Genomic DNA, 72,089 nt, shown 5'->3' with positions numbered 1-72,089 from the left:
TATGTTGGTGGAAAAACCTTCTCTCCTCCAGACGCAAAGAATGCCCCCTTGTGCCCGTCACCTTCCTTGGTATAAACAGATCCTCAGCGAGATATTTGTATTGTCCCCTTATATACTTATACATGGTTATTAGATCGCCCCTCAGTCGTCTTTTTTCTAGACTAAATAATCCTAATTTCGCTAATCTATCTGGGTATTGTAGTTCTCCCATCCCCTTTATTAATTTTGTTGCCCTCCTTTGTACTCTCTCTAGTTCCATTATATCCTTCCTGAGCACCGGTGCCCAAAACTGGACACAGTACTCCATGTGCGGTCTAACTAGGGATTTGTACAGAGGCAGTATAATGCTCTCATCATGTGTATCCAGACCTCTTTTAATGCACCCCATGATCCTGTTTGCCTTGGCAGCTGCTGCCTGGCACTGGCTGCTCCAGGTAAGTTTATCATTAACTAGGATCCCCAAGTCCTTCTCCCTGTCAGATTTACCCAGTGGTTTCCCGTTCAGTCTGTAATGGTGATATTGATTCCCTCTTCCCATGTGTATAACCTTACATTTATCATTGTTAAACCTCATCTGCCACCTTTCAGCCCAAGTTTCCAACTTATCCAGATCCATCTGTAGCAGAATACTATCTTCTCTTGTATTAACTGCTTTACATAGTTTTGTATCATCTGCAAATATCGATATTTTACTGTGTAAACCTTTTACCAGATCATTAATGAATATGTTGAAGAGAACAGGTCCCAATACTGACCCCTGCGGTACCCCACTGGTCACAGCGACCCAGTTAGAGACTATACCATTTATAACCACCCTCTGCTTTCTATCACTAAGCCAGTTACTAACCCATTTACACACATGTTCCCCCAGACCAAGCATTCTCATTTTGTGTACCAACCTCTTGTGCGGCACGGTATCAAACTCACTAAGGCTGGTTTCACACTTGCGTTTTGATCGGCAGCATTTTAAACGCAAACGCATTTGGTGCAAAAACGCATTTAAACGCGTTTAAACGCTGCGTTTTTTTAGGCGCATGCGTTTTTGCATGTTTTAACGCAAAAGCAGCATTTTGACGCGTTTACAAGCGTTTTTTCCTGCGTTTGCATTTTTGAAACGCATGATGAGAAGTGTGTGACAGCTGCCAATCATCAAAATCAACTAGAAAACCCACTATAAACAGAAATACCTAGGGTTAGGGTTAGGGTTAGGATCCCTAGTAACCCTAGGGATCCTAACCCTAACCCTAAAACACAAACTCTAACCCTAACCCTAACTCTAACACAAACTCTAACACTAACCCTAACCCAAACTCTAACCCTAACCCTAACCCAAACTCTAACCCTAACCCTAACACAAACTCTAACACAAACTCTAACACAAACTCTAACCCTAACCCTAACACAAACTCTAACCCTAACCCTAACACAAACTCTAACACAAACTCTAACCCTAACCCTAACCCAAACTCTAACCCTAACCCTAACCCTAACCCTAACACAAACTCTAACACAAACTCTAACACAAACTCTAACAAACGCTAACAAACTCTAACCCTAACCCTAACACAAACTCGAACACAAAATCTAACACAAACTCTAACTCTAACCCTAAAACACAAAATCTAACCCTAACCCTAAAACACAAACTCTAACCCTAACCCTAACCCAAACTCTAACCCTAACCCAAACTCTAACCCTAACACAAACTCTAACAAACTCTAACACAAACTCTAACCCTAACCCTAACCCTAAGACACAAACTCTAACCCTAACCCTAAAACACAAACTCTAACCCTAACCCTAAAACACAAACTCTAACCCTAATCCAAACTCTAACCCTAACCCTAACACAAACTCTAACACAAACTCTAACAAACTCTAACACAAACTCTAACCCTAACCCAAACTCTAACCCTAACCCAAACTCTAACCCTAACCCAAACTCTAACAAACTCTAACACAAACTCTAACCCTAACCCTAACCCTAAGACACAAACTCTAACCCTAACCCTAAAACACAAACTCTAACCCTAACCCTATCCCTAAAACACAAACTCTAACCCTAATCCAAACTCTAACCCTAACCCTAACACAAACTCTAACACAAACTCTAACCCTAACCCTAACACAAACTCTAACCCTAAAACACAAACTCTAACCCTAACCCAAACTCTAACCCTAACCCGAACCCAAACTCTAACCCTAACCCTAACACAAACTCTAACAAACTCTAACACAAACTCTAACCCTAACCCTAAAACACAAACTCTAACCCTAACCCTAAAACACAAACTCTAACCCTAACCCTAACCCTAAAACACAAACTCTAACCCTAACCCAAACTCTAACCCTAACCCAAACTCTAACCCTTACCCTAGGGATAGTAACCCTAACCCCTGGGGTTAGGGTTGGGGTTAGGATCCCTTAGGGTTAGGGTTTGGGGGTGGCTTATCAGTGTGTATTCTTGTGTTTTTCTATAAAAACGCATGCAAACGCATGTGCTTAAAAACGCATGCGTTTACATAGACATCAATAATTTTTTTGCCGCAAAAAACACATGCTTTTTTTTTGCGGCAAAAAAATGCCGCTAAAATTACTACATGTTGCATTTCTGCAATACAACACATGCAGAGAAAAAATGCATGCGTTGCAAAAACACGTCAAAACGCATGCAAAAAACGCATGCGTTTTTAATGTTAAGTATAAGAAAAAAATGCATGCTTTTTTTGCGTTTTTTAGCGCAAAAACGTAAAAAAAACGCAAATTTGAAACCAGCCTAACTGGACACTTGGTGACTATGATGACTGAAGTCAGGCAGTCAAGGGGCTTCTCCACAAGCCTTGGAGTCCCCAAGGCTTACTGGACAAACCTCTGTATCTAACACTTCTTCAACTGCTTATGCCTCCACCTCCTTTAGGGCCTCCACCTCTCCCTTATTCAGACACTCCATACTGCACAGCCAGGCACTGTTAAAATTAATATGCCTTGGAGATTGCAGTCACACAGCTCAAGAGTTATGGACAGGTATCCAGGCTGAGTTTGCACAATGGCTGTCTCCACTGAATCTGGAGCCATGGAATGCCATGTGCGATAACAGTGCAATCCTTGTGGTGGCCCTACACCGAGGTAACCTCACACATGCTTTGCATGGTTCATGTGTGTCCTCAACCTGATAGTACAGCAATTTCTCCACTCTTGACCTGGCCTGGATGCACTGCTGCAGAAAGCACAGTTGCTTCTGTGCTCACTTCCGATGATTCACCCCACCATGTAGTGCAAATCACGCTTGCAGAGTGGGCACAGATGAAGGACCTCTGCACCCTTCTGCACAGTTTCAAAATGGCTACTAGGATGGCTAGCACTGATGATACCGTCATTAGCATCACTATTCTGATCATCTACATGCTAGAGCATACTTTGAGTAGTTTTCTGGAGAAGGTGGTGGTCCCAGATAAAGAGAAGGAAACAGAGGAGGATGCAGAAGGAATAACAATATCTCCAAGTTCTGGACTGTCATCGCACAGGCAGGTGACATGGCAGGGTAATTTACAGTGTTTGAGGGGGCTTATGGTACCAGACTGTTGTGAATTCTGTTGTCGAACTCCCTCCTGTGGTCGTGAATGGTACTTCGGCGAGTTCTGTCCATGGACTCCCTCTGGTGGCTGTGAGTGAAGCTGCTGCTTCTGAGGTTCCTTACACAGGTGACGTGGTTTATCCTTTGGTTGGCTGCTCTATTTAACTCCACTCAGATCGTTACTCCATGCCAGCTGTCAATGTTCCTGCATTGGTTCAGTTCGCTCTTGGATCTTTCTGGTGACCTGTCTTCTCCAGCAGAAGCTAAGTTCCTGATAGTTATTATTTGTTCATTGTTTCCTTGTCCAGCTGGTTATCATGATTTTGTCTTGCTAGCTGGAAGCTCTGGGATGCAGAGTGGCATCTCCGCACCGTTAGTCGGTGCGGAGGCCTTTTTGCACACTCTGCGTGGTCTTTTGTAGTTTTTTGTGCTGACCACAAAGATACCTTTCCTATCCTCTGTCTGTTTAGTAAGTCTGGCCTCCCTTTGCTGTAACCTGTTTCATTTCTGCGTTTGTGACTTTCATCTTTACTCACAGTCAATATATGTGGGGGGCTGCCTTTTCCTTTGGGGAATTTCTCTGAGGCAAGGTAGGCTTTATTTTCTATCTCTAGGGCTAGCTAGCTCTTAGGCTGTGAAGAGGCGTCTAGGGAGAGTCAGGAACGCTCCACGGCTATTTCTAGTTGTGGTGATAGGATTAGGGCCTGCGGTCAGCAGAGCTCCCACATCCCAGAGCTTGTCCTGTGTGAGTTTAACTATCAGGTCGTGCCGGGTGCTCCTAACCACCAGGTCCATAACAGTACAGCTGGCCCAAAGTATTAATGCATCTCAATAGAGGGATAAGAGAAGTTCTGAGACCATTTTTTTTTCTTTGCACTGTGTTTTGTCTTTCTTTTCCCCTAAACCTTTGGGTGGTTCAGGACACAGGTGTAGATATGGACATTCAAGGTCTGTCCTCTTGTGTGGATCATCTCACTGCAAGGGTACAAAACATTCAAGATTTTGTGGTTCAGAATCCTATGTTAGAGCCTAGAATTCCTATTCCTGATTTATTTTTTGGGGATAGATCTAAGTTCTTGAATTTCAAAAATAATTGTAAACTGTTTCTAGCTTTGAAACCCCGCTCCTCTGGTGACCCCGTTCAACAAGTAAAAATCATTATTTCTTTGTTGCGTGGTGACCCTCAAGACTGGGCATTTTCCCTTGCGCCAGGAGATCCTGCATTGCGTGATGTTGATGCATTTTTTCTGGCGCTTGGATTGCTTTATGATGAACCAAATTCAGTGGAACAGGCAGAGAAAATCTTGCTGGCTTTGTGTCAGGGTCAGGATGAAGCGGAGGTGTACTGTCAGAAGTTTAGAAAGTGGTCTGTGCTTACTCAGTGGAATGAGTGTGCCCTGGCCGTAATTTTCAGAAAGGGTCTTTCTGAAGCCCTTAAGGATGTCATGGTGGGATTTCCCACGCCTGCTGGTCTGAATGAGTCTATGTCCTTGGCCATGCAGATCGATCGGCGCTTGCGTGAGCGCAAAGCTGTGCACCATCTGGTGATATTCTCTGAGCATTGGCCTGAGCCTATGCAGTGTGATAGGACTTTGACCAGAGCTGAACAGCAAGAACACAGACGTCAGAATGGGCTGTGTTTTTACTGTGGTGAATCCACTCATGCTTTCTCCGATTGTCTTAAGAGCACTAAGCGGTTTGCTAGGTCTGCCACCATTGGTACGGTACAGTCTAAATTTCTTTTGTCCGTTACTCTGATTTGCTCTCTGTCGTCCTATTCTCTTATGGCATTTGTGGATTCAGGCGCTGCCCTGAATTTGATGGACTTAGAGTTTGTCAGGCACTGTGGTTTTTTCTTGGAGCCCTTGCAGTATCCTATTCCATTGAGAGGAATTGATGCTACGCCTTTGGCCAAGAATAAGCCTCAGTACTGGACTCAATTGACCATGTGCATGGCTCCTACACATCAGGAGGATATTCACTTTTTGGTGTTGCATAATCTGCATGATGTGGTGGTTTTGGGGTTGCCATGGCTACAGGTCCATAATCCAGTGTTGTATTGGAAATCTATGTCTGTGTCCGGCTGGGGTTGTCAGGGAATACATGGTGATGTTCCATTGTTGTCAATTTCGCCTTCCACTCCTTCTGAAGTCCCTGAGTTTTTATCAGATTACCGGGATGTATTTGAAGAGCCCAAATCCGGTGCCCTACCTCCTCATAGGGATTGCGATTGTGCTATTAATTTGATTCCTGGTAGTAAGTTTCCTAAGGGCCGTCGGTTTAATTTATCTGTGCCAGAGCACGCCGCTATGCGGAGTTATATAAAGGAATCCTTGGAGAAGGGTCATATTCACCCATCGTCGTCACCATTGGGATCAGGGTTCTTTTTTGTGGCCAAGAAGGATGGCTCTTTGAGACCTTGTATTGATTACCGCCTTCTTAATAAGATCACAGTCAAATTTCAGTATCCTTTGCCGCTGCTGTCTGATTTGTTTGCTCAGATTAAGGGGGCTAGTTGGTTCACCAAGATAGATCTTCGAGGGGTGTATAATCTTGTGCGAATTAAACAGGGCGATGAATGGAAAAAAGCATTTAATATGCCCGAGGGCCATTTTGAGTACCTAGTTATGCCATTCGGGCTTTCTAATGCTCCATCTGTGTTTCAGTCCTTTATGCATGACTTCTTCCGAGAGTACCTGGATAGATTCATGATTGTATATTTGGATGACATTTTGGTCTTTTCGGATGATTGGGAGTCTCATGTGAAGCAGGTCAGAATGGTGTTCCAGGTCCTTCGTGCGAATTCCTTGTTTGTGAAGGGGTCAAAGTGTCTCTTTGGAGTTCAGAAGGTTTCATTTTTGGGTTTCCTTTTTTCTCCTTCTTCTATCGAGATGGACCCTGTTAAAGTTCAGGCCATTTATGATTGGACTCAGCCGACATCTGTGAAGAGCCTACAGAAGTTCCTGGGCTTTGCTAATTTTTACCGTCGCTTCATCGCTAATTTTTCTAGTATTGCTAAACCGTTGACTGATTTGACCAAGAAAGGTGCTGATGTGGTCAATTGGTCCTCTGCGGCTGTAGAGGCTTTTCAGGAGTTAAAGCGTCGTTTTTCTTCTGCCCCTGTGTTGTGCCAGCCAGATGTTTCGCTCCCGTTTCAGGTCAAGGTTGATGCTTCTGAGATTGGAGCAGGGGCTGTTTTGTCGCAAAGAAGTTCTGATGGCTCGGTGATGAAATCATGTGCCTTCTTTTCTAGAAAATTCTCGCCTGCTGAGCGCAATTATGATGTTGGCAATCGAGAGTTGTTGGCCATGAAGTGGGCATTCGAGGAGTGTGTTATGAAAGGTAATTCAGTACCACAATGGACATAGAGGTCAGCGCACATACAGTGACCTGGCAATAACCCAAAAAACAAGAACGAGCTCTGAGACGTGGGAACTCTGTTGACCGCAATCCCTAATCCTCTCCAACCACACTAAAGGCAGCCGTGGATTGCGCCTAACGCTCCCTATGCAACTCGACACAGCCTGAGAAACTAGCTAGCCTGAAGATAGAAAATAAGCCTACCTTGCCTCAGAGAAATACCCCAAAGGAAAAGGCAGCCCCCACATATAATGACTGTGAGTTAAGATGAAAAGACAAACGTAGAGATGAAATAGATTTAGCAAAGTGAGGCCCAACTTTCTGAACAGAGCGAGGATAGGAAAGGTAACTTTGCGGTCAACACAAAACCCTACAAAAACCACGCAAAGGGGGCAAAAAGACCCTCCGTACCGAACTAACGGCACGGAGGTACACCCTCTGCGTCCCAGAGCTTCCAGCAAGCAGAAAAAAACAAATTGACAAGCTGGACAGAAAAAAACAGCAAACAAATAGCAAAGAGGAACTTAGCTATGCAGAGCAGCAGGCCACAGGAACGATCCAGGAGGAAACAGGTCCAATACTAGAACATTGACTGGAGGCCAGGATCAAAGCACTAGGTGGAGTTAAATAGAGCAGCACCTAACGACTTCACCACATCACCTGAGGAAGGAAACTCAGAAGCCGCAGTACCACTTTCCTCCACCAACGGAAGCTCACAGAGAGAACCAGCCGAAGTACCACTTGTGACCACAGGAGGGAGCTCTGCCACAGAATTCACAACAGTACCCCCCCTTGAGGAGGGGTCACTGAACCCTCACCAGAGCTCCCAGGACGACCAGGATGAGCCATATGAAAGGCACGAACAAGATCGGGAGCATGGACATCAGAGGCAAAGACCCAGGAATTATCTTCCTGAGCATAACCCTTCCACTTAACCAGACACTGGAGTTTCCGCCTTGAAACACGAGAATCCAAAATCTTCTCCACAATATACTTCAACTCCCCCTCCACCAAAACCGGGGCAGGAGGATCAACAGATGGAACCATAGGTGCCACGTATCTCCGCAACAATGACCTATGGAATACGTTATGTATGGAAAAAGAATCTGGAAGGGTCAGACAAAAAGACACAGGATTAAGAACCTCAGAAATCCTATACGGACCAATAAAACGAGGTTTAAACTTAGGAGAGGAAACCTTCATAGGAATATGACGAGAAGATAACCAAACCAAGTCCCCAACCCGAAGTCGGGGACCCACACAGCGTCTGCGATTAGCGTAACGTTGAGCCTTCTCCTGGGACAAAGTCAAATTGTCCACTACATGAGTCCAAATCTGCTGCAACCTGTCCACCACAGTATCCACACCAGGACAGTCCGAAGACTCAACCTGCCCTGAAGAGAAACGAGGATGGAACCCAGAGTTGCAGAAAAACGATGAAACCAAGGTAGCCGAGCTGGCCCAATTATTAAGGGCGAACTCAGCCAAAGGCAAAAAGGACACCCAGTCATCCTCATCAGCAGAAACAAAGCATCTCAGATATGTTTCCAAGGTCTGATTGGTTCGTTCGGTCTGGCCATTAGTCTGAGGATGGAAAGCCGAGGAAAAAGACAAGTCAATGCCCATCCTACCACAAAAGGCTCGCCAAAACCTCGAAACAAACTGGGAACCTCTGTCAGAAATGATATTCTCTGGAATGCCATGTAAACGAACCACATGCTGGAAAAACAATGGCACCAAATCAGAGGAGGAAGGCAATTTAGACAAGGGTACCAAATGGACCATCTTAGAGAAGCGATCACAGACCACTCAAATGACTGACATCTTTTGAGAGACGGGAAGATCTGAAATAAAATCCATAGAGATATGTGTCCAAGGCCTCTTCGGGACCGGCAAGGGCAAAAGCAACCCACTGGCACGAGAACAGCAGGGCTTAGCCCGAGCACAAATCCCACAGGACTGCACAAAAGTACGCACATCCCGCGACAGAGATGGCCACCAAAAGGATCTAGCCACTAACTCTCTGGTACCAAAGATTCCAGGATGACCAGCCAACACCGAACAATGAACCTCAGAGATAACTTTATTTGTCCACCTATCAGGGACAAACAGTTTCTCCGCTGGGCAACGATCAGGTTTATTAGCCTGAAATTTTTGCAGCACCCGCCGCAAATCAGGGGAGATGGCAGACACAATTACTCCCTCTTTGAGGATACCCGCCGGCTCAGATACACCCGGAGAGTCGGGCACAAAACTCCTAGACAGAGCATCCGCCTTCACATTTTTAGAGCCCGGAAGGTATGAAATCACAAAGTCAAAACGGGCAAAAAACAACGACCAACGAGCTTGTCTAGGATTCAACCGCTTGGCGGACTCAAGATAAGTCAAGTTCTTATGATCAGTCAAGATCACCACGCGATGCTTAGCTCCTTCAAGCCAATGACGCCACTCCTCGAATGCCCACTTCATGGCCAGCAACTCTCGATTGCCCACATCATAATTTCGCTCAGCAGGCGAAAACTTCCTGGAAAAGAAGGCGCATGGTTTCATCACCGAGCAATCAAAACTTCTCTGCGACAAAACAGCCCCTGCTCCAATCTCAGAAGCATCAACCTCGACCTGGAATGGAAGCGAAACATCTGGTTGACACAACACAGGGGCAGAAGAAAAACGACGCTTCAACTCTTGAAAAGCTTCCACCGCAGCAGAAGACCAATTGACCAAATCAGCACCTTTCTTGGTCAAATCGGTCAATGGTTTAGCAATACTAGAAAAATTGCAGATGAAGCAACGATAAAAATTAGCAAAGCCCAGGAACTTTTGCAGACTTTTCAGAGATGTCGGCTGAGTCCAATTATGGATGGCTTGGACCTTAACAGGGTCCATCTCGATAGTAGAAGGGGAAAAGATGAACCCCAAAAATGAAAACTTCTGAACACCAAAGAGACACTTTGATCCCTTTACAAACAAAGAATTAGCACGCAGGTCCTGAAACACCGTTCTGACCTGCTTCACATGAGACTCCCAATCATCCGAGAAGATCAAAATGTCATCCAAGTACACAATCAGGAATTTATCCAGGTACTCTCGGAAGATGTCATGCATAAAGGACTGAAACACTGATGGAGCATTGGCAAGTCCGAATGGCATTACTAGATACTCAAAATGGCCCTCGGGCGTATTAAATGCAGTTTTCCACTCATCGCCTCGCTTAATACGCACTAGATTATACGCACCACGAAGATCTATCTTGGTGAACCAACTAGCCCCCTTAATCCGAGCAAACAAATCAGATAACAATGGCAAGGGGTACTGAAATTTAACCGTGATCTTATTTAGAAGGCGGTAATCTATACAAGGTCTCAGTGAACCATCCTTCTTGGCTACAAAAAAGAACCCTGCTCCTAATGGCGACGATGACGGGCGAATATGCCCCTTCTCCAAAGACTCCTTCACATAACTCCGCATAGCGGTGTGCTCAGGCACAGATAAATTAAACAGTCGACCTTTTGGGAATTTACTACCAGGAATCAAATCGATAGCACAATCACAATCCCTATGCGGAGGTAGAGTATCGGACTTGGGCTCATCAAATAAATCCCGGTAATCAGACAAGAACTCAGGAACCTCAGAAGGGGTGGATGACGAAATAGTCAGAAATGGGACATCACCATGTACCCCCTGACAACCCCAGCTGGACACAGACATGGATTTCCAATCTAATACTGGATTATGGACTTGTAGCCATGGCAACCCCAACACGACCACATCATGCAGATTATGCAACACCAGAAAGCGAATAACCTCCTGATGTCCAGGAGCCATGCACATGGTCAGCTGGGTCCAGTACTGAGGCTTATTCTTGGCCAAAGGCGTAGCATCAATTCCTCTCAATGGAATAGGACACTGCAAGGGCTCCAAGAAAAACCCACAACGCCTAGCATACTCCAAGTCCATCAAATTCAGAGCAGCGCCTGAGTCCACAAATGCCATGACAGAATACGATGACAAAGAGCAGATCAAGGTAACAGACAGAAGAAATTTTGACTGTATCGTACCAATGGTGGCAGACCTAGCGAACCGCTTAGTGCGCTTAGGACAATCAGAGATAGCATGAGTGGAATCACCACAGTAGAAACACAGCCCATTCAGACGTCTGTGTTCTTGCCGTTTAACTCTGGTCAAAGTCCTATCGCACTGCATAGGCTCAGGTTTAAGCTCAGGTAATACCGCCAAATGGTGCACAGATTTACGCTCGCGCAAGCGTCGACCGATCTGAATGGCCAAAGACATAGACTCATTCAGACCAGCAGGCATAGGAAATCCCACCATGACATCCTTAAGGGCTTCAGAGAGACCTTTTCTGAAAATAGCTGCGAGCGCACCTTCATTCCACTGAGTGAGTACGGACCACTTTCTAAATTTCTGACAATATACCTCTATTTCATCCTGACCCTGACACAGAGCCAGCAAATTCTTCTCTGCCTGATCCACAGAATTAGGCTCATCGTACAGCAATCCGAGCGCCAGGAAAAATGCATCGATATTACTTAATGCAGGATCTCCTGACGCAAGAGAAAATGCCCAGTCCTGAGGATCGCCATGCAAAAAAGAAATAACGATCCTAACTTGTTGAACTGGGTCACCAGAGGAGCGAGGTTTCAAAGCCAGAAATAGTTTACAATTATTTTTGAAACTCAGAAATTTAGTTCTATCTCCAAAAAACAAATCAGGAATAGGAATTCTCGGTTCTAACATAGAATTCTGAACCACAAAGTCTTGAATACTTTGTACTCTTGCCGTGAGCTGATCCACACATGAAGACAGACCTTTAATGTCCATTGCTACACCTGTGTCCTGAACCACCCAAATGTCTAGGGGGAAAAAAAGGCAAAACACAGTGCAAAGAAATAAAAATGGTCTCAGAACTTCTTTTTTCCCTCTATTGGGAATCAATAGTACTTTGGGCCTCCAGTACTGTTATGAAAGGTAATTCAGTACCACAATGGACATAGAGGTCAGCGCACATACAGTGACCTGGCAATAACCCAAAAAACAAGAACGAGCTCTGAGACGTGGGAACTCTGTTGACCGCAATCCCTAATCCTCTCCAACCACACTAAAGGCAGCCGTGGATTGCGCCTAACGCTCCCTATGCAACTCGGCACGGCCTGAGAAACTAGCTAGCCTGAAGATAGAAAATAAGCCTACCTTGCCTCAGAGAAATACCCCAAAGGAAAAGGCAGCCTCCACATATAATGACTGTGAGTTAAGATGAAAAGACAAACGTAGAGATGAAATAGATTTAGCAAAGTGAGGCCCAACTTTCTGAACAGAGCGAGGATAGGAAAGGTAACTTTGCGGTCAACACAAAACCCTACAAAAACCACGCAAAGGGGGCAAAAAGACCCTCCGTACCGAACTAACGGCACGGAGGAACACCCTCTGCGTCCCAGAGCTTCCAGCAAGCAGAAAAAAACAAATTGACAAGCTGGACAGAAAAAAACAGCAAACAAATAGCAAAGAGGAACTTAGCTATGCAGAGCAGCAGGCCACAGGAACGATCCAGGAGGAAACAGGTTCAATACTAGAACATTGACTGGAGGCCAGGATCAAAGCACTAGGTGGAGTTAAATAGAGCAGCACCTAACGACTTCACCACATCACCTGAGGAAGGAAACTTTCCTCCACCAACGAAAGCTCACAGAGAGAACCAGCTGAAGTACCACTTGTGACCACAGGAGGGAGCTCTGCCACAGAATTCACAACAGGAGTGGCGACATTGGCTTGAAGGAGCTAAACATCGCGTGGTGGTCTTGACGGATCACAAGAATTTGACTTATCTCGAGTCTGCCAAACGGTTGAATCCTAGACAGGCTCGATGGTCGCTCTTTTTCTCCTGTTTTGATTTTGTGGTTTCGTACCTTCCGGGATCTAAGAATGTGAAGGCTGATGCCCTGTCAAGGAGTTTTGTGCCTGACTCTCCGGGTGTTCCGGAGCCGGCGGGTATTCTTAAAGAGGGGGTAATTTTGTCTGCCATCTCCCCTGATTTGCGGCGCGTGCTGCAGAAGTTTCAGGCTGATAGACCTGACCGTTGTCCTACGGAGATACTGTTTGTCCCTGATAGATGGACTAGTAGAGTTATCTCTGAGGTTCATTGTTCGGTGTTGGCTGGTCATCCTGGAATCTTTGGTACCAGAGATTTGGTGGCTAGATCCTTTTGGTGGCCTTCTTTGTCACGGGATGTGCGTTCTTTTGTGCAGTCCTGTGGGACTTGTGCTCGGGCTAAGCCCTGCTGTTCTTGTGCCAGTGGGTTGCTTTTGCCCTTGCCGGTCCCGAAGAGGCCCTGGACACATATTTCCATGGATTTTATTTCTGATCTCCCTGTTTCTCAAAGGATGTCGGTCATTTGGGTGGTTTGTGATCGCTTCTCTAAGATGGTCCATTTGGTACACTTGTCTAAATTGCCTTCCTCCTCTGATTTGGTGCCATTGTTTTTCCAGCATGTGGTTCGTTTGCATGGCATTCCAGAGAACATCGTCTCGGACAGAGGTTCCCAGCTTGTTTCGAGGTTTTGGCGGTTCTTTTGTGCTAAGATGGGCATTGATTTGTCTTTTTCTTCGGCTTTCAATCCTCAGACTAATGGCCAAACCAAACGAACTAATCAGACTTTGGAAACATATCTGAGATGCTTTGTTTCTGCTGATCAGGATGATTGGGTGTCCTTCTTGCCTTTGGCTGAGTTCGCCCTTAATAATCGGGCCAGCTCGGCTACTTTAGTTTCTCCTTTTTTCTGTAATTCTGGTTTCCATCCTCGTTTCTCTTCAGGGCAGGTTGAGCCTTCGGACTGTCCTGGTGTGGATACGGTGGTGGACAGGTTGCAGCAGATTTTGACTCATGTGGTGGACAATTTGACATTGTCCCAGGAGAAGGCTCAACGTTTTGCTAACCGCCGGGGCTGTGTTGGTCCCCGACTTCGTGTTGGGGATTTGGTTTGGTTGTCATCTCGTCATGTTCCTATGAAGGCTTCCTCTCCTAAGTTTAAGCCTTGTTTCATTGGGCCATATAAGATTTCTGAAGTTCTTAATCCTGTGTCATTTCGTTTGGACCTTCCAGCTTCTTTTGCCATTCATAATGTGTTCCATAGGTCGTTGTTGCGGAGATACGTGGCGCCTATGGTTCCCTCCGTTGATCCTCCTGCCCCGGTGTTGGTCGAGGGGGAGTTGGAGTATGTGGTGGAGAAGATTTTGGATTCTCGTGTTTCGAGACGGAAACTCCAGTACCTCGTCAAGTGGAAGGGTTATGGTCAGGAAGATAATTCCTGGGTTTTTGCCTCTGATGTTCATGCTGCCGATCTAGTTCGTGCCTTTCATTTGGCTCATCCTGATCGGCCTGGGGGCTCTGGTGAGGGTTCGGTGACCCCTCCTCAAGGGGGGGTACTGTTGTGAATTCTGTTGTCGAACTCCCTCCTGTGGTTGTGAATGGTACTTCGGCGAGTTCTGTCCATGGACTCCCTCTGGTGGCTGTGAGTGAAGCTGCTGCTTCTGAGGTTCCTTACACAAGTGACGTGGTTTATCCTTTGGTTGGCTGCTCTATTTAACTCCACTCAGATCGTTACTCCATGCCAGCTGTCAATGTTCCTGCATTGGTTCAGTTCGCTCTTGGATCTTTCTGGTGACCTGTCTTCTCCAGCAGAAGCTAAGTTCCTGATAGTTATTATTTGTTCATTGTTTCCTTGTCCAGCTGGTTATCATGATTTTGTCTTGCTAGCTGGAAGCCCTGGGATGCAGAGTGGCATCTCCGCACCGTTAGTTGGTGCGGAGGTCTTTTTGCACACTCTGCGTGGTCTTTTGTAGTTTTTTGTGCTGACCGCAAAGATACCTTTCCTATCCTCTGTCTGTTTAGTAAGTCTGGCCTCCCTTTGCTGTAACCTGTTTCATTTCTGCGTTTGTGACTTTCATCTTTACTCACAGTCAATATATGTGGGGGGCTGCCTTTTCCTTTGGGGAATTTCTCTGAGGCAAGGTAGGCTTTATTTTCTATCTCTAGGGCTAGCTAGCTCTTAGGCTGTGAAGAGGCGTCTAGGGAGAGTCAGGAACGCTCCACGGCTATTTCTAGTTGTGGTGATAGGATTAGGGCCTGCGGTCAGCAGAGCTCCCACATCCCAGAGCTTGTCCTGTGTGAGTTTAACTATCAGGTCGTGCCGGGTGCTCCTAACCACCAGGTCCATAACACCAGACAAACTGTTAGTGTAGGTGCAGGAGCCGAGGAACAAATTGAGGAGGAAGAAGTGATGGACGCACAATAGTCAGGAGATGAAGAGGACAATGATCCCCTCTCTGTTGTCCATTGTTGGCAGAGAGGACATAGGAAGCAGCCTTGAGTTTTACCCCACTAGCAACACGTTATGGACTTGGACCCATGGAAGCCCCTGACACATGAGAGCCTTCTTGCTGCACTATTTTCAACATTATGACCTTATTCTTAGGGTTAAAATTATTGCTAACTTCTGAGTTGGCACTCTGTTAGATCCACAGTACAAGAGTAAATTTAGATAGATGCTTTCCCCCTGGAAAGGGACGCACTCATGCTGGAATATCGAATCATGCTTGTAGACAAGGCTATGTGCGTACATTGCGTATTTTCTTGCAAAAATTTCTGCAAGGTTTCTGCATTTCTTGGCAGAAAAACGCAGCTGAAAATACTCTTGTTTTTATACATTTTTGTGCGTTTTTTATGCATTTTTGCATGCATTTTTGTAAATCCATAGAGCTAAATAAATATATATTAAAAAAAGAAAGAATTGTGATGTGTTACTGAACACCTAATCCCCGACGCCCTCATCTCCTGCAAACAATCAAAAAATAATAAACCAACATATAATACTATCCTGTCCAACATAGTCCATTTAATACCAGGTGTCCCATGGCGATCTCACATGTAGAACAGTCACATCGGGAGGTAATCGCTCCTGCAGTGTATCCCCGCTGTGACAGTTCACTGGAGTTCATCAGCTCCGGTGCTCTCACTTACGGCACTACCACTGTGTGAGAACTTTCGAACACAGCGGTGCCGTAAGTGAGAGCACTGGAGATGGTCAGCTGATTATTATTATTATTATTTCTATTTATTTACATAGCATCATTAATTCCATGGTGCTGTACATGAGAAAGGGGTTACATACTGAGTTATAGATATCGTTTACAGTAAACAAATTTACAATGACAGACTGCTACATAGGGGAGAAGACTCTGTCCTTGTGGATGGCATAATGGGGAAGAGACAGAAGGTCGGTAATGCGGCAGCTCGGGTGGTGATGAGGATGTAGCTCGGGTGGTGGTGAGGCGGCAGAATGGTTATTGCAGGCTGTAGGCTTTCCTGAAGAGATGGGTTTTCAGGTTCTGTCTGAAGGATCCGAGGGTGGTGGATAATCAAACGTGTTGAGGTGTGGAATTCCAGAGGATGAGGGATATTCAGGAAAAATCTTGGAGGCGATTGTGTGAGGAACAATTAAGTGTGGAGGAGAGTAGGAGGTCTTGGGAGGATCGGAGATTACGTGAGGGAAGATATTAGGAGATTAGTTCAGAGATATAGGGAAGGGGCAGGTTGTGGATGGCTTTGTAGATCAGTGTTAGTAGTTTGAACTGGATTTGTTGGGGAATTGGGAGCCAGTGGAGGGATTTGCAGAGGGGAGAAGCGGGAAAGTAGAGAGGAGAGAGTTGAAATAGCCGGGGGAAATAATGGTGGAACTGTGGAGATCGTAGAAGGAATGTAGCATTGTGAGAGGACATAGAAAGAACAGTGGAGCTGTGGAGGACAAATAAAAAATGGTGGAGCTGTGGAGATCATAGAACGGGGAGCTGTGGGTTATACAAAGAGCGGGGGAATTGTAGGACATAGAAAGAATGAGTGCACTGTGTAAGGAGATACACAAAATGTGGGAGGACATACACAGAACAGGGTAGCTGTGGGAGGACATACAAAAAACGGGTGAGCTGTGGGAGGATATACACAGGGGGAGCTGTGGAGGACAAATAACGAACAGTGGAACTGTAGAGATCATAAAAAGAATGAGGGAGCTGTGGGATATACAAAGAACGGGGGAGTTGTATTACATAGAAAGAATGGGGTGCTGTGCAAGGATATAGAAAGAACAGGGGTGCTGTGGGAGAACATACTAAGCATGGGGGCGCTGTGGGAGGACATACACCAAGCGAGGGCACTGTGGGAGGACATACAAATAATGGGGGTGCTGTGGGAGGACATACACAGAATGGGGGGACTGTGGGAGATCATCAAAAGAATGGGGGAGCTGTGGAGGACATAGAATGGGAGACATAGAAGAAATTGGGGCACTGTGGGAGGACAAACACAGAATGGGGAGCTGTTGGAGAACATACACAGAATGAGGGCGCTATGGGCAGACATACACAAAATGAGGGAGCAGTGGGAGGACATACATAGAACGGGGGCTGTTGTGAATTCTGTGGCAGAGCTCCCTCCTGTGGTCACAAGTGGTACTTCGGCTGGTTCTCTCTGTGAGCTTCCGTTGGTGGAGGAAAGTGGTACTGCGGCTTCTGAGTTTCCTTCCTCAGGTGATGTGGTGAAGTCGTTAGGTGCTGCTCTATTTAACTCCACCTAGTGCTTTGATCCTGGCCTCCAGTCATTGTTCTAGTATTGGACCTGTTTCCTCCTGGATCGTTCCTGTGGCCTGCTGCTCTGCATAGCTAAGTTCCTCTTTCCTGTTTTTTTCTGTCCAGCTTGTCAATTTGTTTTTTCCTGCTTGCTGGAAGCTCTGGGACGCAGAGGGTGTACCTCCGTGCCGTTAGTTCGGTACGGAGGGTCTTTTTGCCCCCTTTGCGTGGTTTTTGTAGGGTTTTGTGTTGACCGCAAAGTTACCTTTCCTATCCTCGCTCTGTTCAGAAAGTTGGGCCTCACTTTGCTAAATCTATTTCATCTCTACGTTTGTCTTTTCATCTTAACTCACAGTCATTATATGTGGGGGCTGCCTTTTCCTTTGGGGTATTTCTCTGAGGCAAGGTAGGCTTATTTTCTATCTTCAGGCTAGCTAGTTTCTCAGGCCGTGCCGAGTTGCATAGGGAGCGTTAGGCGCAATCCACGGCTGCCTTTAGTGTGGTTGGAGAGGATTAGGGATTGCGGTCAACAGAGTTCCCACGTCTCAGAGCTCGTTCTTGTTTTTTGGATTATTGCCAGGTCACTGTATGTGCGCTGACCTCTATGTCCATTGTGGTACTGAATTACCTTTCATAACAGTACTGGAGGCCAAAAGTACTAATGATTCCCAATAGAGGGAAAAAAGAAGTTCTGAGACCATTTTTATTTCTTTGCACTGTGTTTTGCCTTTTTTTTCCCCTAGACATTTGGGTGGTTCAGGACACAGGTGTAGCAATGGACATTAAAGGTCTGTCTTCATGTGTGGATCAGCTCACGGCAAGAGTACAAAGTATTCAAGACTTTGTGGTTCAGAATTCTATGTTAGAACCGAGAATTCCTATTCCTGATTTGTTTTTTGGAGATAGAACTAAATTTCTGAGTTTCAAAAATAATTGTAAACTATTTCTGGCTTTGAAACCTCGCTCCTCTGGTGACCCAGTTCAACAAGTTAGGATCGTTATTTCTTTTTTGCGTGGCGACCCTCAGGACTGGGCATTTTCTCTTGCGTCAGGAGATCCTGCATTAAGTAATATCGATGCATTTTTCCTGGCGCTCGGATTGCTGTACGATGAGCCTAATTCTGTGGATCAGGCAGAGAAGAATTTGCTGGCTCTGTGTCAGGGTCAGGATGAAATAGAGGTATATTGTCAGAAATTTAGAAAGTGGTCCGTACTCACTCAGTGGAATGAAGGTGCGCTCGCAGCTATTTTCAGAAAAGGTCTCTCTGAAGCCCTTAAGGATGTCATGGTGGGATTTCCTATGCCTGCTGGTCTGAATGAGTCTATGTCTTTGGCCATTCAGATCGGTCGACGCTTGCGCGAGCGTAAATCTGTGCACCATTTGGCGGTATTACCTGAGCTTAAACCTGAGCCTATGCAGTGCGATAGGACTTTGACCAGAGTTGAACGGCAAGAACACAGACGTCTGAATGGGCTGTGTTTCTACTGTGGTGATTCCACTCATGCTATCTCTGATTGTCCTAAGCGCACTAAGCGGTTCGCTAGGTCTGCCACCATTGGTACGGTACAGTCAAAATTTCTTCTGTCTGTTACCTTGATCTGCTCTTTGTCATCGTATTCTGTCATGGCATTTGTGGACTCAGGCGCTGCTCTGAATTTGATGGACTTGGAGTATGCTAGGCGTTGTGGGTTTTTCTTGGAGCCCTTGCAGTGTCCTATTCCATTGAGAGGAATTGATGCTACGCCTTTGGCCAAGAATAAGCCTCAGTACTGGACCCAGCTGACCATGTGCATGGCTCCTGCACATCAGGAGGTTATTCGCTTTCTGGTGTTGCATAATCTGCATGATGTGGTCGTGTTGGGGTTGCCATGGCTACAAGTCCATAATCCAGTATTAGATTGGAAATCCATGTCTGTGTCCAGCTGGGGTTGTCAGGGGGTACATGGTGATGTCCCATTTCTGACTATTTCGTCATCCACCCCTTCTGAGGTTCCTGAGTTCTTGTCTGATTACCTGGATTTATTTGATGAGCCCAAGTCCGATACCCTACCTCCGCATAGGGATTGTGATTGTGCTATCGATTTGATTCCTGGTAGTAAATTCACAAAAGGTCGACTGTTTAATTTACCTGTGCCTGAGCACGCCGCTATGCGGAGTTATGTGAAGGAGTCTTTGGAGAAGGGGCATATTCGCCCGTCATCGTCGCCATTAGGAGCAGGGTTCTTTTTTGTAGCCAAGAAGGATGGTTCACTGAGACCTTGTATAGATTACCGCCTTCTAAATAAGATCACGGTTAAATTTCAGTACCCCTTGCCATTGTTATCTGATTTGTTTGCTCGGATTAAGGGGGCTAGTTGGTTCACCAAGATAGATCTTCGTGGTGCGTATAATCTTGTGCGTATTAAGCGAGGCGATGAGTGGAAAACTGAATTTAATACGCCCGAGGGCCATTTTGAGTATCTAGTAATGCCATTCGGACTTGCCAATGCTCCATCAGTGTTTCAGTCCTTTATGCATGACATCTTCCGAGAGTACCTGGATAAATTCCTGATTGTGTACTTAGATGACATTTTGATCTTCTCGGATAATTGGGAGTCTCATGTGAAGCAGGTCAGAACGGTGTTTCAGGTCCTGCGTGCTAATTCTTTGTTTGTGAAGGGATCAAAGTGTCTCTTTGGTGTTCAGAAGGTTTCATTTTTGGGGTTCATCTTTTCCCCTTCTACTATCGAGATGGACCCTGTTAAGGTCCAAGCCATCCATAATTGGACTCAGCCGACATCTCTGAAAAGTCTGCAAAAGTTCCTGGGCTTTGCTAATTTTTATCGTTGCTTCATCTGCAATTTTTCTAGTATTGCTAAACCATTGACCGATTTGACCAAGAAAGGTGCTGATTTGGTCAATTGGTCTTCTGCTGCGGTGGAAGCTTTTCAAGAGTTGAAGCGTCGTTTTTCTTCTGCCCCTGTGTTGTGTCAACCAGATGTTTCGCTTCCGTTCCAGGTCGAGGTTGATGCTTCTGATATTGGAGCAGGGGCTGTTTTGTCGCAGAGAAGTTCTGATTGCTCGGTGATGAAACCATGCGCCTTCTTTTCCAGGAAGTTTTCGCCTGCTGAGCGAAATTATGATGTGGGCAATCGAGAGTTGCTGGCCATGAAGTGGGCATTCGAGGAGTGGCGTCATTGGCTTGAAGGAGCTAAGCATCGCGTGGTGGTCTTGACTGATCATAAGAACTTGACTTATCTCGAGTCCGCCAAGCGGTTGAATCCTAGACAAGCTCGTTGGTCGTTGTTTTTTGCCCGTTTTGACTTTGTGATTTCATACCTTCCGGGCTCTAAAAATGTGAAGGCGGATGCTCTGTCTAGGAGTTTTGTGCCCGACTCTCCGGGTGTATCTGAGCCGGCGGGTATCCTCAAAGAGGGAGTAATTGTGTCTGCCATCTCCCCTGATTTGCGGCGGGTGCTGCAAAAATTTCAGGCTAATAAACCTGATCGTTGCCCAGCGGAGAAACTGTTTGTCCCTGATAGGTGGACGAATAAAGTTGTCTCTGAGGTTCATTGTTCGGTGTTGGCTGGTCATCCTGGAATCTTTGGTACCAGAGAGTTAGTGGCTAGATCCTTTTGGTGGCCATCTCTGTCGCGGGATGTGCGTACTTTTGTGCAGTCCTGTGGGATTTGTGCTCGGGCTAAGCCCTGCTGTTCTCGTGCCAGTGGGTTGCTTTTGCCCTTGCCGGTCCCGAAGAGGCCTTGGACACATATCTCTATGGATTTTATTTCAGATCTTCCCATCTCTCAAAAGATGTCAGTCATTTGGGTGGTCTGTGATCGCTTCTCTAAGATGGTCCATTTGGTACCCTTGTCTAAATTGCTTTCCTCCTCTGATTTGGTGCCATTGTTTTTCCAGCATGTGGTTCGTTTACATGGCATTCCAGAGAATATCGTTTCTGACAGAGGTTCCCAGTTTGTTTCGAGGTTTTGGCGAGCCTTTTGTGGTAGGATGGGCATTGACTTGTCTTTTTCCTCGGCTTTCCATCCTCAGACTAATGGCCAGACCGAACAAACCAATCAGACCTTGGAAACATATCTGAGATGCTTTGTTTCTGCTGATCAGGATGACTGGGTGTCCTTTTTGCCTTTGGCTGAGTTCGCCCTTAATAATCGGGGCAGCTCGGCTACCTTGGTTTCACCGTTTTTCTGCAACTCTGGGTTCCATCCTCGTTTCTCTTCAGGGCAGGTTGAGTCTTCGGACTGTCCTGGTGTGGATGCTGTGGTGGACAGGTTGCAGCAGATTTGGACTCATGTAGTGGACAATTTGACTTTGTCCCAGGAGAAGGCTCAACGTTTCGCTAATCGCAGACGATGTGTGGGTCCCCGACTTCGGGTTGGGGACTTGGTTTGGTTATCTTCTCGTCATATTCCTATGAAGGTTTCCTCTCCTAAGTTTAAACCTCGTTTTATTGGTCCGTATAGGATTTCTGAGGTTCTTAATCCTGTGTCTTTTCATCTGACCCTTCCAGATTCTTTTTCCATACATAACGTATTCCATAGGTCATTGTTGCGGAGATACGTGGCACCTATGGTTCCATCTGTTGATCCTCCTGCCCCGGTTTTGGTGGAGGGGGAGTTGGAGTATATTGTGTAGAAGATTTTGGATTCTCGTGTTTCAAGGCGGAAACTCCAGTATCTGGTTAAGTGGAAGGGTTATGCTCAGAAAGATAATTCCTTGGTCTTTGCCTCTGATGTCCATGCTCCCGATCTTGTTCGTGCCTTTCATATGGCTCATCCTGGTCGTCCTGGGAGCTCCGTTGAGGGTTCGGTGACCCCTCCTCAAGGGGGGGGTACTGTTGTGAATTCTGTGGCAGAGCTCCCTCCTGTGGTCACAAGTGGTACTTTGGCTGGTTCTCTCTGTGAGCTTCCGTTGGTGGAGGAAAGTAACATAGTAACATAGTAACATAGTTAGTAAGGCCGAAAAAAGACATTTGTCCATCCAGTTCAGCCTATATTCCATCATAATAAATCCCCAGATCTACGTCCTTCTACAGAACCTAATAATTGTATGATACAATATTGTTCTGCTCCAGGAAGACATCCAGGCCTCTCTTGAACCCCTCGACTGAGTTCGCCATCACCACCTCCTCAGGCAAGCAATTCCAGATTCTCACTGCCCTAACAGTAAAGAATCCTCTTCTATGTTGGTGGAAAAACCTTCTCTCCTCCAGACGCAAAGAATGCCCCTTGTGCCCGTCACCTTCCTTGGTATAAACAGATCCTCAGCGAGATATTTGTATTGTCCCCTTATATACTTATACATGGTTATTAGATCGCTCCTCAGTCGTCTTTTTTCTAGACTAAATAATCCTAATTTCGCTAATCTATCTGGGTATTGTAGTTCTCCCATCCCCTTTATTAATTTTGTTGCCCTCCTTTGTACTCTCTCTAGTTCCATTATATCCTTCCTGAGCACCGGTGCCCAAAACTGGACACAGTACTCCATGTGCGGTCTAACTAGGGATTTGTACAGAGGCAGTATAATGCTCTCATCATGTGTATCCAGACCTCTTTTAATGCACCCCATGATCCTGTTTGCCTTGGCAGCTGCTGCCTGGCACTGGCTGCTCCAGGTAAGTTTATCATTAACTAGGATCCCCAAGTCCTTCTCCCTGTCAGATTTACCCAGTGGTTTCCCATTCAGTGTGTAATGGTGATATTGATTCCTTCTTCCCATGTGTATAACCTTACATTTATCATTGTTAAACCTCATCTGCCACCTTTCAGCCCAAGTTTCCAACTTATCCAGATCCATCTGTAGCAGAATACTATCTTCTCTTGTATTAACTGCTTTACATAGTTTTGTATCATCTGCAAATATCGATATTTTACTGTGTAAACCTTCTACCAGATCATTAATGAATATGTTGAAGAGAACAGGTCCCAATACTGACCCCTGCGGTACCCCACTGGTCACAACGACCCAGTTAGAGACTATACCATTTATAACCACCCTCTGCTTTCTATCACTAAGCCAGTTACTAACCCATTTACACACATGTTCCCCCAGACCAAGCATTCTCATTTTGTGTACCAACCTCTTGTGCGGCACGGTATCAAACGCTTTGGAAAAATCGAGATATACCACGTCCAATGACTCACCGTGGTCCAGTCTATAGCTTACCTCTTCATAAAAACTGATTAGATTGGTTTGACAGGAGCGATTTCTCATAAACCCATGCTGATATGGAGTTAAACAGTTATTCTCATTGAGATAGTCCAGAATAACATCCCTCAGAAACCCTTCAAATATTTTACCAACAATAGAGGTTAGACTTACTGGCCTATAATTTCCAGGTTCACTTTTAGAGCCCTTTTTGAATATTGGCACCACATTTGCTATGCGCCAGTCCTGCGGAACAGACCCTGTCGCTATAGAGTCCCTAAAAATAAGAAATAATGGTTTATCTATTACATTACTTAGTTCTCTTAGTACTCGTGGGTGTATGCCATCCGGACCCGGAGATTTATCTATTTTAATCTTATTTAGCCGATTTCGCACCTCTTCTTGGGTTAGATTGGTGACCCTTAACCCCTTAGTGACAGAGCCAATTTGGTACTTAATGACCGAGCCAATTTTTGCAATTCTGACCACTGTCACTTTATGAGGTTATAACTCTGGAACGCTTCAACGGATCCCGCTGATTCTGAGATTGTTTTTTCGTGACATATTGTACTTCATGTTAGTGGTAACATTTCTTCGATATTACTTGCGATTATTTATGAAAAAAACGGAAATATGGCGAAAATTTTTAAAATTTTGCAATTTTCAAACTTTGTATTTTTATGCCCTTAAATCAGAGAGATATGTCACGAAAAATAGTTAATAAATAACATTTCCCACATGTCTACTTTACATCAGCACAATTTTGGAAACAAAATTTTTTTTTGTTAGGGAGTTATAAGGGTTAAAAGTTGACCAGCAATTTCTCATTTTTACAACACCATTTTTTATTAGGGACCACATCACATTTGAAGTCATTTTGAGGGGTCTATATGATAGAAAATAATGAAGTGTGACACCATTCTAAAAACTACACCCCTCAAGGTTCTCAAAACCACATTCAAGAAGTTTATTAACCCTTTACGTGCTTCACAGGAACTGAAACAATGTGGAAGGAAAAAATGAACATTTAACTTTTTTTTGCAAACATCTTAATTCAGAACCATTTTATTTATTTTCACAAGTGTAAAAACAGAAATGTAACCATAAATTTTGTTATGCAATTTCTCCTGAATACGCCAATACCCCATATGTGGGGGTAAACCACTGTTAGGGCGCACCGCAGAACTTAGAAGTGAAGGAGCGCCGTTTTACTTTTTCAATGTTGAATTGGCTGGAATTGAGATTGGATGCCATGTCGCGTTTGGAGAGCCCCTGATGTGCCTAAACAGTGGAAACCCCCCACAAGTGACACCATTTTGGAAACTAGACCCCTTAAGGAACTTATCTAGATGTGTGGTGAGCACTTTGAACCCCCAAGTGCTTCACAGAAGTTTATAACGTAGAGCCGTGAAAATAAAAAAATCGCTTTTGTTTACACAAAAATGATCTTTTTCCCCACAAATTCTTATTTTCACAAGGGTAACAGGAGAAATTAGACCACAAAAGTTGTTGTGCGATTTCTCCTGAATACGTCGATACCCCATATGTGAGGGTAAACCACTGTTTGGGCGCACCGCAGAGCTTGGAAGTGAAGGAGCGCCGTTTTACTTTTTCAATGTAGAATTGGCTGGAATTGAGATTGGACGCCATGTCGCGTTTGGAGAGCCCCTGATGTGCCTAAACAGTGGAAACCCCCCACAAGTGACACCATTTTGGAAACTAGACCCCTTAAGGAACTTATCTAGATGTGTGGCGAGCACTTTGAACCCCCATGTGCTTCACAGAAGTTTATAACGTAGAGCCGTGAAAAAAAAAATCGCATTTTTTCTACAAAAATGATCTTTTTGCCCACAAATTTTTATTTTCACAAGGGTAACAGGAGAAATTAGACCACAAAAGTTGTTGTGCAATTTCTCCTGAGTACGCTGATACCCAATATGTGGGGGTAAACCACTGTTAGGGCGCACCGCAGAGCTTGGAAGAGAAGGAGTGCCGTTTTACTTTTTCAATGTAGAATTGGCTGGAATTGAGATCGGACGCCATGTCGCGTTTGGAGAGCCCCTGATGTGCCTAAACAGTAGAAATCCCCCACAAGTGACCCCATTTTGGAAACTAGACCCCCCATGGAACTTATCTAGATGTGTGGTGAGAACCTTGAATGCCCAAGTGCTTCACAGAAGTTTATAATGCAGAGCCGTGAAAATAAAAAATATTTTTTTTTTTCCACAAAAAAGATATTGTAGCCCCCAAGTTTTTATTTTTACAAGGGTAAAAAGAGAAATTGGAACCCAAAAGTTGTTGTCCAATTTGTCTTGAGTATGCTGGTACCCCATATGTGGGGGTAAACCACTGTTTGGGCGCACGGCAGAGCTCGGAAGGAAGGAGCGCCGTTTTGGAATGCAGACTTTGATAGAATGGTCTGCGGGTATTATGTTGCATTTGCAGAGCCCCTGATGTACCTAACCAGTAGAAACCCTCCACAAGTGACCCCATTTTGGAAACTAGACCCCCCAAGGAACTTATCTAGATGTGTGGTGAGAACTTTGAATGCCCAAGTGCTTCACAGAAGTTTAGAATGCAGAGTCGTGAAAATAAAAAATATTTTTTTTTTTCACAAAAAAGATTTTGTAGCCCCCAAGTTTTTATTTTCACAAGGGTAACAGGAGAAATTGGACTGCAATAGTTGTTTTCCAATTTATCCCGAGTACGCTGATGTGCCATATGTGGGGGTAAACCACTGTTTGGGCGCACGGCAGAGCTCGGAAGGGAAGGAGCGCCTTTTTGGAATGCAGACTTTGATAGAATGGTCTGTGGGCATTATGTTGCGATTGCAGAGCCCCTGATATACCTAAACTGTAGTAACCCCCCACAAGTGACCCCATTTTGGAAACTAGACCCCCCAAGGAACTTATCTAGATGTGTGGTGAGAACTTTGAATGCCCAAGTGCTTCACAGAAGTTTAGAATGCAGAGTCGTGAAAATAAAAAATATTTTTTTTTTTCACAAAAAAGATTTTGTAGCCCCCAAGTTTTTATTTTCACAAGGGTAACAAGAGAAATTGGACCCCAGAAGTTGTTGTCCAATTTATCCCGAGTACGCTGATGCCCCATATGTGGGGGTAACCCACTGTTTGGGCGCACGGCAGAGCTCAGAAGGGAGGGAGCACCATTTGACTTTTTGAGCGCAAAATTGGCTGTCGTGTTTGGAGACCCCCTGATGTACCTAAACAGTGGAAACCCCCCAATTCTAGCTCCAACCCCTAACCCTAATCCCAACCTGATCCATAATCCTAATCACTAACCCTAACCATAATCACAACCCTTACCCCAAAACAACCCTAATGTCAACCCTAACCATAACCCTAATCAAAACCCTAAATCCAACACACCCCTAATCCTAATCTCAACCCTAACCTCAAACCTAACCCTAATCCCAATACACCCCTAATCACAACCCTAACCTTAACCCTAATCCCAAACCTAACCCTAATCCCAAGCGTAACCCTAATGCCAACCCTAACCCTAATACCAACCCTAATCCAAACCCTAAACCTAATCCCAGCTCTAACCCTAACTTTAGCCCCAACCCTAGCCCTAACTTTAGCCCAAACCCTAACCCTAGCCCTAAGGCTACTTTCACACTTGCGTTGTTTGGCATTCCGTCGCAATCCGTCGTTTTGGACAAGAAACGGATCCTGCAAATGTGCCCGCAAGATGCGTTTTTTGCCCATAGTATTGCCGACGGATCGTGACGGATGGCCACACGTCGCGTCCGTCGTGCACTGGATCAGTTGTGTTTTGGCGGAGCGTCGGCACAAAAAAACGTTCAATGAAACGTTTTTTTGTACGTCGCATCCGCCATTTCTGACCGCGCATGCGTGGCCGTAACTCCGCCCCCTCCTCCCCAGGACATAGATTGGGCAGCGGATGCGTTGAAAAACTACAGCTGCTGCCCACGTTGTGCACAATTTTCACAACGTGCGTCGGTATGTCGGGCCGACGCATTGCGACGGCCCCGTACCGACGTAAGTGTGAAAGAAGCCTAACCCTAAATTTAGCCCCAACCCTAACCCTAAATTTAGCCCCAACCCTAACCCTAAATTTAGCCCCAACCCTAGCCCTAACCCTAGCCCTAACCCTACCCCTAACCCTAGCCCTACCCCTAACCCTAACCTAACCCTACCCCTAACCCTACCCCTAACCCTACCCCTAACCCTACCCCTAACCCTACCCCTAACCTAACCCTAGCCGTAACCCTACCCCTAACCCTAACCTAACCCTACCCCTAACCTAACCCTAGCCGTAACCCTACCCCTAACCTAACCCTACCCCTACCCTAACCCTACCCCTAACCCTACCCCTACCCCTAACCCTACCCCTAACCCTAACCCTACCCCTACCCCTAACCCTAACCCTACCCCTACCCTACCCCTAACCCTAACCCTACCCCTAACCCTACCCCTAACCCTACCCCTAACCCTAACCCTAATTTTAGCCCTAACCGCTGTTCTCCTGCCGGCCGGCAGATGGAGACAGATGGCGGGCGCACTGGGCATGCGTCCGCCATGTTCTTCTGCCGGCGGCCAGGAGGAGCAGCAAGAGGATCCAGGGACCTAGGTGAGTATGCTAGGGTCCCCGAATCCCCCTATTTCTCTGTCCTCTGATGTGCGATCACATCAGAGGACAGAGAATTACACTTTACTTTTTTTTTTTTTTTTTTTTTTTGCGGTCGCCGGTAAACAGTTAATTACCGGCGATCGCAAAACAGGGGTCGCTAAAACCGACCCCCGATCATGCTCTTTGGGGTCTCGGCTACCCCAGGCAGCCGAAACCCCAAAGATTCTCCCGGTGCCGGCCGGCGGGCGCACTGCGCATGCGCCCGCCATTTTGAAGATGGCGGCGCCCACCGGGAGACACGAGGAGCATCGGGGGAGCTAGGTGAGTATTGGGGGGCCACCTGGGACCCCTTTTCTCTGTCCTCCGATGTGCGATCACATCGGAGGACAGAGAAATTAAAAAGAGATCGCTTTTTTTTTTTTTTTTTTTTTTTTTTGCGATCGCCGGTAAACGGTTAATTACCGGCGATCACAAATGCGGGGAGGGTTAAAAACCCCCCGAATCATGTTCTCTGGGGTCTCGGCTACCCTCGGCAGCCGAGACCCCGGAGAAAATCGGCCTGTGGGGGGCGCTATACACTTTTTCCACAGCGCCGTTAATTAACGGCGCTGTGGTTTAAGTACCCTTAGCGGCCGCCGTTAAAAGGCGTATCGGCGGTCGCTAAGGGGTTAATATAGGGTTTTCATTGTTTCTTGGGATTTCACCTAGCATTTCATTTTCCACCGTGAATACCGTGGAGAAGAAGGTGTTTAATATGTTAGCTTTTTCCTCGTCATCTACAACCATTCTTTCCTCACTATTTTTTAAGGGGCCTACATTTTCAGTTTTTATTCTTTTACAATTGATATAGTTGAAGAACAGTTTGGGATTAGTTTTACTCTCCTTAGCAATGTGCTTCTCTGTTTCCTTTTTGGCAGCTTTAATTAGTTTTTTAGATAAAGTATTTTTCTCCCTATAGTTTTTTAGAGCTTCAATGGTGCCATCCTGCTTTAGTAGTGCAAATGCTATCTTTTTACTGTTAATTGCCTGTCTTACTTCTTTGTTTAGCCATATTGGGTTTTTCCTATTTCTAGTCCTTTTATTCCCACAAGGTATAAACCGCTTACACTGCCTATTTAGGATGTTCTTAAACATTTCCCATTTATTATCTGTATTCTTATTTCTGAGGATATTGTCCCAGTCTACCAGATTAAGGGCATCTCTAAGCTGGTCAAACTTTGCCTTCCTAAAGTTCAGTGTTTTTGTGACTCCCTGACAAGTCCCCCTAGTGAAAGACAGGTGAAACTGCACAATATTGTGGTCGCTATTTCCTAGATGCCCAACAACCTGCAGATTTGTTATTCTGTCAGGTCTATTAGATAGTATTAGGTCTAAAAGTGCTGCTCCTCTGGTTGGATTCTGCACCAATTGTGAAAGATAATTTTTCTTGGTTATTAGCAGAAACCTGTTGCCTTTATGGGTTTCACAGGTTTCTGTTTCCCAGTTAATATCCGGGTAGTTAAAGTCCCCCATAACCAGGACCTCATTATGGGTTGCAGCTTCATCTATCTGCTTTAGAAGTAGACTTTCCATGGTTTTTGTTATATTTGGGGGTTTGTAACAGACCCCAATGAGAATTTTGTTACCATTTTTCCCTCCATGAATTTCGACCCATATGGACTCGACATCCTCATTTCCTTCGCTAATATCCTCCCTTAAAGTGGACTTTAGACAAGACTTTACATAGAGACAAACCCCTCCTCCTCTCCGATTTTTACGATCCTTTCTAAACAGACTGTAACCCTGTAAGTTAACTGCCCAGTCATAGCTTTCATCTAACCATGTCTCGGTTATTCCCACTATGTCAAAGTTACCTGTAGTGGTACTGCGGCTTCTGAGTTTCCTTCCTCAGGTGATGTGGTGAAGTCGTTAGGTGCTGCTCTATTTTACTCCACCTAGTGCTTTGATCCTGGCCTCCAGTCAATGTTCTAGTATTGGACCTGTTTCCTCCTGGATCGTTCCTGTGGCCTGCTGCTCTGCATAGCTAAGTTCCTCTTTGCTATTTGTTTGCTGTTTTTTTCTGTCCAGCTTGTCAATTTGTTTTTTCCTGCTTGCTGGAAGCTCTGGGACGCAGAGGGTGTACCTCAGGTGCCGTTAGTTCGGTACGGAGGGTCTTTTTGCCCCCTTTGCGTGGTTTTTTGCAGGGTTTTGTGTTGACCGCAAAGTTACCTTTCCTATCCTCGCTCTGTTCAGAAAGTTGGGCCTCACTTTGCTAAATCTATTTCATCTCTACGTTTGTCTTTTCATCTTAACTCACAGTCATTATATGTGGGGGCTGCCTTTTCCTTTGGGGTATTTCTCTGAGGCAAGGTAGGCTTATTTTCTATCTTCAGGCTAGCTAGTTTCTCAGGCCGTGCCGAGTTGCATAGGGAGCGTTAGGCGCAATCCACGGCTGCCTTTAGTGTGGTTGGAGAGGATTAGGGATTGCGGTCAACAGAGTTCCCACGTCTCAGAGCTCGTTCTTGTTTTTTGGGTTATTGCCAGGTCACTGTATGTGCGCTGACCTCTATGTCCATTGTGGTACTGAATTACCTTTCATAACAGGGGGCACTGTGGGATTTCATACACAGAAAGGGGGTGCTGTGTGAGAACATACACAGAATGGGGTGCTGTTGGAGGGGACATAAACAAAATGGAGGGACTGTGGGAGGATATACACAGAATGGGAGCACATACAAAGAATGGAGGAGGTGTGTGAGGACATCGAAATAACAGGGTAGCTGTAGGTCATACAAATAATGGAAGAGCTGTAGAAGACATACAAAGGATGCCGATGCTATTGGAGGATACAGAAAGGAGATGCTGTAGAAGTACATACAAAGAGGAGCACTATGGGAGGACATAAGCAGAATGGGGATACTATGGGAGGACATACACAGAAAGGAGCATCTGTGGGAGGACATACATAGAACGAGGAAGTGGTGAGAGGACACAAACAGAACAGGGTAGCTGTGGGAGACTGAAGTACATACACAGAACAGGTGAGCTGTGAGAGGACATATATAGAATTGGGGAGCTGTGGGAGGACATACACAGAATGGGGGCACTGTGGGAGGACATACACAGAAGCGGGAGCTATGGGAGGACATACTCCGAAGGGGAGAACTGTGAGAGGACAAACACAGAATGGGGTTTGTTGGATGACATAAACAGAATGAGGGAGTTGTGGGAGAATATACACACAACGGGGAGCGCCCCGTCAGGGCAAGGGGGTACTCGGTACTGGGTCCAGTCGGCTGAAAGGGGATGTCACGGCGGCGACCCGGTCCATGGCCCTGGGACGTCCGTATAAAAGGGAAAGGTCTTTAAAGGGTTAAAGTTTATGTTCATGACACCACCTGTGGTATTCGGTCAGGGTGACCGACGCTGCTTTAACGGGTCCGCTGGTGTGATGTTATGGCAGCTAGATGGTACACCTTCCCACAGGTGAAGTATATCCCCAGGGCTTCCCAGTGTGTAGATGGTAGAATGGTGAGAGGTGCAGTAAAGAACGAGGACACAAGGTTGCAGTATCTTTACCTTGTTTACTGTTGGTTTCAGCAGCCACAGTCCAGGGCACCAGATCACAGGGCAGGTAGAGTCCGGCCGGTTTGGATGCAAGTCCAGAGTCCCCTTGTTCAGGTGGAAATAAATAGCCTTCCCTTGCGCTGTAGTGGTGTAGTCCCTTACTGCATAAGCTTCAAATAAAGTCCTCACAGATGTTGTGTTTCTCTCTCTGTCCCCCATAGTCGGATAGGGCAAAACCCGTATGGCTGGTGGCTTGAGGTGGTTTATAGGGAGTCTAGCATACCCCAGCCTCTGAGGGGTGCCACCATGCCTACTGGTTGTGGGTGCGGACAGGTAACGTGCAATTTGCTGTCCTGCTGGTCTCTGAAGTAAGGCATGGAGGTCCTTACTACCTCGGTGTTCTGACTACCGGCGTTCTGCGCCTCAGAAGGAGGCAGCCTGCTCGGGGCTGGTCCCCTTCTGGTATCCTCTCCTGTGCTTTGCTTTCCTTCAGGCTCACTGCAATGTATTCTGCTTTCTGAAATGTCTCCTTCCAGGAGCTGTAGAACTTCAGGCTACACGGCTCCTCTGCTTACTTCCCCTCTGTCTCTCTGACAGGAACTGAACCCTTTCCCTCCAGATCAGGATGTTCTCATAGCGGAGTTCACCTTAAACAGGCTTAGAGCTCCTCCTTCGGGTCTGGAGTGTGAACATGTTGCATGCATTGTGTTATCTGACAAAGAGTTCTCCTTCGTCGCCTCCAAACGTAACATCACTCTCCCCATGAGGATAGCAACATTACTGTGACGACCAGGACCCTGGGGCGCCACAGGGGTAGTCAGGAATCAGTAATCAGTAAGTGCTGCAGCAGTAGTGAGGAATTTGTCGTCTGGTTGCAGCTCTCTGCACAGACATGCTGTAGATGGTAAAGCTCTCAGTGTAATGAGTTTTGCTCTGTCATTCCCTGTGCAGAAAGCAGCAATCAGATGACAAACTCATTACAACTGTTCTGCCCTGGCAGCAGCCATGGATAAGCAAAACACATGTTTAGCTCTCCTCATGAAGAGGAAGCAGGAGGCGCAGGGACTTCAGATGCTTCCCTGCTCCTAACTGCTTTTACTTCAGTCAACTTAACAAGATCCTGATGGCTGAGGCAGAGGGATTCTCCTTCATCGCTGAGAGGGAACTGCACATGCTCAGAGGATTATATGGAGGGACATGGAAGCCAGTAGTGCTAAAACTAGGGGGTGCTATACAAGACATTCGTACATATCTGTTGAATGGGGCATCATTTTTAATAGGCTTAAATTACAAAAGTGTTTCTTGCCTTGATGTCTGCAGTATTACCTATATGTTTTATGGTGGCACAACCCCTTTAAAGGGAACTCACTACATGAAATTACTATTAACCTGTAAATATGGATTTAATCTGCAGGCGAATAGCGTTCTGAACCTGCACTGTGTCCGCACTAAGGCTATGTGCACACGTTGCGGATTGGTGTGTGGCTTTTTCCGCACTGTTTTTGCAAAATCCGCAGGTAAACTGCACTGCAGATTACCCGTGGATTTACCGTGGATTTACCGTGGATTTACTGTGGTTTTTGTTCGGATTCCACCTGCGGTTTTACACCTGCGGATTCCTATTGAGGAGCAGGTGTAAACCGCTGCGGAATCTGCACAAAGAATTGACATGCTGCGCAAAAAACACTGCTGCGTTTCCGTGCATTTTTTTCTGCAGCAAGTACACAGTTTTCCATTCGTATACATGGTACTGTACAATGCATGGAAAACAGCTGCAGATTCGCAGCATCAAATCCGCTGAGGATCCGCAGCAAAATCCGCAACGTGTGCACATAGCCTTAGATCCCCACTGCTGAGAGGAAATTAATTTCCTCCTAGCATCGTTCAGTGTTCAGTCATAAAGGCGGTGTTGACATGATTTCGGACACTGCTCTGTAACCGTGCCTCCGGCATTGACTGATATTTCGCTCATCAATATACCTGGCTGACAATAAGTGCCAGGGGTGCAGATACAGCACAGAGCGGTGACTGAAGCAGCATCGGTGATGCTGAATGCCTCCTGGGGAATAAAGTTTATTTCCTCCTGGCAAACGGACTTTAAGTGTGGGCACTGGGAAGTTTAGAACACTATTAACCTTCAGATTAACCCCATATTTGCAGGTTAATAGCGTTTTTTCATGCAACATGTTCTCTTTAATGAAAAAAGACCCACAGAAATTGGTACACAATCGTGACTATGTCCATTTCTGCCAGCATCCACATACCTGGCCCACACTGTTTGCTCAAATCCCAGACTGCAAGAATCGGATGTGTCAATATCTTAAGCTTCATGCTAAAACAACATTTCCTTCCATGCACTTCCCTGTATTTTACACCTTCCTCTCACAACATAGTTACCTTCTCACACGCCACTTTACAAAGATCTTTGCATTGCACCACAGGTCAAGAACTCTTCTTTACATATGAATGGATCCAACTACTGTGTGCTGAATCCATGTGCTGTATGTAAAAGCGGTGGCAGCAGTGTCCTATTGACTTGTCATTAGTGTTGAGCATTCCGATACCGCAAGGATCGGGTATCGGCCGATATTTGCGGTATCGGAATTCCGATACCGAGTGTTAGGAGTCGAGTTTCCTCTGCTGCACAGGGGGAATCTCGATCCATCTCCGCTGCGGTCTCCCATTCTCCTCCAGCCGCGGTGGAGTCTGCTCAGCAGGGACGTCGATCCCAGCATCTCGCTCAGTCTGACTCTGTGAGAAGAGTTACTGCTGCTTCTCCAGCTTCTGCCTTTAAAGCCTATACTGGTCAGCAGCGAGCGGACTTCTCTGGGACTAAGTCCTTATCTGCACACACTGAGCATGCCCAGGGCAAGATCTCCCGTTGGAGATCGAGGGTCATGTGCTCAGGCTCTGCAGCACATTCCATTGGTCCTCTTGGCAGGTCTTGGAAGGGCAAAAGTTCTATAGCCACTTCCTGTGCTGCAGCTATATAAACTGCGCATGACCGCACGGCCATGCGCTAGTATCAAGTCATATGTGCTTTGCGCCAGTGTGGTTAGCATAAGTGTGTTCAGGGACCCGGCTGAAATAAGCCCCTAGAATACCGGCACCTCCAGTGAGGAGATTGTATGAGTGTGTTCAGGGACCCGGCTGAAATAAGCCCCTAGAATACCGGCTTCTCCGGTGAGGAGATTGCGTGTTGCTTAACCACAGACTGCTATCAGCTTGGCAGTAAGCTTGTGCTCCTGTGAGGCTAACAGGGCGCAGTGCTTTCCTCTCGCGGCTGCTCTGTGAGGTAACAGAGCTAGTCTACACCGCCATATTGTGCCACCATTCACTAGCAGCAGGTTCTTCCTGCACGGTGGACCCCGGGCTGCGAACGCACCATTAATAATAAATATCTATTTCTACTCGGTGCGTTCCGCTAGCCCTAACATAATACTAGCGCCAGGGTCTGGCTAGTAAATGGCGGACGGTCAGCGTCTACAGCAGTACATCCAGCAGCTGGAGGGTAGGTTGGCGGCTCTCGAGCGCACAACCTCAGCTGTGGACGTTACTGCTGTCGCTGTTCAGGCTGCAAGTGCAGCTGCAGCCAGTTTGTCCGCTGCCACCCCTGCTCCGACCTTATCCAGGCTCCCGCTTCCAGACAAGTTTGCTGGTGACAGTAAGCTATGTCGGGGATTCGTGTGCGAGTGCTCCATACATCTCGAGCTGCTGGCTGCACGTTTTCCTACGGAACGGGCGAAAGTGGGATTCATTATATCTCTCTTGTCGGGCAGGGCGTTGGAGTGGGCAACGCCGCTTTGGGAACGTGGTGATCGTGTGGTACAGAGTGCTCCTATCTTCCTGGACGCTCTGAGGCAGGTCTTTCTGGGACCCCGTGTCACCCACGATACCGCGCTCCAATTGTTGGCAATTACTCAGGCTTCGTCCATGGTCAGCCAGTTTGCCATCCTATTCCGGACTCTAGCTTCTGAGCTGGAATGGCCGGATAAAGTCCTTATTCCGGTGTTCTGGAAAGGACTGGCAGATCATGTGAAGGACGCCTTAGCCACCAGGGAGATTCCCGCCACACTGGAGGAGCTTATTACTATAGCTACCCGCATCGATCTCCGTTTTAACGAGCGGAGGTTGGAGCGGACCCAGTGTAGGCAGAGGTTTCGGCTGGCTCCCACCTTTGCCAAACCTCTAGAATCTCCTGTTATGGCATCCGACTCCCATGAGGCCATGGAGGTTTCTCGAGCGGGACCTAGGTCTCAGACCGTTCGAGTACCTGTGGTATGTAAAAATTGCCAGCAACCGGGACATTACGCTAATAAATGTCCACGGCGGTCGGGAAAACGATCGCGTCTAGTGTCCATTGGAGGAGGTTCACTGGACACTGCGGCATTTTCCTCAAAATTGTCCTTTAAAGGGACAATCCTGTTAGGCACATCCACTCTTACAGTAGAGCTTTGTGTGGATTCAGGAGCAGAGGGAAATTTTATGTCTTCTGCTTTTGCTCTGCGCCACGCAATACCTCTGGTTATGCTTGCCAAACCAGTAACCGTTAGAGTGGTGAATGGGTCGACACTTCCATTACAGATCACACATCAGACTGTCCCTTTCACGTTAGCCATGTCCCCATCCCACCAGGAGATTATTTCCCTTCTTTTCCTTCCCGAGGGAATGGATGAGATTCTGCTGGGAATACCCTGGCTCCGTTTCCACTCCCCACATATTGAGTGGACCTCTGGGAGGATATTGGGTTGGAGTGAATCCTGTAAGGGCAGATGTGTGAAAGAGTGCGTTCAGGTTTCCACCACTGAGATACCCGCAGATCTCTCTACTCTCCCCAAATACTATTGGTCTTATGCAGACGTCTTCTCCAAAAAGGCCGCGGAGACCCTTCCGCCTCACCGTCCCTATGACTGTCCTATAGATCTCTTGCCTGGAGCAGAACCTCCTCGGGGACGTGTCTATCCCCTCTCTCTCCCGGAGACGGAGGCTATGTCCCAATACATCCAGGAGAATTTGGCAAGAGGATTTATTAGGAAGTCAGTGTCACCAGCAGGGGCAGGGTTCTTCTTCGTACAGAAGAAGAATGGAGAATTGCGTCCTTGCATAGACTACAGGGGTCTTAACGCCATCACCGTTAAGAATAAGTACCCGCTGCCCCTGATTTCTGAGCTTTTTGATAGGCTACGGGGAGCTAAGGTATTTACCAAATTAGACCTGCGGGGAGCTTATAACCTGATTCGCATTCGTGAGGGGGACGAATGGAAGACAGCGTTTAACACCAGAGATGGGCACTATGAGTATCTGGTGATGCCCTTCGGGCTCTGTAACGCTCCAGCCGTTTTCCAAGACTTTGTCAACGACATCTTCCGGGATATGCTTTCCACCTCGGTCGTAGTCTATCTGGATGATATTCTCATCTTCTCTCCAGATATTGACTCCCACCGGAGAGATGTTGGCAGAGTCTTCGACCTCTTACGGGCAAACTCTCTTTACGCAAAGTTGGAGAAGTGTGTGTTTGAGCAGGAGTCTTTACCTTTCCTGGGCTATATCATCTCTGCCCAGGGATTGGCTATGGATCCTGCCAAACTACAGGCTGTGATGGACTGGCAAGAACCTCATTCACTTAAAGCGGTGCAGCGCTTTATGGGGTTCATTAATTATTACCGCCAGTTCATTCCCCATTTCTCAACTTTGGTAGCTCCCTTGGTAGCCCTCACCAAGAAGGGAGCAAATCCCAAAGTGTGGTCTGAAGAGGTCTCCAGGGCCTTTTCTTCTACTAAGTCTCATTTTGCTAGCGCTCCCATCCTACATCGTCCCGATGTCGATAAGCCGTTTATAATGGAGGTGGATGCCTCTTCCGTTGGTGCTGGAGCAGTCCTCTTCCAAAAGGATGCTCAAGGTCGGAAGCATCCGTGCTTCTTCTTCTCCAAGACCTTCACACCAGCGGAGAGGAATTATTCCATCGGGGACAGGGAGTTGCTAGCGATGAAATTGGCTTTCTCTGAGTGGAGACATCTCTTGGAGGGGGCTCGTTTTCCCTTTCAAGTATTTACAGACCACAAAAATTTGCTATATTTGCAAACAGCCCAGCGGCTAAATTCTCGCCAGGCCAGATGGTCCTTATTCTTCTCCCGATTCCACTTCACCCTCCATTATGTCGCTGGGGAGAAGAACATTCGAGCTGATGCTCTTTCTCGCTCTGTTGTGTCATCTGAGGAGGAGGAAGGAGAGCCTCGGCTTATTGTTCCTTCTGAGAGCTTGAGAACCGTGGCTCCGGTGTCGCTTGAGTCTGTGCCTCCGGGCAAGACTTTTGTGCCCATAAATTTGCGACCGGAGGTTCTCTCTTGGGCTCATTCCTCCAGGGTGGGTGGACACTTTGGGACAAAAAGGACATCTGAGCTGCTGGCGAGAACGTACTGGTGGCCGCATATGCTGCGAGATGTCAGAGATTACGTTCTGGCGTGTGTCTCATGCGCCAAAAATAAGTCTCCTCGACAACGGCCGTCTGGGTTACTCTATCCCTTGCCGGTGGCAGACAGGCCCTGGGAGATGGTCGGGATGGACTTTGTAGTGGGTTTGCCCAAGTCTCGCGGCTGTACCGTCATTTGGGTTATTATCGATCATTTCTCGAAAATGGTGCACTTGGTGCCGCTCCCACGGTTACCTTCTGCACGGGCCTTGGCAGCGTTGTTCATAAGACACATCTTCCGCCTACACGGTATGCCAAACAAAATTGTCAGAGACCGGGGTCCCCAGTTTGCGTCTCGGTTCTGGAGAGAGCTTTGTCGTCTTCTCAGCATTGAGTTAAATCTCTCTTCCGCATATCATCCCGAGACGAATGGGTTGGTAGAGAGGGCCAATCAGACTCTGGTCACATATCTACGACATTTTGTTTCTGCCAGGCAGGATGACTGGGCATCTTTATTACCATGGGCAGAGTTCGCCCTTAATAACGCTGTAGCCGACTCCACCGGTCAGACTCCTTTCCTCCTTAATTACGGCCAGCATCCGCGGGTTCCTGTGCCTATGCCCGTGTCCTCTGCTGACTCCAGGGTGGCAGACTGGGCAGTGGAGGCACGGGACATTTGGGACCGCACTCAGGATGCCATTAGGGCCTCGAAGGAGAGAATGAGGTCCTCCGCCGATGCACATCGGCGCCCTGCCCCGACCTTTGCTCCTGGCGACTTGGTGTGGCTCTCCGCCCGTAACATCAGGCTGCGAGTTGAGTCCACTAAATTTGCTCCTCGCTACTTGGGCCCATTCAAGGTCCTCGAGCAGGTTAATCCTGTGGTCTATCGTTTGGCCCTTCCGCCACACCTGGGTATCACCGACACCTTTCATGTGTCCCTCTTGAAACCCGTGTATATGTCCCGGTTCTCCGAGTCATCTGCTGGGACATCGGGTTCGTCTTCGGACGATTATGAGGTGAACGCTATTTTGGGGTGCAAGGTGGTGCGTGGTAAAAAATTTTATTTGGTGGACTGGAAGGGTTATGGTCCCGAGGACAGGTCCTGGGAGCCTGTTGAGCACATTCGGGCTAAGCAGCTCATTGCTGCCTTCGAACGTAGCGAGGCCCAAGGAGGGGGGGTAATGTTAGGAGTCGAGTTTCCTCTGCTGCACAGGGGGAATCTCGATCCATCTCCGCTGCGGTCTCCCATTCTCCTCCAGCCGCAGTGGAGTCTGCTCAGCAGGGACGTCGATCCCAGCGTCTCGCTCAGTCTGACTCTGTGAGAAGAGTTACTGCTGCTTCTCCAGCTTCTGCCTTTAAAGCCTATACTGGTCAGCAGCGAGCGGACTTCTCTGGGACTAAGTCCTTATCTGCACACACTGAGCATGCCCAGGGCAAGATCTCCCGTTGGAGATCGAGGGTCATGTGCTCAGGCTCTGCAGCACATTCCATTGGTCCTCTTGGCAGGTCTTGGAAGGGCAAAAGTTCTATAGCCACTTCCTGTGCTGCAGCTATATAAACTGCGCATGACCGCACGGCCATGCGCTAGTATCAAGTCATATGTGCTTTGCGCCAGTGTGGTTAGCATAAGTGTGTTCAGGGACCCGGCTGAAATAAGCCCCTAGAATACCGGCACCTCCGGTGAGGAGATTGTATGAGTGTGTTCAGGGACCCGGCTGAAATAAGCCCCTAGAATACCGGCTTCTCCGGTGAGGAGATTGCGTGTTGCTTAACCACAGACTGCTATCAGCTTGGCAGTAAGCTTGTGCTCCTGTGAGGCTAACAGGGCGCAGTGCTTTCCTCTCGCGGCTGCTCTGTGAGGTAACAGAACTAGTCTACACCGCCATATTGTGCCACCATTCACTAGCAGCAGGTTCTTCCTGTACGGTGGACCCCGGGCTGCGAACGCACCATTAATAATAAATATCTATTTCTACTCGGTGCGTTCCGCTAGCCCTAACACCGAGTTCCGATATTTTTGCGATATCGGGAATCGGTATCGGGATGAAGATTGATGTGTAAAATAAAGAATAAAAGAAAAATATATTGATATATACTTACCCTCGGACGCACCCTGGTTGTAACCGCTGCAACCGCCATGCTTCTGTTCCTAAGAATGAGCGCGTGAAGGACCTTCGATGACGTCGGGGCTTGTGATTGGTCGCGTGAGCGGTCACATGAGCGGTCACGCGACAAATCACAAGCCGTGACATCATCGAGGGTCCTTTACGCGCTCACTCTTAGGAAGGGAATCATGGCGGTTGCAGCGGTTACAACCAGGGCGCGTCCAAGGGTAAGTATATCAATATTTTTTTTTTTATTCTTTATTTTACACATGAATATGGATCCCAGGGCCTGAAGGAGAGTTTCCTCTCCTTCAGACCCTGGGAACCATAGAGGATACCTTCCGATATTTGTGTCCCATTGACTTGTATTGGTATCGGATATCGGTATCGGCGATATCCGATATTTTTCGGATATCGGCCGATACTATCCGATACCGATACTTTCAAATATCGAACGGTATCGCTCAACACTACTTGTCATGGATTAGGAGTCTGTAGGACATTTTACCTAGGATTTGTGATAGACAACATGTAAGTGTGTAATATGAATACATTACCTAGTGGCTAGTTCGCCCATAGTGGGATCGTTTGCAAATAAACTATTGATCCTATAAAACTCTTGAAGAAAAATAACCAAGTAAATATTTTATCAAGTTCTTCATTTAAACAACAGTACAAGGGCTTCTTTAACTTCCTTGTTACGCAAGCTGTAGATAAATGGGTTAACAAGTGGAGTGAAGACAGCATAGAACAATGCCATCACTTTGTTTAAAGATCCTTGACTAGCCGTGGGCTTAATGTACATAACGAATGTTGTGGAATAGAAAGTTGTAACCACTATAAGATGTGAAGCACAGGTAGAAGCCGCTTTCTGCTTTCCTGTAGCAGATGGAATTCTCAGAATTGTTCCAAGAATATACCCATAGGACATCATGGTTAGTAATATTGAGCTTAGAATGACTGACAAAGCGCAAATTATAACTGTCAGCTCTTTGAAGTAAGTGTCAGAGCAAGAGAGTTTTAGCAAAGGAGCAGCTTCACAAAAAAAATGGTCAATTTCATTAGCACTGCAAAAATGTAGCTGTGATATTTTGATAATAGGAAAGGAAGTTGTCAAGAAACCAAGAACCCAACATACAGACAGTAGGATGGAGCAAACTCTATGACTCATGATGCTCGTGTAGCGCAGAGGGTAACACACCGCCAAAAATCGATCAAAAGACATCATCGCAAGAAGAATGTTCTCAGTGGCACCAAGGAAAGTGAAGAAGAAAAGCTGAGTCATACAGCCAGAAAAGGAAATACTTTTTATTTTCCTTGGGATATCGACTATAATTTTGGGGACAGTTACAGTAACATAGCTTAACTCAAGGAAAGATAAATTTCCAAGAAAGAAATACATGGGTTTATGAAGCTGACGAACACACCTGATTAAAGTGATCAGAAAAATATTGACAGAGAGAGTAGTGATGTACATTATCAGGAAAAATAAAAGCAGAACATTTTGAAATCCGTGAAGGGTGGAGAATCCAAGGATAATGAATTCATTCACATTAGTTTGATTTGCCATGAGTTTGTTAAATAGTTATAGAAGAAGCATCCTCATTATTATATATTCACTCTGCTATGTGATTTCTCCTTATTCAAGAAATTAACTCAGCACTATAATATTGTATATTATAATAGATATTGAGGATTGCTGGAAACAAAATATAAAACCTGTAAGTTACAAATTTGGATTACTTTCCTAAAACAAAGTACGGATACAAATGTTTCAGGATCTGTATTGATATTCATACTACACGATCCTTTCCTTGTTATGTTTAAAACAAGGTGAAATAATTTCTGTAAATCTGTCTCAAACATATCAATTTCTACAGAACTAAGTTTCAACATAGTTTTCAACAGGGCAATTGGCACATATGTTTTTGTTGTCATTCAAAATAAAATCAATTTAACATAGACAATATGAAGAAAGCAGATTGTGTATTGAATAAAATAGCAAATAGCAATTTACCCAAGAAGAGGTGCGAAACCGGCTAAATAAGATTAAAATAGATAAATCTCCGAGTCCGGATGGCATACACCCACGAGTACTAAGAGAACTAAGTAATGTAATAGATAAACCATTATTTCTTATTTTTAGGGACTCTATAGCGACGGGGTCTGTTCCGCAGGACTGGCGCATAGCAAATGTGGTGCCAATATTCAAAAAGGGCTCTAAAAGTGAACCTGGAAATTATAGGCCAGTAAGTCTAACCTCTATTGTTGGTAAAATATTTGAAGGGTTTCTGAGGGATGTTATTCTGGACTATCTCAATGAGAATAACTGTTTAACTCCATATCAGCATGGGTTTATGAGAAATTGCTCCTGTCAAACCAATCTAATCAGTTTTTATGAAGAGGTAAGCTATAGGCTGGACCACGGTGAGTCATTGGACGTGGTATATCTCGATTTTTCCAAAGCGTTTGATACCGTGCCGCACAAGAGGTTGGTACACAAAATGAGAATGCTTGGTCTGGGGGAAAATGTGTGTAAATGGGTTAGTAACTGGCTTAGTGATAGAAAGCAGAGGGTGGTTATAAATGGTTTAGTCTCTAACTGGGTCGCTGTGACCAATGGGGTACCGCAGGGGTCAGTATTGGGACCTGTTCTCTTCAACATATTCATTAATGATCTGGTAGAAGGTTTACACAGTAAAATATCGATATTTGCAGATGATACAAAACTATGTAAAGCAGTTAATACAAGAGAAGATAGTATTCTGCTACAGATGGATCTGGATAAGTTGGAAACTTGGGCTGAAAGGTGGCAGATGAGGTTTAACAATGATAAATGTAAGGTTATACACATGGGAAGAAGGAATCAATATCACCATTACACACTGAACAGGAAACCACTGGGTAAATCTGACAGGGAGAATGACTTGGGGATCCTAGTTAATGATAAACTTACCTGGAGCAGCCAGTGCCAGGCAGCAGCTGCCAAGGCAAACAGGATCATGGGGTGCATTAAAAGAGGTCTGGATACACATGATGAGAGCATTATACTGCCTCTGTACAAATCCCTAGTTAGACCGCACATGATGTCTTCCTGGAGCAGAACAATATTGTATCATACAATTATTATGTTCTGTAAAAGGACGTAGATCTGGGGATTTATTATGATGGAATATAGGCTGAACTGGATGGACAAATGTCTTTTTTCGGCCTTACTAACTATGTTACTATGTTACTATGTTACTAGATATTTGTAAATGTTATTTGATATATATGACATAGAAAAATAAAATTAAGCTTAAGGTCAGGGTCACACTTGCGAGTGTGATGTGAGAAACTTGCGTGAGTCTCTCATATCAATACACGGCACTGTTGCCTGCATTTGGACCGGAGCATGCGGCTGCATGTGCCGGGTATTGATGCGTAAGACTCACGCAAGTTTCTCTCATCACACTCGCAAGTGTGACCTCGGCCTAAAGGGGTGATCCACTACTGCATGTTTCAGCTCTTTACACAGATTTTCAGTAGGATTTAGATCAGGACTCTTAGAAAGCCACTTCAGAATAGTCCAATGCTTTACTGTAGCCAATCTTGGATGTTTTTAGCTGTGTGTTTTGGGTTATTATCCTGTTGGAGGACACATGATCTGCGACTCATTTTACCCTGCACAGATTCAAAACATCCTATGCCAGATGCAACAAAGTAGCCCCAAAACATAACCAAGCCTCCTCCATGTTTCACAACAGGTACAATGTTCTTTTCTTTGTATGCTCCATTTTTGCGTCTTTGAACATACAGATGATGTGACTTACCAGTTTTGTTTCATCTGTCCAAAGAACGTTCTCCTTGTGGCTTGCCGATATGCCTTTTAAGCAAAGCCCAGTTCTGCTTTTTTGTGGATTTGCTCTCAACAGTGGTTTTCTCCTTAGTCATCTTCCATGAAGTGCATTTTGCCACGACAAGGAAAGCGGGTGCAATCTGACACTGATGTATCTTGACCTTGACGTACACCTCTGACCTCTTTCGGAAGTTGGTGCAAATTACAAGACTCTCATTAGCTTGATATGTCCCTATGGTCAAATTGTTTTTAGTATTTTTTAGGGTAACATCTTGTTTGTTTATGCCATTTTATTATTATTTAATATTAATTATTTCTATTGATTCCATGGTGCTGTATATGAGAATGGATTACATCAAAATACAAATATTGATTACAGTGGACAAACTAACAATGGTTGACTAGTAAAAAAGGAAGAGGACCCTGCCCTTAGGCTTACATTTTTCAGGATTATGGGGAAGGCGACAATGAGTTTAGGGTTGCAGTAGCTCAGATGGTGTTGCGGTAGCAGCGTGGTCATTGCAGGTTGTAGGCTTTCTTGAAGAGATGGGTTTTCAGGTTCCGTATGAAGGATCCGAATGTGGTGGATAATCGGATATGGTGGGGCACAGAATTACAGAGGATGGGGGATATTGGCAGAAGCCTTGGAGGAGAATGGGTGAGGAACGATTAAATGTGGAGGACAGAAGGAGGTCTTGGTAGGACCGGAGATTACATGAGGGAAGATATCGGGAGATTAGATTGGAGATATACAGAGGAGAAAGGTTATGGATGGCTTTGTAGGTCAGTGTTAGTAGTTTGAACTGGATACGGTGGGATATTGGGAGCTAGTGAAGGGATTTGCAAAAGGGGAACAGGAGTGTAGCGAGGAGAGAGATTAGTCGGGCAGCAGAGTTAAGGACGGTCTGGAGAGGTGCGAGAGTGTTAGAACGTAGCCCACAAAGGAGGATGTTGCAGTAGTCAAGGCGGGAGATGACTAGGGCATGTACAAGCATTTTATTAGATTGAGGGATGAGAAAAGGATGGATTCTGGAAATATTTCTGAGCTGGAGGCGACAGGAGGAGGCACAACCTTGGATATGTGGTTTGACGGACAGGGTAGAGTCAAGGGTTACTCCGAGGCAGCAGATTTCCAATACAGGGAAAAGTGTGATGTAATTTAATGTGATAGATAGATCAGGTAGGGAACATATGTGAAATGGAAAGATAGTTAGTTCAGTTTTATTAGTTTCATTAGTTTCTATACTTTAAATGTTTCTGTTGAGGCAATGTCTGATTTTCATTAGTTGATATTCAGTAAATTTAAATTAATATTACTTTTGTCAATTTCAAGTTAGTTCAGTGATCATTGTGGGATTTTCCCACTACCACAGACTGGTAGCACAAATGTTGTAATTTTTTTTATTTTTATAGCTAATCAAAAGTTTTAGTATAGAATCTTATAGCTTAAAAATCACAAATAATGCAGCTGAAACCAGAAGTTTACATACACTATATAAAAAGACACATATGCATGTTTTTCTCAATATCTGACATGAAATCAGAATAAACCTTTTCCGTTTTAGGTCAATTAGGATTACCATAATTATTAATATTTGCCAAATACCAGAGTAATGAGAGAGAGAGAATGTTCTAATGCATTTTTACCAACAAACTGAGATCCATTTTTTTCTGAGTGCGCCAATACCCTACATGTAATCGGGAAATATTTTTCAGGCACAGTGCAAAGCTCAGAAGTCAAGGAGTGCCAGATTTTACTGCTATGGTTTGCTGGTGCCATGACCCACTGGGAGAGCCCATGAGTTCCAGAACAGCAGAACCCCCTATACATGACCCCATTTTACAAACTACACGCCTCAATGAATTCATCTAGGGGTACAGTGATCACATTGACACCATAGTTGTGTCACAGAATTTCAGAATAGTTTGCGAATTCCATATACAGAGCCCCTAATTGCTAGAAGAGCAGAATTCCCCCTCAAGTGTCCCCATTTGGGAAACTATACCCCTTGGGGAATTTATAGGTGTAGTGACGATTTTGACTCCAAGAGTATCTTCCAGAAACGAATGTTTACGCGTGAAAATTGCAAACTGCCATTGTAGTGACCAGTACGCTGCAGTGACCAGTACGTTGCACTCACCAGTACATTATGCCCAACCTGTGCTTCTGGAGGCATGCACCCATAAGTTAGGCGGGTTCTCATCGCTTCAGAAATGCCAAACATGGATGAAATATGTGGTTTAGCTACACTGTGGATGTAATATGTGGTTTAGGTACACGGTGGGGGTTAGAAGGGAGGGGGCATTTGGATTTGGGAGCACAGAATTTGCTGAAATTCTTTTGACAGGTGAGGAGTCATTTCGCTTTTCCAGAGCCTTGTGCTGCCGGTAACAAGGAAGCCCCCTATATTTACGTTAACAGATGACAGACCTGAGTGAGGGTTGGCGTTTTTTGTGGATTGAGTTGAAGCTTTCATTGGGAACATTTTACATAATGTTTGGGATCACATTTATCTGGCACTCTACGCTGAGCACTTACATTGGGGCTTCCATATAAACATGATTCAGATGAAACCCCCTAGGGATCCATTCACTATGAGGCAGCAGAGTTACTATCAACTCCGTCTGGCCTTTGTGCAGCAGTGTCCTTTATTTCAGAAGTACAGAAATCTGTGTCCGACAGCACTTTTATTCAATCCTAAAAAGACAAACTGCCAGATCACAGGTCAGATGGCATCCACAGTGCCTCCATCTGCCTTATTATAGGGAATCATCTGCCGGGAGTTCCGTCTCATTCATGTATTTCAGAGATTTACACAGAAAACCTGGTGTAAGCGCTCAGCACAGAGCGCAGGATAAATGTGCGCCTAGCCTTACTGCGATTTTTGTGAGGCAGAATGAAAAAATTAAGTGCATGTGAAAAATTGGTTTTATTTATTTTTTACGCTGTTCCTTATGCGGTATAAGTGATTAGGCGACTTTATTGTTTGGGTGGGTGCGATTGCAGCGATACAAGATATATATCGGGTTTTTATGTTTGACACACTGTTAGGACTGGCGGAACGCACCAAGTACAAGATGAAATGGAACTAGGTGCGTTCGCAGTCCGAGGTCCACCGTGCAGGTAAACACCCTGCTGCTAGTAAGACGGACTATATGGCGGTACTACAAGTATACACGCACGGGTTAACTACACCCTGCGTGAAGGAAGCGATCCTGTTGCGTCACAGGACCGCGGTACCGCACATAGAGCGCGAGCAAGTAGTCAGCGAACTCAACCCCAACTAGGATTGAAGTCCGATTAGACACTTGCTGGCACAACACCGCAACTGGGTGTGTAAGGAAACTAAATAAGAATATAAAGGCACAAGAGTGCGTGCGGTGCCGCACAGACGGACGCCACTAACCACCCAGGCTTGGGTCAGGAAAGCGCAGAGCAAGCGCACGGCGCCGTACAGGCGGACACAGCAACCGGTAGCTGTAATGTGTGTTACGTGCTGTTGGATAAGTCGGGCGCTAGATAGCAAACATACACCTTCCGCGAACAGACATTCAATAGGGAGGGTTATTTAAAGAGCGACTTTGACACACAGCACACACACATATTTACAAGACAATACTAGCGCATGGCCGTGCGGTCATGCGCAGTTTATATAGCTGCAGCACAGGAAACAGCTACAGAAGTTTTGCCCTTTCAGGACCTGCCAAAAGGACCAATGGGATGTGCTGCAGTACCTGAGCATGTAACCCTCGATCTCCAACAGGAGATCTTGCCCTGGGCATGCTCAGTGTGTGCAAATAATGACTTAGATCCAGAAACGTCCACTCGCCGCTGCCCAGCACTGGCTTCAATGGCAGAAGCAGGAAAAGCAGCAGTAACTCTTTGCACAGAGTCAGACTGAGCGAGACGCTGGGATAAACGTCCCTGCTGAGCAGACTCCACTGTGGCTGGAGGAGAATGGGAGACCGCAGCGGAGACGGATCGAGATTCCCCCTGTGCAGCAGAGGAAACTCGACTCCTAACACACACTAAAAGACACTTTTTATTGCAAAAAAATTGTTTTTTTACCACTACATTTTGAGAGCTATGATTTTTTGCATATTTTGGCCCACAGAGTCATGTGAGGGCTTGTTTTTAGCAGGACGAGTTGACATTTTTATTGGTACCATTTTTGGGCACATGACATTTATTGATCGATTTCTATTCCAATTGTGAAGTCATTACATATACAGAGTACACAATAGGGGAAAACTGAGGATGGCACTGAAAATGTTAAAAGGACGGAAGACCCCCATACGCCGCTAATTCGGCTTTCTAATGTAAATGCCATTAAGTGCAGATTTTAGGGTAAAGACGCCACCACATCTAACAGTCCGCAAGTGAGCAACTACATCTCCCCAAGTGGGGTGCCGCTAACCACAGAACGGCCTATATCATATTTAAAGCGGTTAAGTGGCTCTTACCCATATACTCGGTCTCCGGTCTTGGGGGGGGTCACCGCCGCAGCCCCAACGCACGTTTCGCGTTGGCTTCGTCAGACTGCCCCCTGACGAAGTCAACGCGAAATGTGCATTTACATTAGAAAGCCGAATTAGCGGCGTATGGGGGTCTTCCGTCCTTTTAACACTTTCAGTGCCATCCTCAGTTTTCCCCTATTGTGTACTCTGTATATGTAATGACTTCATTATTGTGTTTTTAATATTGGTATAAATAAAAACGTATTTTTACACTTTGGGACATGTACTCCATGTGTTTCTTCTCGGGTTTTCTCTATGGTATTTCGGAGTGTCTTAGACTGCTTTGAAGGATTTCTAGTACGGGTATTATCCCTAGCACTATACTATTTAACCCCTTCCCGACCCATGACGCCACGTAGGCGTCATGAAAGTCGGTGCCAATCCGACCCATGACGCCTATGTGGCGTCATGGAAAGATCGCGTCCCTGCAGATCGGGTGAAAGGATTAACTCCCATTTCACCCGATCTGCAGGGACAGGGGGAGTGGTAGTTTAGCCCAGGGGGGGTGGCTTCACCCCGTCGTGGCTACGATCGCTCTGATTGGCTGTTGAAAGTGAAACTGCCAATCAGAGCGATTTGTAATATTTCACCTATTATAACGAGTGAAATATTACAATCCAGCCATGGCCGATGCTGAAATATCATCGGCCATGGCTGGAAATACTAATGTGCCCCCACCCCACCCCACCGATCGCCCCCCGATCTGGCCGGTACACTGCTCCGGCTCCCCTTCGTCCAGTGCTCCGCTCCCCCCCGTGCTCTTGTCCGCTCCCCCCGTGCTCCAATCACCCCCCCGTGCTCCAATCACCCCCCCTGCACTCCGATCCACCCCCGTGCTCCGTTCCACCCCCCCGTGCTCCGTTCCAGCCCCCCGTGCTCCGTTCCACGCCCCCCGTGCTCCGTTCCACGCCTGCCGCGCTCCGATTCCCCCCCCATGCTCCGATCCCCCCCCGTGCTCCCCCGCCACCCCATCATACTTACCGATCCTGCGGGGCTCCGTCCGTCTTCTCCCTGGGCGCTGCCATCTTCCAAAATGGTGGGCACATGCGCAGTGCGCCCGCCGAATCTGCCGACCGGCAGATTCGTTCCAAAGTACATTTTGATCACTGAGATAGATTATATCTCAGTGATCAAAATAAAAAAAATAATAAATGACCCCCCCCCCTTTGTCACCCCCATAGGTAGGGACAATAAAAAAATAAAGAAATATTTTTTTTTCCACTAATGTTAGAATAGGGTTAGGGGTAGGGTTAGGGGTAGGGTTAGGGGTAGGGTTAGGGTTAGGGTTAGGGGTAGGGTTAGGGTTAGGGCTAGGGTTAGGGTTTCGGTATGTGCACACGTATTCTGGTCCTCTGCGGATTTTTCCGCTGCGGATTTGATAAATCCGCAGTGCTAAACCGCTGCGGATTTATGGCGGATTTACCGCATTTTTTTCTGCGCATTTCACTGCGGTTTTACAATTGCGATTTTCTATTGGAGCAGTTGTAAAACCGCTGCGGAATCCGCACAAAGAAGTGACATGCTGCGGAATGTAAACCGCTGCGTTTCCGTGCAGTTTTTCCGCAGCATGTGTACAGCGATTTTTGTTTCCCGTAGGTTTACATTGAACTGTAAACTCATGGGAAACTGCTGCGGATCCGCAGCGTTTTCCGCAGCGTGTGCACATACCTTTAGAATTAGGCTATGTGCACACGGTGCAGATTGGCCGCTGCGGATTCGCAGCAGTGTTCCATCAGGTTTACAGTACCATGTAAACATATGAAAAACCAAATCCGCTGTGCCCATGGTGCGGAAAATACCGTGCGGAAACGCTGCGTTGTATTTTCCGCAGCATGTCAATTCTTTGTGCGGATTCCGCAGCGTTTTACACCTGTTCCTCAATAGGAATCCGCAGGTGAAATCCGCACAAAAAACACTGGAAATCCACGGAAAATCCGCAGGTAAAACGCAGTGCCTTTTACCCGCGGATTTTTCAAAAATGATGCTGAAAAATCTCACACGAATCCGCAACGTGGGCACATGGCCTTATGGTTAGGGTTGGAATTAGGGTTATGGCTACAGTTGGGATTAGGGTTAGGGGTGTGTTGGGGTTAGGGTTGTGATTAGGGTTATGGCTACAGTTGGGATTAGGGTTAGGGGTGTGGGGGGGTTAGTGTTGGAGTTAGAATTGAGGGGTTTCCACTGTTTAGGCACATCAGGGGGTCTCCAAACGCAACATGGCGCCACCATTGATTCCAGCCAATCTCGTATTCAAAAAGTCAAATGGTGCTCCCTCAATTCCGAGCCCCGACGTGTGCCCAAACAGTGGTTTACCCCCACATATGGGGTACCAGCATACTCAGGATAAACTGCGCAACAATTCCTGGGGTCCAGTTTCTCCTGTTACCCTTGTGAAAATAAAGAAATGCTTGCTAAAACATCATTTTTGAGGAAAGAAAAATGATTTTTTATTTTCACGGCTCTGCGTTGTAAACGTCTGTGAAGCACTTGGGGGTTCAAAGTGCTCACCACATATCTAGATAAGTTCCTTGGGGGGTCTAGTTTCTAAAATGGGGTCACTTGTGGGGGGTTTCTACTGTTTAGGCACACCAGGGGCTCTGCAAACGCAATGTGACGCCCGCAGACCATTCCATCAAAGTCTGCATTTCAAAAGTCACTACTTCCCTTCTGAGCCCCGACGTGTGCCTAAACAGTGGTTTACCCCCACACATGGGGTATCAGCGTACTCAGGAGAAACTGGACAACAACCTTTGGGGTCAAATTTCTCCTGTAATCCTTAGGAAAATAAAAAATTCTGGGCTAAATAATTATTTTTGAGGAAAGAAAACATATTTATTATTTTCACGGCTCTGCATTATAAACTTCTGTGAAGCACTTGGGGGTTCAAAGTGCTCACCACACATCTAGATAAGTTCCTTTCGGGGTCTAGTTTCCAAAATGGAGTCACTTGTGGGGGGTTTCTACTGTTAAGCCACATCAGGGGCTCTGCAAACGCAACGTGACGCCCACAGAGCATTCCATCAAAGTCTGCATTTCAAAACGTCACTACTTCACTTCCGAGCCTCGGCATGTGCCAAAACAGTGGTTTATCCCCACATATGGGGTATCAGCGTACTCAGGAGAAACTGGACAACAACTTTTGGGATCCAATTTCTCCTGTAACCCTTGGGAAAATAAAAAATTCTGGGCTAAATAATTATTTTTGAGGAAAGAAAACGTATTTATTATTTTCACGGCTCTGCATTATAAACTTCTATGAAGCACTTGGGGGTTCAAAGTGCTCACCACACATCTAGATAAGTTCCTTTCTGGGTCTAGTTTCCAAAATGGGGTCACTTGTGGGGGGTTTCTACTGTTAAGCCACATCAGGGGCTCTGCAAACGCAACGTGACGCCCACAGAGCATTCCATCAAAGTCTGCATTTCAAAATGTCACTACTTCACTTCCGAGCCCCGGCATGTGCCCAAACAGTGGTTTACCCCCACATATGGGGTATCAGCGTACTCAGGAGAAACTGGAAAACAACATTTGGGGTCAAATTTCTCCTGTTACCCTTTGTAAAATAAAAAATTGCAGGCTAAAAATCATTTTTGAGAAAATAATTTTTTTATTTTATTTTCATGGCTCTGCGTTATAAACTTCTGTGAAGCACTTGGGGGTTCAAAGTCCTCACCACACATCTAGATTAGTTCCTTTGGGGTCTAGTTTCCAAAATGGGGTCATTTCTGGGGGATCTCCAATGTTTAGGCACACAGGGGCTCTCCAAACGTGACATGGTGTCCGCTAATGATTGGAGCTAATTTTCCATTTAAAAAGCCAAATGGCGTGCCATCCCTTCCGAGCCCTGCCGTGCGCCCAAACAGTGGTTTACCCCCACATATGGGGTATCAGCGTACTCAGGACAAACTGGACAACAATATTTGGGGTCCAATTTCTCCTATTATCCTTGGCAAAATAGGAAATTCCAGGCAAAAAAATCATTTTTGAGGAAAGAAAAATTATTTTTTATTTTCATGGCTCTGCGTTATAAACTTCTGTGAAGCACCTGGGGGTTTAAAGTGCTCAATATGCATCTAGATAAGTTCCTTGGGGGGTCTAGTTTCCAAAATGGGGTCACTTGTGGGGGAGCTCCAATGCATAGGCACACAGGGGCTCTCCAAACGCGACATGGTGTCCGCTAACAATTGGAGCTAATTTTCCATTCAAAAAGTCAAATGGCGCGCCTTCCCTTCCGAGCCCTGCCGTGTGCCCAAATAGTGGTTTACCCCCACATATGAGGTATCGGCGTACTCGGGAGAAATTGCCCAACAAATTTTATGATCCATTTTATCCTACTGCCCATGTGAAAATGAAAAAATTGAGGCGAAAATAATTTTTTTGTGAAAAAAAAGTACTTTTTCATTTTTACAGATCAATTTGTGAAGCACCTGAGGGTTTAAAGTGCTCACTAGGCATCTAAATAAGTTCCTTGGGGGGTCTAGTTTCCAAAATGGGGTCACTTGTGGGGGAGCGCCAATGTTTAGGCACACAGGAGCTATCCAAACGCGACATGGTGTCCGCTAACGATGGAAATAATTTTTCATTCAAAAAGTCAAATGGCGCTCCTTCCCTTCCGAGCCTTACCATGTGCCCAAACAGTGGTTTACCCCCACATATGAGGTATCGGCGTACTCAGGAGAAATTGCCCAAAACATTTTAGGATCCATTTTATCCTGTTGCCCATGTGAAAATGAAAAAATTGAGGCTAAAATAATTTTTTTGTGAAAAAAAAGTACTTTTTCATTTTTACGGATCAATTTGTGAAGCACCTGGGGGTTCAAAGTGCTCACTATGCATCTAGATAAGTTCCTTGGGGCGTCTAGTTTCCAAAATGGGGTCACTTGTGGGGGAGCTCCAATTTTTAGGCACACGGGGGCTCTCCAAGCGTGACATGGTGTCCGCTAAAGAGTGGAGCCAATTTTTGATTCAAAAAGTCAAATGGCGCTCCTTCCCTTCCAAGCCCTGCCGTGCGCCCAAACAGTGGTTTACCCCCACATATGAGGTATCAGCGTACTCAGGACAAATTGGACAACAACTTTCGTGGTTCAGTTTCTCCTTTTACCATTGGGAAAATAAAAAAATTGTTGCTAAAAGATAATTTTTGTGACTAAAAAGTTAAATGTTCATTTTTTCCTTCCATGTTGCTTCTGCTGCTGTGAAGCACCTGAAGGGTTCATAAACTTCTTGAATGTGGTTTTGAGCACCTTGAGGGGTGCAATTTTTAGAATGGTGTCACTTTTGGGTAATTTCAGCCATATAGACCCCTCAAACTGACTTCAAATGTGAGGTGGTCCCTAAAAAAAATGGTTTTGTAAATTTCGTTGTAAAAATGACAAATCGCTGGTCAAATTTTAACCCTTATAACTTCCTAACAAAAAAAAATTTTGTTTCCAAAATTGTGCTGATGTAAAGTAAACATGTGGGAAATGTTATTTATTAACTATTTTGTGTCACATATCTCTCTGGTTTAACAGAATAAAAATTCAAAATGTGAAAATCGCGAAATTTTCAAAATTTTCGCCAAATTTCTGTTTTTATCACAAATAAAAGCAGAATTTATTGACCTAAATTTACCACTAACATGAAGCCCAATATGTCACGAAAAAACAATCTCAGAACCGCTAGGATCCGTTGAAGCGTTCCTGAGTTATTACCTCATAAAGGGACACTGGTCAGAATTGCAAAAAACGGCAAGGTCTTTAAGGTCAAAATAGGCTGGGTCATGAAGGGGTTAATATGTGTGTGAGATCCATCTTATTGTTGTCCATTGTGGGATGTGTCTACTATATTATTATTATTAGACCTACTACATACATTATTAGAACAGGATTTTGGATTTTGGAGATGGAAATACCCCTTTAACTTCTGGAAGTGTTCCTAAGTCAGCAGTACTTCTGGACCATTCCTAATGGGCAATGACCTGCTTGTACATATTATTGTCACATGTCAGATATTTTTCTTTTACAAAATTGGATTAACAAAGCATCCATAAGGCAGTAACACCTTTCCCATGTTAGGATTTCGAACCAAGAACTATCTTACCTTTTTAGTTTAGTTCTTGTCATTTGGTAGCTCCTCTTGTTAAAACGCAATATGGGATTGTATTCTAAACTGTCTACATTCACATGGCCATATTTCTAAGTAAAAAGAAACGTTTTCTTGCTGTGCTCTGGTTTGATTTACTTCTATTTTGGAATGAAATAAATAGACCTGAAATAAGCAAAAATATAATTTTGTAAAAATGTTTTTTTAGAATAGGAAAAAAAATGAAACTTCAACACATGTACTTCAACATTTTCTAAAACTTTTATTCACCTGATCATAATTTTGCACATTATCCCACTGTCTCCTGCCAACTTCAGCTGGAACCTGTACTGTTATTTTTCAAGTGATTGATTGCAGTGCCACTCAGTTGCCAACAGAGGTTTCAGCAGGAACCTAATAATATATAAAAATATATTTAAAAAAACTTCACAGAATAGCACAATTTTCATTTTTTCCTTAGAAATATTACTTTATTCTGGGAGGTGAAAACAACTAAAGTAACAATTATAGATGAAGTTTCATGAATGTAACGTGTTAGGTTTTTAAATGAGACTTTGCCATAAAGACAAGAATACAATTAACACATTTAAAGGCATAAAATTTAAGTAAAAAATGAGATTGCTTGCTTTGTCTTTTGTGCTAAAAGATAACAGTTATCATGTGAACAGTGTGCTTTCATTTAAATGATATTTTTGAATTGTTACTTATACAATGAACATTAGTAATACCAGTGTTTTCGAATCTTTACAATTATTTTGTTTGCAAATTGACTTTATGGTTAGAACTAGTGTAAATGTTTAAATAGTATGATCTTACCCAAAATTTCAATTGGTAGGTCAAAAAAGTTTTTGACAGTCTCTAACATTTTAGGGTATCAACATGGTAAAAATGCAAACTCTATCTGTAGGAAAGACATGGCTACATTCTTTTGCCTCATTCTCTCTTCAAGTTTTTTTGTCAGTATATTATCAATATTTGTAAGCCAAAAACCTGCAGTCTTCTTGTTTTAGGTTCTAGTCTCATTTTTAGCTTTCAAAATAGGTGGCAAATTATTGACCAAATGCTGATGTGTGATTAGCGCCATACAGAGGTTGATCAATATCATATGTTTTAAGGCTTTAAAGACACTATACAACAGGCTTAAATGTTGTGTTCTTATACTCAGTTCTTTTTCACACATCGTTATTTGTCCTCCAGGTGTGGTAAATTTTATTCACGAACACTAACTGCACATTGACACACTATATTCAGTGGGATTATTCACCTGTCAAGTTGTTTTGGTCACGTGTCCTTCTATGGTCCGTTTTGAACTTGTTAATTTCACTGAAAAACTCAGTGAAAAAAAGAAAAATGGAGAGATTACTGGTATTTTTCACTGATTAACTGGTGTCAGCTTGGGAAACGTGTATCATTATTTTTTTTTGCAGAAGAGAAAAACAAATGACAAAAGATGGTCAAAATTTACACACGTACCAAAAACAGGTGACAGCAGATCTAGCACGCTGACGAAAAACATTTTTTGGTGGTTGTGAAAAAATCACTTATGTGTGAAAAAGGCACTTTTACATCTAAAAGTATTACAACACCTACACCTGTACATTATTTGATTTATAGTTTCAAAATAATGTAACCCATACTTTATTTCATATTGTGGCCTTGCAGAACAGGAACTGATTCATAATTCTGCTATTTCACAGTTTACTGCATTTTCTTGTTATATATATATATAGATTGAGTCCTCTAGAGTAATGGATAATTTACATGAGAAATAAGTAATATACAGGCTCGAATTACACCTTTGAAATAAAATAAATAAATAGATTTTTAACAAAATGCCTTAGGGAAAAAATTGCAAGCCTTTCCTTCTTTACATTTTAAGGTTATTATCCATTATATTGGTTGTTTCCTGGTCTTTGTAATGGCTTTTAAAAGAAACAAATATATACTTTAGTCCTGATTTTTTCTGGCATCTGTAATCACAGTAAAGATGGTACGCAAAATGGCAAATTTACTAGAATTCTTAGAACATCCTCAAAAAGTTAATGTCTGATGCAACAAGATTCTTCCCAGCATAGAAAAGTAAACCTAAGCGTGGGAGAAAAGATTGACTTCTTTGTTGTGCAGCGCCCCAGAGATCTGGTCGTTGCAGTATGACACTCTGCCACTAAGGGGAGTGATGGTACGTCTGATGGCACTGAAGGAATTCTGACCAGGTATCACCAGAACACATTACACTTCACACTCCGGCCACTAGGGGGAGAAAAAGGCTTTATTTATTGGGCCACTCCTCACACTGGTAAAACTAGGGGCTGGGGAGGAAGTTAGTCAGAAGCTGACTGGGTTGGATTCAGGCAACATCCCGTGGCAGGGGGTGTTGCGGGGAGAAGACACAGGGGGGTCCCTGTCAGGCGTGGGAACCTGGCAGGTGCCTAGCAAACAGAACAGAACGTTACGGAACCGCGCCTGCACTCCCTTGCGGCGGTATCCTAAGAAAGAGACAAGAAAGGAAGGATATTGTGGAACAGTGTAAACGAGATCAAGCAAAAAGGAATACCAGTAGGAGTCGTGCCATGAGACCGAGGCAACATCGTACTGAGGCGTGTAGCCGGTGGCCGGAACACCACGGGAGTAACTGACTTCAGGCCTTACTTCAAACTCCGCAGGACAGTTAATTATAGGTTGGCTGTCTACCTTAAATTTCCTAAGAAGACATAGGGGGCAACATTGGGAGAGGGGCGTCTCTAGGGTCCCGGAAGACCTCCAAGCCTTCCCGTCATACGGGTGCGTCCTAGCCAAAACATACTGGGGGACGAGAAACTAGTAACATCTGGAACTAAAGAGAGAGAGAGCTGTAGAGAACGAACGAACGAGAACAGCAGTTGTGAGGACTATTCTGAATGCTCAGCAGGGTAGGACTACAACACACAGGCGCTAGTGGTGGGCAACGATTTCCATCTGCGAGGGAAACTCTGGAAGTGCCCATCAGACTGGCCGGTCTCTGATAGCCCTGTTAAACATGCTCTGGATTGAGGATCCTGAAGTCTTCAGTAAAGAGGTAAAGAGACTGCAACCTTGTGTCCTCGTTATTGCCTGCACCTCACACCATCGCCACCTACACCACTGGGAAGCCCTGGGCACATACTTCACCTGTGGGAAGGTATACCATCCAGCTGCCATTCCATCACCCCAGCGGACCCCATAGCAGCATCGGTCACCCTGACCGAACACCACAGGTGGCATCACGAACCCCTGACAGACTGCACCACCTTCATTGGACGCCCCTTAGCAGGGTTGTGGACCGGGTCTAGCCACCGTGACAGCCTCGGAACCGAACCAGAGAGGCCCGGTACCGAAACGCGTGGCCCTGTGTCTGGGGGCGATCCAACTTGGCATCACGAACAGGATCGTACTTAAGCCTGAGGAACTGGGTCATGTGTGCCTTGGAACTGTGATTGAAACGTGTTGGACTGTGATTTATTGCAAAGACTGTGTATTGCTATCTGCCGCGAGATTCCCGCCAAAACTGCTGCCATTGTAGCGCCACGAGGAGCGCAAGAGAAGAAGAAGGGCGTGGAAGTGGGCGTGAGTAAGCTGGAGAGCGCGAAAAATAATTGCCGCCCAGTCTAAGTATTGCTGTATCCTGAGGGCATGTCTGTCAGCGGCTGAGGTCCACCTTCTCATTCTCCATGGAGGGTGGAGACAATGGGGATGGGACCGCCCTCAGAAAAGAGCCCGGGAAGAAGACCCAGAGGAGGAGACAAAGATGGCGACGTCCAGGCCACCGCATGGTGACAACCCGGCCAGGCAGAGACCTGCACCCCCTGCAGCGACCTCGGAGTCATCACTGCTGCAGAGACTTTCCATCGTGGAGCAGCCAGAGGGAAAACCCGGTGGATGGATGCCCGTCAGTGGGATGGCCGCGGCCGAGGCCCGGCAGCTGGCACGCTGCCTGAAGGCCCAAGCTCGTGTGAGTACCCGATTAGGCCACCCAACAGAGATTCGCCTGTCGCCCATGTCTACTCCTTTACCCGTCCCGGCCGCGGCGGACCCCCAAACCCGGCCAGGGGATCGTGTACCGCAGGGGTCGGATCTGAAGATCTTGACGGTGACAGAGCATCAGCGACGCCTGGTGGCGGCCCGGAGGAAGCAGCCTCGACCCGCGATCGTAGTCGACCTCACGGAGGAAGAGAAGGTCCCACCGTCACAGTGGGGAGTGGTGGTCTTCTATAACCCCAAGGAGGAGAGGGGGGTCATCCAGGAGATTGGAGAGCCCTTGCAGGTAGGGTTGAGCGACTTTTACTTTTTCAGGATCGAGTCGGGTTTCGCGAAACCCGACTTTGTCAAAAGTCGGGTCGGGTGAAATCAGCCGATCATTGCGAAAAGTCGGGGGGCCGACTGAAGCACGAAACCCAATGCAAGTCAATGGGGAATAAAAGTCGGCAGTGAGTGGAGGACAGAAAAACACCTACAGAGCCCATTTTAATGTCAAAAACATCAATTCTTGTTACTTAAGCTTGTCAATCTTAATTAACCTTATAATAATAGTTAGGTATTGAAAATTGGGGGTCATTTGGTTAAAGTTGTGGGGGGGGGAGGGCTGGCTCAATTTTTTCTTGGGCCCAGGAAATGTGGAATACATCACGGCGGTGGAGCAGGGAGAGGTAAGTATTTCAACTTTGCAAGTGCTGTGATCCTGAGCAAGCAGGGGGGGCACACTCGTTCGCATTGCCACTGGCACAGGGCCCCTCAAAGTATGGCGTTGTGATTGACGGCGGGGGCACCTCCCACCGGCAGAGACACTTTTGCGTACTATGAGGGGCCCTGTGCCAGTGACGTCGCCAATGAGTATGCCCCCCCACCTGTTGAAGGAATTTGCACTTTCATCTGCACCTTCCTCTTTGTCCCCATGTAAGGTGGTATAGTATGCGGGAAGGGGAACCTGAGTTTCAGCAGGGTCAGATTCAGGCTGTGTAGAGTGCAAGGGGAATGTAGTGGTCTGTGTCAATGTACCAGCAGACTCATCTAGCAGTGGCTGGGCAATGGGCAGGAATGAGGAGGAAACACAGATATAGGCCCAAAATAAAAAAGTAGGCTAAAAGCTGTTAAAAATTGGTAATAGGAGTAAACAGGCGGCATTGGTTTGTTCAGTGGAGGAGAACAACAATCAGCGGCAGACACCGTTAGTAGGCCCAACCAAACAAGTAGGCCAAATGCAGTTTCATATTCTAAATATAGGCCGAAAGCCTGAAGATTGAAGCTCAGCTTTGTGTAGTAGAGGAAAACAAGAGGCGGCAGCAGACAATGTTACTAGGCCCAACCCAACAAGTAGGCCAAATGCAGTTTAATATAAAAAATATTTAAATGAAAGCCTGAAGATTGAAGCGCAAGAAAAATAAACCAGGAGAACACCAAGGAGCGGCAGACACCGTTAGTAGGCCCCAACCCAACAAGTAGGGCAAATGCAGTTTAATATTTGAAACGGGACAACAGTTGAAGTTCAGCTTTGTTCAGTGAAGGAAAAAAAAAATGCAGCGGCAGACACCGTTATTACGCCCAAATGATAAAGACAGTGGTAGTAGGCGCAAAGTATTAAATGGAGTCCAGGGCCCCTGTATATTTTAACTATCATCTATCATTTCAAATAATTCGTATTGGCAGTGCCATTTCAGGTTTTACCCGCACAGACTACACAGTGGTGGAGCTAGGAGAGGTAGTATTGCAAGTGGTAGAGCACAGTTCAATCTGGGGGGGGGGGAACACTCTCTCGTGGGCGGCAGTACTGGCACAGGGCCCCTCATATTACGACGGTGTAATATGAGTTGTGGTTCAGTGTCTCCCACCCAAAAATGAGGAATCTGGTGGAAGAGGCCGTGGGCGGGGGTTGCCAGCTGGTACTGATGGTGCTGGTGGTGTTGCATCTCATGGTAGTGGCAAAAGCACAGTAGCACCTAAGGCTGGAGGTGTTCAGCCTGCATCATCGTCTGGCTACACAAGGCCTCGAAGGCTCCCTTACCTGGGAGTAGGAAAACAGCTTTAAAAGCCGGAGAAGCAGGAAAAAGTGTTGTCTTTCCTTGCTGACTCACCCTCTAGCTCTTTCGCCTCCTCTTCCCAAAGTTCTAAATGTAAGAGCAGCCAGTCGTCAGTGGATGCTCCCGGTCAGGAAAAAGACGTTTCCTTGTGTCCTTCTCCCAAACCAAAAGTGAAGGATGCAGCAGGCGACACTACAGGTTACTCCATGAAGCTCTTTACACATACCGTGCCTGGGTTCGAAAGGGAAATTGTACACTGCCAATTACAAGAAGAATAGGACATGGAGAGCACTGATGCACAGCCACAGCTAGATTGTGATGCTGTTCCATTGACTGTGATCACTAAGTTGCCCTCGCAGTTTACTGAGCCAGAATGTGACCCTGATGAGACTACGGTGCCCTGTCCCGAACGCTATAGCACCTTACACGGTGACACTGAGGAAGGTGCACATGACATTGAGGAGGAGGTGATAGATGACCCAGTTGTTGACCCAGATTGGCAGCCATTGGGGGAAGAGGGTGCCGCTGCCACTAGCTCAGAAGCGGAGGAGGATGATCCGCATCAGCCATCTACATTGTAACAGCTGTCATCTGGCAGGCCCGTATCAGGCCAAAAATGTTTGCGAAAAACAAAAACAGTGTTAGGAGAGCATGGTCATTCGGTGAAAGTAGCACAGCGCACAATGCCTGAAAAGGTTTTCGATAGTAGGAAGAGTGTAGTGTAGCAATTTTTTCACCAAGATCAGAATGATCAGTCAAAAGTTATCTGTAAGAAATGCTCCAAGACCTTTAACATAGAGAAGAATCTTCAAAATTTAAATACAACGTGCATGCTTAGACATTTAACCACCATGCACTTGCAAGCCTGGACTAACTATGAAACGTCCCGTACCGTTGGTTCACCTGCTCGGAGTGAAGGTAGTCAGCAATGCTACATTGCTTCCCTCACTGTAAGCCCACCGGTTAGGACACCACCAGCAGCAAATGTGGAGGTATCGTCGTAAGGCCAAAGCAGTCAGGGAATCACAAGGTTATTGGTAGGAAAGACTCTATGTTGGGCAACAACAAGAATACCATAACAAACTCTCTCTCAATCCGCCATCTCCACCACCACCACCACCGCTAGTTCCGCCATACGCAGCTCTCCAGTCCAGCTCACCCTACAAGAGACTCTCGTTAGGAAAAGAAAGTACTCATCCTCTCATCCGCGTACACAGGATTTGAATGCCCACATTGCTATACTAATCTCGTTACAGATGATGCCCTACCGTTTGGTTGAAAGAGAAGCTTTCAAAGACCTGATGGCCCACGCAGTACCACGCTATGACCTACCCAGTCGACATTTCTTTGCGAGAAAGCCAGTGGAAAGGTGCACCTCACAACAGATGCATGGACCAGTAGGCATGGCCGGGGACGTTACGTGTAGATCACGGCGCACTGGGTTAATGTGTAGGATGCAGGGTCCACAGGGGGCAGCCATAGTGCGACAGTTCAGCCTATCCCACAGTCTCAGGAAAAAGTTGGCATACTGCATTCGCAACTCCTCCTCCTCCTCCAGAAGCGAAAGCTCGTGCACAGAGCGCAGTCGCCCTACCACTCCATCCGCAGCTGCCAGTGTTGCACACGGGGTGTCCCAATATCGAACAGCTAGTGGAAAGCGTCAGCAGGCTGTGTTGCAAATGAAGTGTTTGGGCGACAACAGACACACCGCGGAAGTACTGGTGGAGTACTTGCAGCAACAAACTCAGTCATGGCTGGGCAGTGTACATCTTGAGGCAGGCAAGGTATTCAGTGATAAGGAATTTTATGGCTGCCATAGCCCTTTCAGAACTGAAACACATACCTTGCCTGGCTCACACCTTTAACCTGGTGGTGCAGGGCTTCCTCAAAAATTATCCAAAGTTACCAGCCCTGCTCCTGAAGGTTCGAAGACTTTGCTCGCACATCCGCAGGGTGCCCATACACTCCAGCCGTATGCTGAACCATCAGCGATCGCTGAATCTTCCCCAGCACCGCCTAATAATCGACGTTGCAACAAGGTGGAACTCCACACTGCACATGATTCAGAGGCTGTGCGAACAGATGCATGCTGTTATAAATTTGTGGGAGGATACACGGGCAGGCACTTGGATGGCAGACATGGAGTTGTCTGGTGTGCAGTGGTCGACGCCATCATAAGCATTAACATCCCACTTATGCGTCTGCTGATGCAAAGTTTGATGCACATTAAGGAACAGGCGTCTGCAGCCGAGGAGGAGGGAAGCCTTGATGACAGTCAGCCATTGTCTGCTCAGGGAACTGTACAGGACGAATTGGCAGACGAAGAGGATGAGGAGGAGGATGATGGGGATGAATATGTATGGGAGGAGGATAATTCTCAGGTGGCAATAGAAACTGGTGGCATTGCAAGGTCTGGTACAGGTTTATTGCGGGACACTTGTGATGTTGATTTGCAAGAAAGTGGGCCTCAACCCAGCAGAAACAGTTAATTCACACCTGGAACATTGGCCCACATGGCTGAGTATGCCTTGCGTATCCTAAAAAGGGACCCCCGCATTTTTAAAATGATGACCGATGACGACAACTGGTTGGCCTGCCTCCTGGATACAAGATATAAAGGAAAACTGCAAAATATCATGCCACATGAGAACCTAGGTCAAATATTGGCTACCAAACAAGCAACTCTTGTAGACCGTTTGGTTCAGGCATTCCCAGCACACAGCACCGGTGATGGTTCTCACACGAGCTGCAGGGGGCAACATGGCAGAGGTGTTAGAGGTGCAGAAATCCGAAGTGGCGTTGGACAGAGGGGTTTTACGAGAAGGTTGTGAAATGATTTCGCAATGACTGCAGACACGACAGGGACAGCTGCATCGATTTAAAGTGACAGGAGACAGCATTTGTGCAGTATGGTTACAAACTACTTTTCCGCCCTTATCGATGTTCTCCCTCTCAGGTCATTCCCCTTTGATTACTGGGCATCTAAACTAGACACCTGGCCTGAATTGCCAGAATATGGATTACAGAACCTCGATTGCCCTGCTATCAGTGTGCTTTCAGAAAGAGTGTTCAGTGCTGCTGGTTCAATACTGACCGAAAAAAGGACACGTCTGGCTACCAAAAATGTTGATGATCTAACCTTCATTTAAATTAACCAATCATGGATTTCACATTCTTTTGCCCCACCTTCCCCTGCTGACACGTAGCTTGCCTGAAAGATGACTTGCTTTTGGGGGGAGACACAGAACCCCAACTCTGGCCCTGTGGTATAACACAACACTATGAACGTGGAAGAAAGTTTCTGCCTGATATACGACGCACTAGCAGTACAGCTGAATATACACTGTGTGAAAATTTTAATCTCCCTTTTTTTTTGGGGTGGGGGGAGACACAGAACCACAACTCTGGCCCAGTGGTATAACAGTAAACTATGAACGTGCCAGAAAGTGGCTGCCTGATATATACAGTATGACACACTAGCAGTACAGCAGAATATACACTGTGTGCGAATTTTAATCTCCCTTTTTTGGGGGGGGAGACACAGAAGCACAGCTCTGGCCCAGTGGTATAACAGTAAACTATGAACGTGCCAGAAAGTGGCTGCCTGATATATACGACACACTAGCAGTACAGCAGAATATACACTGTGTGCAAATTTTAATCTCCCTTTTTTTGGGGGGGAGACACAGAAGCACAACTCTGGCCCAGTGGTATAACAGTAAACTATGAACGTGGCAGAAAGTGGCTGCCTGATATATACGACACACTAGCAGTACAGCAGAATATACACTGTGTGTGAATTTTAATCTCCCTTTTTTTGGGGGGGAGACACAGAAGCACAACTCTGGCCCAGTGGTATAACAGTAAACTATGAACGTGGCAGAAAGTGGCTGCCTGATATATATATAACACACTAGCAGTACAGCAAAATATACACTGTGTGCGAATTTTAATCTCCCTTTTTTTGGGGGAGTGACACAGAAGCACAACTCTGGCCCAGTGGTATAACAGTAAACTATGAACGTGGCAGAAAGTGGCTGCCTGATATATATGACACACTAGCAGTACAGCAGAATATACACTGTGTGTGAATTTTAATCTCCCTTTTTTGGGGGGGGAGACACAGAAGCACAACTCTGGCCCAGTGGTATAACAGTAAACTATGAACGTGGCAGAAAGTGGCTGCCTGATATATACGACACACTAGCAGTACAGCAGAATATACAATGTGTGTGAATTTTAATCTCCCTTTTTTTGGGGGGTAGACACAGAAGCACAACTCTGGCCCAGTGGTATAACAGTAAACTATGAACGTGGCAGAAAGTGGCTGCCTGATATATATAACACACTAGCAGTACAGCAGAATATACACTGTGTGCAAATTTTAATCTCCCTTTTTTTGGGGGGGAGACACAGAAGCACAACTCTGGCCCAGTGGTATAACAGTAAACTATGAATGTGGCAGAAAGTGGCTGCCTGATATATACGACACACTAGCAGTACAGCAGAATATACACCGTGTGTGAATTTTAATCTCCCTTTTTTTTTGGGGGGGGGAGACACAGAACCACAACTCTGGCCCAGTGGTATAACAGTAAACTATGAACGTGGCAGAAAGTGGCTGCCTGATATATACGACACACTAGCAGTACAGCAGAATATACACTGTGTGTGAATTTTAATCTCCCTTTTTTTGGGGGGGAGACACAGAACCACAACTCTGGCCCAGTGGTATAACACAACACTATGAACGTGCCAGAAAGTGGCTGGAATTATTATTTAAAAAAAATAAATAAATAACAAGCTCCCTACAATGAGCTCAGGACAAGTATGGCAGCAATAAAAAGGACTGCTTAACACAAAAATGTGGACAAATAAACAAGATAGGTAACTGTGCAGAAAGGAGCAACAGGAATTTTGCTTTAAAAAAAGCAGTTGGTTTGCACAGCACCGTGCACACAGCTATGCAGCTGCTGCACTAAAATACGACCTCCACTGTCCCTGCACAAAAAGGTGGTGTGGGACAGTGAAAATCGCTCCAGCACAAGAGGTTTGGGGGTTTATATTTCCTCCCTAACTCTGTCCCTGCTTCTGACTAACTGCAGCAACACCTCTCCCTATGCTCAGATCGGCAGAAGTAAGATGGCGGTCGGCGTGCACGCCCCTTTATACCCCCTGTGACGCCACAGACAGCAAGCCAATCACTGCCATGCCCTTCTCAAAGATGGTGGGGACCGAGACCTATGTCATCACGCTGCCCACACTCTGCGTCCTCCTTCATTGGATGAAAAACGACAGTGATAGCGTCATATGAAACGCGACTTTGGCACTCTGATCGTGTACCGCATTGCCGATCCCACTGTAAGATCGGTTCGGGTTTCATGAAACCCGACTTTGCCTAAAAGTCGCCGATTTATGAAAATGACCGATCCGTTTCGCTCAACCCTACTTGCAGGTCCGTGTTGATCGGAGTGAGGTGGAGCCGTGTTGTGGGACGGTCGAAGACCGCGACCTAAGACCTGGAGACGCGGTAACTTATACCCGATGGACGAGGGGGACCGGCTGGACGGCCAGGGGCATTCAGCGGTGCGCAGTCCTCCAGGTCACAGCTGGGACCCCGGATGATGAGGTCCCCGCTGCGGATCGCCGGGCTGACCAGGCCCCACGTGCGACTGTGGATCCCACCCGTGCTCAACGGAGAGGAGTGGTCTGTGAGGTAAGACCACAACCTTCACAGAACTAAACCTCGAAACCCCGATATATGTACATAAGTTATTTAACTGTTTCTTGCTGCTGCTTTAAACCCGTCCAGGGTTAACTCCTAGGGATCCCTTTGTTTACCCGGGATCCCTCTTCTGTTTGTTTGTTCATCCTTGTTCCAAAGACTGCCGGATAATGAACAGTGAATGATTCAAAACTGTTTTGTATATAGTTTGCACCTTCTTAAAGGTGCTCCCTACTGGTTTTACAAGTGAAAGAAGACTTTGCGAAGATAATGCTGCTGGACATAACGCAGAAGGTCTTGCTTTCAGTGGACTTGCAGACAGAGAGAATCTGCACTACTTTCCAGAGACTTGGGTCCCTCTTAAAGGGAATGTTTACATGGTTGCCTTAATAAAAGTAACGTTAATAATGTTGAAGGTTAATAAAGTTTGATAATGATAATAAAGATTGAGGACAGCAAAGCTTGAAGTGAACCCGTAGGGGTTAGAGAGAGAGTCCTCCTGAGAACTGTAGAAAGATGGTCGGCACAATGACAGTAGGCCGAGCCAAGGAGCTAGGCGGTCCTGCATTGGGGAAGTTAGAACGGAAAGAAAAGTTGAATTATTTATATAGTATTCTATAGTAGACCTTTAGTGGGTTCAGCTTATACGCCCTTAAAGGAAAAGTTAAATCAGAGTTTGCACTTAGTAGAATACCCGGCTGGGTACTGAGAGTTATTTATAGTCAACATGTTATTTAAAAATATTTAATTTTGTTTGTAGCGTTCAAGTGTCCTTACCTCCAATAAAGGGAAGCAACTTTTCTATTTACTTGTTCTAAGCATTTCAAAATTTTGTATGTCTTTTGCTGTATTATATTGTTGTTCTTCTTCCCAGTCTAGGAGTACTGGATTTAACTGGGGGGGAGTGCAGCGCCCCAGAGATCTGGTCGTTGCAGTATGACACTCTGCCACTAAGGGGAGTGATGGTACGTCTGATGGCACTGAAGGAATTCTCCTGACCAGGTATCACCAGAACACATTACACTTCACACTCCGGCCACTAGGGGGAGAAAAAGGCTTTATTTATTGGGCCACTCCTCACACTGGTAAAACTAGGGGCTGGGGAGGAAGTTAGTCAAAAGCTGACTGGGTTGGATTCAGGCAACATCCCGTGGCAGGGGGTGTTGCGGGGAGAAGACACAGGGGGGTCTCTGTCAGGCGTGGGAACCTGGCAGGTGCCTAGCGAACAGAACAGAACGTTACGGAACCGCGCCTGCACTCCCTTGCGGCGGTATCCTAAGAAAGAGACAAGAAAGGAAGGATATTGTGGAACAGTGTAAACGAGATAAAGCAAAAAGGAGTACCGGTAGGAGTCGTGCCGTGAGACCGAGGCAACATCCTACTGAGGCGTGTAGCCGGTGGCCGGAACACCACGGGAGTAACTGACTTCAGGCCTTACTTCAAACTCCGCAGGACAGTTAATTATAGGTTGGCTGTCTACCTTAAATTTCCTAAGAAGACATAGGGGGCAACATTGGGAGAGGGGCATCTCTAGGGTCCCGGAAGACCTCCAAGCCTTCCCGTCATACGGGTGCGTCCTAGCCAAAACATACTGGGGGACGAGAAACTAGTAACATCTGGAACTAAAGAGAGAGAGAGCTGTAGAGAACGAACGAACGAGAACAGCAGTTGTGACGACTATTTCGAATGCTCAGCAGGGTAGGACTACAACACACAGGCGCTAGTGGTGGGCAACGATTTCCATCTGCGAGGGAAACTCTGGAAGTGCCCATCAGACCGGCCGGTCTCTGATCGCCCTGTTAAAGGTGCTCTGGATTGAGGATCCTGAAGTCTTCAGTAAAGAGGTAAAGAGACTGCAATCTTGTGTCCTCGTTATTGCCTGCACCTCACACCATCGCCACCTACACCAATGGGAAGACCTGGGGACACACTTCACCTGTGGGAAGGTATACCATCCAGCTGCCATTCCATCACCCCAGTGGACCCCATAGCAGCGTCGGTCACCCTGACCAAACACCACAGGTGGCGTCACGAACCCCTGACAGACTGCACCACCTTCATTGGACGCCCCTTAGCAGGGTTGCGGACCGGGTCTAGCCACCATGACAGCCTCGGAACCGAACTAGAGAGGCCCGGTACCGAAATGCGTGGCCCTGTGTCTGGGGGCGATCCAGTTGCAATCTACAGATCCGTCTAGACATAATTGTGTTTGCTAAATGTGAACAAATTTATTTCAGTGGAATTAATTTCTTCTTGAATTTTACAATAATCCATATTCTCTTGAATATGGATTTTTTGCAATTAGCTTTGCACAAATTTGGCAAAATACTGGCCAGTTGATGCCATTGTGCAAATGTTTTTAAAAAATTGTAATGCTGCCACAGTGCCGCATCATGACACCTACACCAGGGGGTGCTGGAGAGGGAAGATAGGTTGCACACACAGCGTAACACTACAGTGCGGCAGCGCAGGCACCACTAGGTGGCGAGAAAGTTGTCAGACAAGTCAAGTCTGGAACGGACAGGAGACACAGTATCAGGGGAAACAGCAATACACGTGGTCAGATGCAAGCCAAAGAAATCGGAGCCAGTTGGGAGCAGAGATGCCTGAGACGTGAGACAGGAAAACAGGTCAGAGGACAAGCTGGGTCAGATACCAAGTTCACAGCACAGGGAGCCCACAGTAGGAGGACGGGGAATACAGGAATGGGAAGGCAGGGGAACTAAGTAAATGGGCAGGGAACAAATCAGGCTGTAACGGGGTCAATTGCTCAAGCCGGGCACAAGAAATTTAGCTGACACTGCCTGCAGGCAGCCATGGGCTGAAATAGCAAAACAGATCCCAAAACGAGGCAAAGAAAGTTAACCCCCGCATGACCAGACCAGGGAGAGAATAGCAAGAAACATACCCCAGACAAGATCATGACAAAAATAAGCCTCACCTGAAGAGTTCACCTATCCTGCCATCCCCACAACCCATTGTCTAATCTTCAGTACCTCTTCTTTTCCCCTTCCCCCTTCTCACATTCTCTTCTCCCTCTTCAATTAAGGCTGCAGCTTCCAGCTATACTAGCCTCGGACATCACTGCGCACTGTACGCTGTGCAATTACTTGATGTGCATCTCTCGTGTGATGTCCAAGCTGCAGGCTGGATTGAAGAGGCCAAAGAGAATGGGTGTGACAGGGAAAAGGGGAAAAGGTGAGGCACCCAGGATAGTATTTCAGGCTATGATGACATTGGGACAGGTGAGTGGTGAGGGGAGTATTATTTATTTATTTTTCTTACAATCTGCATTTATAATATTCTGTGATCTTGGCAGACTCCAGAGCATAATAAGGAACATTCAATTTGCAGAGAATTTTGGCAAATTTGATCATCTCTAGTGCTCACAAGCAGGAATGAGGGGACCCGTGGATGGTTGGGTTTGGACGAACTAGAGTTAAAATCTCCATTCGGTATCCAAACATGACCCAAACTGGACCCCAATCCCAAACCCAAGATAAGTCAATGGCAACCAAAACTTCGGTGCTATAAAATGGTCAGAGTAAGGGGCCACAAAAGGAAGCTTGATGCGGGTAAGGAGGTAGTGCCCCACAAACAAATTTGGATAGGGAAATTACTTTATGTAACAGAAAAGAAAATCATAATAATGTTGAATCAGCCGGTGGAGGTTGAAGTGGAGGATTAGGTTGATGGTGTAGGTGGAAGAGACAAGGGAGGACTAATCCAACAGTGGTATTTTTTTTTCAGTGTTTGTTTTTTCTTTATGGAACTGACTTTGAACAACCTAGAATTAACAAAAATAAAGCTAGCAATGTAGAATCAGGAGGTGTAGGTCCAAGTGGACAAAGAGGTGGACATGACAGTTTAAATGGAAAAGGCAGGGGTGGAGTAATCCAAAACAATTCTTTGTATTTTTTCTTAGTCTTTTAAACTTTTTTAAGGAGCTGGCTTAAAATAACCAAGAAATGACAAAACTAAAACTAGTACCCTAGAGCCTGGAGGCACAGGTCCAAGTGGAGAAAGAGGTGAATGTGGCGGTGTAGGTGGAAGAGGTATGGTAGGAGTAATGGAACACTATCTGTGTTTTTGTGTTTTTGTTTTTTTGGGGGGTTTTGGGAACTGACTTAAAAGACCATAAAATGAACTCAAAATAAACTAACACGGTACAACCAGGCGGTGGAGGTCCAACTGGAAGTGGAGGTGAAGGAAAAAGGACATGGCAGTGCGGATGCAAGAAATGGAGGAGTAGGTAGCCAACACAGTATTTTTGTTTTTTATTTGGGAAGGAAGCACTCAAATTAAACAAATGGCAAATAGAGTTGAATACTGGCTGGGTACAACTGGTATAGTAGTCTAGTCATCGAAAGATATGGATGAGTCCTGTGGTATCCACAACTGGCTCATTTTAAGGAATGTTAGCTTCTCCACATTGAATGTGGACAGGCTGATGCTCCTGTCTGTAATCACATCCCCTGCCATACTAAACACACATTCTGACAGGCCAGCACCTCCATGACATAATGGGCAAGCTCAGGCCATGTGTCAAATTTGGAGACCGAGAAATTACATGGGGCAGTCCCATAATTTAGTAAAAGAGAAAAATGTTCCAGCTTCTTGATAAAATGTAAAACTTTAATCCATCATATAAAATAGTAGAAGACACACTCCTGGGACAATGCCATATCACAAGTGAAGAAAGCTACGCGTTTCGACCATACGGTCTTTGTCACAGCTGATCTACTCAGCAGTCCATGCGGTATAAGAAGGACTGACCTACCAATGGAAAGGTAAAAAAAAAAAGGGGGCTCACCTGACCAAGAGTACTTATAATCACAAAAACATATAAACCATTGCCAGATATTCTAAAAAATATAAACAATATATATATATACACAATGGTAAGATACAATAAATCCCATATATATGAAAATACAAAAAAAGAAACACAAAAAAAAAAAGGGCTAAAAACATGCAATTTATAAATACATGAATCTGTGCCTGCACTGCAATTTACCATATCTAATAGTGAAACATAAGTTCACTCTTTTTATTCAAACCATGCTGAAATCTAGTACCCAAATTAAACATCCAAAAGGCTTCCCGTGTGAGTAAAGACCTATGCATGTCTCCTCCCCGCGGAGGTTTTTTTATTTTTTCAATGCCCGTTACTCTTAAGGAATCAGTGCTGCGTGAATGCATTTCAATGAAATGTCTCGCTGCTGAGGAAACGGTACGATTGCTGTTGGTTGTACATTTGATATCGTACAAATGTTCAGAGATGCGGTTTTTTAGTTTTCTAATTGTGCAACCGATGTATGATTTGTCGCAGGAAATGCAATCTATTTTGTATACTACAAATCGTGTGTTACAATTAAAAGTTTTAATTTTATATTTATTTTCCTTACTCCTGGTACCAAAAATTTTGTAACTATTAAATGCTTACAGGTAGTACAATTAGTGATGTTGCATTTGTAGCAACCCGTACAACTAAGCCAGGTGC

The 72,089-nt window shown here is 45.8% G+C and overlaps 1 protein-coding gene across 1 annotated transcript; it reads right to left on the bottom strand.

Annotated features, from left to right (window-relative positions):
* Nucleotides 1-41,050: 41,050 nt before the first annotated feature.
* On the bottom strand, nucleotides 41,051-41,802 carry LOC138666018 (olfactory receptor 6C74-like). Its single transcript, XM_069754116.1, has one exon. The coding sequence runs from the start codon at nucleotides 41,792-41,794 to the stop codon at nucleotides 41,051-41,053; it is 744 nt and encodes a 247-aa protein (XP_069610217.1). The 5' UTR covers nucleotides 41,795-41,802.
* Nucleotides 41,803-72,089: the final 30,287 nt, after the last annotated feature.

Source organism: Ranitomeya imitator, chromosome 1 (genome assembly GCF_032444005.1).
Source record: "Ranitomeya imitator isolate aRanImi1 chromosome 1, aRanImi1.pri, whole genome shotgun sequence".
Classification (NCBI taxonomy): domain Eukaryota; kingdom Metazoa; phylum Chordata; class Amphibia; order Anura; family Dendrobatidae; genus Ranitomeya; species Ranitomeya imitator.
The sequence above is the reverse complement of the archived record's forward strand: the minus strand, read 5'-3'. Positions and strand labels throughout refer to the sequence as shown.

What these genes read in the sequence shown, in the direction of transcription:
- LOC138666018 (XM_069754116.1), bottom strand. Translation starts at nt 41,794, where the DNA reads ATGTATTTCTTTCTTGGAAATTTATCTTTCCTTGAGTTAAGCTATGTT.